Here is a 72,089-nt window from a genome sequence, read left to right as displayed (position 1 = left end):
GTATGATTTCATTAACCGAATGATTGTCATGAAGAACACTCATACATACATTCATACATACAAAGGAACGGCCACCCCGGGAGATCTCTTCCCCGGGGGCAAACTCTCCTAATACAATAATAAATCTCACAATGCACACATGACCTAAATAAATGACCTAAATCATCTATTTATGCTAGTCTTGTGCCTTGGTTTTCACTCCACCGCCACTTGGATAAGACCAAAGGAATAAAATAAAATATATTATTTCACCCGTTAAATGCTTCAATTACTCGTTATAATATCTTATTGTCTTTCTTTAATTTCTCATTATAAACGAGTAATGATTCGATGCGTCGGTCTAAAATATAATACCCAACAATCTCCCCCTTAGACCGATGCCATCGAATGACTTTCATAATCACCTTCTAACCCGATGCCTTTCATAGAAATTCTCCCCCTCACAATAAGCGTATCCCATTCTTCATTACAAATCATCTTCTCTTTATCACTTTTGGATATAGTTGTATAGGCATGAGATCGAGGACTCAAATTTCAATGATCAATTACGAGTTAATCCGAAACCGCAAAAGGAAATAAAATAAACTCAAAATTTTCCTTAAAATGAGTCTTTCACTTGATTCGACCAAAACTTGCAATGAAATTCCATATGAATTTTCTCCCCCAATTTCGTTGCAATGTCATAAACGAATGTGTCTTTAAATCAAGTGCGGGTGAACATCTTCAATTCAAACAATCTTGACCATCCCTATCAAGAATTGTTGATAAATATTCAAAATTAACGCATTAAAAGATACCTTTTGTGGTTGAAAGTTGACATTTGACATGGTCAACTCTTGAAATGATCCGGATAAATCAACCATCTTGTTCTTGTAAGCACCTTGTTGAAGTTGTGAAATTTTTGTGATTTTTGCCCAATTTTTGCTCAAAAATCTTCAAAAATGACCAAAATACCCCTCGTTGACACGACACAGTCAATGGCTGAGTTGACCAGAAAAGTCACTTTCAAACGGTCACTCATACTTGGGCAAACATTTTTCATTAAGAACACATGGTCAAAAAGTCAACGGATAAGCGAGTATACAACCCTTTCTTCGTCTTGGCCCGTTTGACTTTGAAAGTCAACTTTTAACAACAATAATCAGCAAATTTCAGTGCATTTTTGGCCCTTTCCAGCAGCAAAAACAGCACGTTCAGCTCGTATATCAGCAAAAACAGCAACGAATAAGCAATATTCAGCACGTTTTCGTTCATTTCAGCAATTTTCAGCACTTAAACAGTGCGTTTCAGCACGTTTTCGTTCGTTTTCAGTACTTAAACAGTGCGTTTCAGCACGTTTTCGTTCGTTTCAGCAATTTTCAGCATTTGAATAGTGCGTTTCAGCACGTTTTGACAGTAGTTCAGCACGTTAAACAGCTCGTTTAAGCACAAATCAGCGCGTTTTCAGCAACGAATCAGCAATTTCAGCGCGTTTTTGGCCCGTTTCAGCAGTTTTTTCAGCTAATTCAGCTTGTTTATCAATAAAATCAGCAGATCAGCAGCAAAATCAGCAGCAAAATGTTTCATATGTTCACGTAGAAGCTTGTATCAGCAGCTGATTTTAACAAAATTACCCCTTGCAGCAGCAGTTGCGAAGTTAAGTACTCGTTTATAGACTATAATATATGCAAACACTACGAGACAGCCCTTAAACGAATGTGCAGCAGCAACAGCTCATCTATTCAGCAATATATCAGCAAATGTTTGTAATATATGTTCGTGAATGAATTTGATGCAAGTACTCGTAATTTGCAAAATTAGTTAGTATCTCTTGCTCGAACACATATCTAACTGCCCTTTTTAACCAATAGTACAGCAGCTAATGTATCTTGTGTTTGTGAACAGAAATACTGCAGCAGCTGTTATAGTTATTAAATGTTTGGACCAGCTGCATTTATTCGTTAAGAACAATCAAATTAGCAGCAAAACTCCAAACTAATCAGCATCTGTTCAGGTCTAAATCATATATGTTCGTGAGAAAACTTGTATCTGCAGCTTAACTTTTCAAAACTTCTTATTATAATATGTTTGGGGCTGCAATATCAGTAACTAGTCGAGACAATTAAACATATCAGCAACTGTCGAACAGTTAGCATCTGCAACTAAATTACAAGATTGCCCCCACAAGCAACTTGTAATTATCATTATGCCCATTTACAGCATCAAAACCTCGAGCATTTAACCATATAAGCAGCAGCAGTTGCATCATATCAACCGTAAAACTTACAAGACTTACTCGAACAAAATCATATCAGCGACTATATAAACAAAACTGTTCGGACTTGATATCAGCCAACAACTCGTGACCCGCTGCAGCTACTGTTCTATCTGCTCGAGCACCATGGAATCAGAAACAATAAGACAACTCTGATATGTGAATAAGCTGGAGCCACCGCTCGTGAATAATGATCTAACGTGTGGGTATCTGTTCAACCAATTATCAGCTTAGCAATTTCAAAAATGCCTCTTATCCAACTGTGTAACAACAACAATAGAGCTGCTTGTGAAATCAATTGCAATTAGACAATAACAATGTGCCCCTACTGCAACAACTTAATTACCAACTTGCCCTTTTACAACAGTTTGTGAATAACCAGATCATCAGCTGTAAATAAGTAAACACTTCAGGAAAACATTTTCCCCAATTTTGAACACATGAACCATAAAATCTTATATCCAAAATTAAACACTTAATAGATGAAATTAATCATTGAAATCTCATCAACCATCATAAAATCATCAGTCTATCACCAATCAAACATCGATTTCTTCAAACAATCAGATCCAAAGCATCAAACAAAAACGAGTTTGAGCAAAAACGAACCAAAATCAACAGATTTGGATGAAACCGAATACATAAACATGAAATTGATGTTGAATCTTCGAACTAATCATCGACACAAACATCAATCCACATCTATAATCCTTCAATCATCAAAGTTCACCAAAATCCATGCAAAAACCCACAAAAACTTCAACGAACTTCAAGTTTAACGTCCATGGCAGATTCAAGAGCGAATTGAATCAAATTCAGCGGTTAGTTTGAACGATTCAGTAACCTCGCTCTGATACCAATTGTGAAAACCCGAGCCCCGATGCGGAAGCGTGAATAATCGGTATTAATGGTGGAGCTCGGATCCGAGTTAGGATCGTAACACGTATTCACTCCTGAACGATAATAATGGACGGATGTGGAGAGTTCGTTTCGATTAAAAATAATCAATAAAGTAGGATGAACAATTGTATGTAATCGAAACACAATAGATAGATGTAGCAGTATGATTTCATTAACCGAATTATTGTTATGGAGATCTCTTCCCAGGGGGCAAACTCTCCTAATACAATAATAAATCTCACAATGCACACATGACCTAAATAAATGACCTAAATCATCTATTTATACTAGTCTTGTGCCTTGGTTTTCACTCCACCGCCACTTGGATAAAATAAAATATAAAATATATTATTTCACCCGTTAAATGCTTCAATTACTCGTTATAATATCTTATTGTCTTTCTTTAATTTCTCATTATAAACGAGTAACGATTCGATGCGTTGGTCTAAAATATAATACCCAACATTTAACCATTTAAAATCTCTTAAAACCACCTAAAAGCATGTTTTGATCTTAAACATGACTACAAACCAGAAACATATGGTTTTTTTGGCCAAAAACACGGATTATAACGTTTATATTACGTTTTTACGATTTGAAAACTCGATTTCAAACCCTAACCGAAGCCCTAATTTCAAGGCTTGTTGATTGATGTTGGATGCTTGGTTTTGTGTTATATACCTTTAGATATACTAGCTAGAGAACCAATAACCCGAAAAGGCGAGAAAAGGGCCTAAACACCCGGAAACCGCAAAGGTACTAACTGAATACTCGTTTAGGGGCTGTTTGTGTCTCGATTATGACGTTCTTGCTGTTAGCCTATAAGAATTTTCAGGGACATTAGCGATGATATGAATGAGTCTGTTTCCAAATTTGGTAATTTTTCGATAAACGGAGAATTTTGGCGAATTTATTACCGTTTATTAGCGAGTTATTATGAAAAATAGCTAGGCAGCTGGAAAATTATGAAATTTGGTGGAGAAATTGGAAATATCATTGCTAGACGACATATCATTGCTAGACGACACTAGACATTTTAGATTAATTGGACAAGTCTAAGTATGGTTCGTTCATTTTCGTTTAATCGAGTTTTAACAACCGAATTATGCACGAAAAGGTATTTTAGACAAAGAGTTAAGTTCTGGAAATTTACAGAGGTTATTTGATGATATTTTAACTATTAAGAAAATTTATCGGATTTTATGGAAATCCTTTGTTATAAACGGGTGATTTATCGGTTAATTATAATACATAAAATGAATTTTTAATAAATAAATAAACCAGTGTAAAAATTCTGGAAATATTTTTATAAAGTTATTCAGATTTTAATCTATTTGTACAAAAATTATTATAATTTATATATAATTATATAAATAGTTATGATAATTTAAATATTTAAATTATATATGTTTTGACAAAACCGACAACATTTTGTTCAACGAACTGATTGGTATGTCAAAACGTCAAAAGTGGTCAAATATTATAGTTTTGAATGAATTTGATAAAAGAAAACTTTTTACGAGATTTCCAGACAATTCGGGTGGATTGTACGTGTTTTGTACAATCAAACCTATCTGAAAACGGAAACGAACCCTGTGGCCAATCCAGATACTGAAACCCTAATTTTCTTTCATAAATCGAATCATTTTATCAAACAGTATGATTACTTAAGTTTGTGTGATCTTACCTATTTCTAAAATGCGTAAACGACCAACTTGGCTAGACACGGAAAACGGTGAAACTGAGCCAAGACTGGTTTTGAATATTTCATATCATACAACGTCATAATCTAAGACTGCTGACATTAACTGGGCGTAATAGCCATACCCGGACTAGATATACAACTCGATTTATTTTAAAGAGTATACTAGTATTAACAATGCAAAACCGATTATTGGATACGAGTTATAAACAAAGTGTAATACATACTACACGTGTAACTGATCGATACTACAATAAGGTGAGATTCATGACCCCACTCTTTAAACTATTTTACGAACTTTTGGGGTGGAAAGCATGTTTATGTATACCTATTTATTTGGAAACGTTGTTTGATGTGAATTATCTAAGTGCTAACACTCGAAAGTCCCGTACACAAGTGATTAACTTTGAGCCAATGGCATGTGAATAGTACTATTGGTTTGACAAACTCAATTGGCAAGGTTGATGGGGTATGCCATAACATGTTTTACAATTGCACATGACCATACGAACCTTTTGTAACATGCTATGTGGTGTTAGAAATAGTACATTTGGGGAATTTGGTAGTGGAAAAACGTGGGTAGTGAAGGCCACGTAGGATAACATGTTAAGAATTCACTTGTGGCTTAGTATAATTACATCTTATACATACACACACATACATACATACATACATACATACATGCATGCATACATAGTGAACACTACGATTACGTATACTGATCTCGTACAAACTTAAGAAACTCACCAACTCTTTGTAGTTGACCCGTTTTAACATGCTTTTCAGGTGAGCCGAAGTTGAAATAATTTGCTTATGTGCTTTGTGCTAAGAGTAAGACTGACACGCTATAGATAGACGCAAGTGTATTAATAAAGAATAAATAACCAGAGGAATTGGTTATGCGTATTTCACCTAGTTTGTAAACTTAGTACAAAACAATGTAAAATGATGTAAATTAGTTTGTTAATTTTCTTTATAACAATGTGGTTGATACCATAGGTGTCTGTTAGATTCTCGTATTACGTTTCCGCAATTACCTATTTGGGGTGTGACATTTTGTCATAATCGCAAGAAGGATATGATGTTGCAACGCACTGGGTTCCGATCAGAGTTTCAAGGTAAATTTTTTGGTTTCTTTTTTTATTTGCACGACTGAAACCCTAATTCGCGACCGGTGTCTACAGGTACCACTTCTGATGGCTTTATCTAGGGTGTTTTAAATAAATGTTTATGTCCTCTAATAGCTTTATGTTCAAGTACGACTCTAAGCCTATTCAGATATAAACATGTATTGTATTTGATTAAATGTTAAATATGTTGATTTGTGTAAGTTTGGGAACTGAAATTGTATTTAGTATCGTGTTTTTTTGGTATTTTGGAAATTTGGAATTTAGCTAATTGATCCAAATTTGATTTTGGTGGCCTCCAATGTTGAAATCTGTTTGATCTTCTGCTTTAATGCTTTCTCATGGTTTTTTAAAGATAAATGGTTCTTATAGGTGAATCAGCTATTGAACACACCACTAGAACCATGTGCATGTCGAAAACGATGAATCTTGGCATTTGGTGAGTTTCTCACTACTAATCTTAATTTTTATAACATTTAGCTTGTTGATTTTGAATCATATTCTAATAGAAATCTATTTGTTTTCAGTTATTTGAGAAGATTTACTTTCACTTTAAGTCAACATTGAAAACATCAATGAACTTGTTGCCAACTGAGTTTGAAGAAAGAAGCCATGAAAGTTGCCCTAGTTTATTAAGAAGGTTTAAATACTTTTATTTTTTCAAAAGTGCAATTAACTTTCATTTAAGAGTTAAGTGCTATTTTAGTACATGTGGTTTGTTCAACTACGCAACTTTAGTACAATTTTTGAATTTATTGCAAATGGTTACTTCACGTTTCTAAAACTTGCCAATTTTTACTTTTTTCTAACTCTTTCTATTTTTATCCGTTAAATAAGGGTAAACTGGTAATTTAAGTTGTTTGATTTATTTCTTCGTTTCTTTTAAACCATTCCCTTTTATATAACTTATAAGAAATAAAAGTTAAATAAATAAAACTTCACTCCGTCCCGCCACCGACTCTCCACCGGAAAGCCTAACACACCCCCAACTCAAAACCCTAGTTCTCTCCCAATACCACAACGACAAATTTGCCAACATCTTCCAAAACGTCGTCCCTTCACCCTCCGTCCTCTTAACCATCACCCACAACCTAAACCATTTGTCGGACTCACCCACCGCAGACTCAGGCTCCACTAATTCCTTATCAATTTCATCATTGGCTAACGATCTCTCCCAAAACAGGTTCAATTTCGAATCATATCTCATCAAATTTAATAATCGAGCAATCGGGCATTCAACAATTGAATAATCGAACAATAGATCTCACAAGTATTGCTGAACTTTGGATTGTTTATAACAATTTCCAAACGATGACGAAACCTGCAACTGTGGGGTTCCGCCACGAAATAATTTGTCACCATCTAAATCAGATGCAAAAGTTGCGAAATCAAGTTGCTGATTGCTTTCCGTGTTGTCGACTGAAGACGGTGGTTGTCACACCCCAACCTAAGGCGGAAATGCCGGGGCATGAGATGATTGCTCACAGCTCTCAGGGTACTATCATGCAGTTTTTAAAAATTATAATATCTATTAAACTAAATTCAAATAAACTAAAGATATTCAAATACAAAATCCATAATTCAAAATATCCGAACAAAACAAACATATCAAAGTTCAAAATCTTGTTTATTCTCTCTATCATGCAAATCCAAAGTTTTCTTCAAAACCAGCTTGAACATCACATCACACGATGACCTGCATATGCATTAAAAATACAATAGGTTTGTCAACACGAGGTTGAGTGAGTAGCACACCAGATTTGGTGTATGTATAATAATAAATAAAAATGCAACAATGTTAAATGAGATAAGCAATTAAACCAATGAGCAAGTAAATGAGCTGTCGATAAGCACGATGCCAGATAAACTAGACGATGGCTATTACGACAGTCGTATGATCATACAGTTATGAGATTATGCTGGACCTCTCCGAATGCGATTCAAATTGAGCATATAAACTCATAGCAAGTAAGGTATAAATTATTACACACAAGTGACAAATAGTTGCAATTTGTGTATTAGATAATAGGAAAATATATAGTATCGCATACGTCCCAAAAAACGGTAAAAATAAGTGTAAAAGGGAGAATGTGATACTCACCTGATTAGATGAACGAAATATAAGTGATGATGTGAGAAAGATAAATCCTTCGGGATTAGTTATATAATATAATATTAAATTAACTATATGGAATACAACATGACTTTATGAGATTTCGATGTGATTTGAGTTATGATTGGGATTATAATATATCAATTGAACAATTGATCTCTATGGTTAATGTTTTTGTGAAATCATTGTTATTAGTTCAAATATACAAACATGAGTTGAATAATTATATGATTATTTAAATAATATTTAATTAAATATAATGCAATTATAAATGTGAACATATATAAATATAACTTGTAATAATTAAATATAATTCTTTCTTTTCTTTCTTAAGTCCCATTCTCTGTTCGAGTCTAAGCATGTAGGATGCTTAATCCTCTCGAACTTATGCTCTGATACCAACTTGTAAGGCCCCTATACTGGTGCCCTACATTGTCGTTGGATTTACTCATAAACACAGTTCTAAATACAGAGTTAATTAAAACTTTCGCGGAATAATAAAACTTCAAACATTTATTACAAAACATTCATAACTTGTCTTTGAAAACATAACTTAAATATATTATTGAACCATCATGCCAAATCTTAGATGCCAGCCTCTTCAGATCCTGCCATGTACCCCCCTCAAGCCAGATGCTTCAGTTTATTTATCTGCGTGCATACTAAAAGTCAGCTACGCTGAGTGAGTTCTAGCTAATCAGGTAATATACAATACATTCACATACTTATACATATGCATCCGAGGATACATATTATATACTTAATCTGCTTATTTTTCTTTTGTACATTCTAAGTCCTTAAGATAGATCTTTCAATATGATATCAATGATCTCTATGTTATTGCGGAATATAACAAGAGATGATTCAAGGAAAACGAGTATAACAAATAAAGAACACAAGAGATGCTTCAAAACATACGTATATTAACGTCTAATGCTTAAGCACTAGGTTACACAAACCCTCGTACAATAATACTAATGAACGGCCAACCCAAACCCTATACACAACATATCTATATATAGGGGAACTTCAACCTAGCCCATTACAAGCCCAAAAGCCCACCGAGATCACAATATGATCTCGGTTTACATATAAGCATCAACCACACAAAAAACCAAACACAAAATAAGTACAAACCAACTGATACGGACACAAAAATCTCCCCCTTGGTTTGTAGATTTGTCTTCTAATCGTGTTCCATAATGTTGGCGTCAGTCTCTCTATATCCGCCATACCACAATCCCGTTCTGATTATTGATGCCACCATTCTTGTATATTCTTTGGCAGCTGCTTCAAATAATGGTTGGGCAATAATCTAAAAATTTCTCAACGTCTTGAAGTATCGCTCATGAAAATTCAATAGATCACGCGGGTCAACAAATCGATATTGCCCCGTTTTCAGACGAACAACAACAGTGGCAGTTTCACTGTCCTACGTCCAGAATTTCATCTCATCAAGTGATCCTTCCGGAAACAAAGTGGATAGAGGAATATGAGTTGCCTTGTTGGTAGAGGGCCACATTACATTCACCATTGTCTTTCCAGTCTTGGGATCTCAAACACCCTTAGCTTTCTTCAAAAATGACTCAGCAGTAGTCATATTTGGGAATCCTTGATCCAGTTGCCTCTTCAAGATGTTCCAGAAGTTTGTAGCTCTCTTGTCATGATTTGGATTATGGAACAGAGCATTGATGAGGTCGTTGAGATCTACCTTTGTCCATGATCCAAAATCATTCATTTTCTTATAATACTTAGTGGTCCTGGACTTTCGTTTCACCCACCACATAGACTTATCAACATCGAATCCCCACGACATGATTCTGGACCTATCACCATATTTTTCAGAAAAACCAAATTGTAAATTTAGAATAAACTTACCTGGATGGTCCGACGATTCAACGTTCTGGTTAGAATTCTTCATAATAAGAATCTCCTTTTGAAGTCTGTCAGATTGCTCGATGGTTCTTGAAGGTGTAGAGAAATACTGTTCCAATGGCTTAGCTGGATCAATATTTGGAGTCGTACGTCCACTGGAACTGCCACATTGATCAACACTGGGTGTCTTTGATGCAATGTCTTCACTGCCTTTAAATTCATCTCCAAACTTTTGAATGAGTTTCTGTTGGAGGTCCAGGTACATGGCAGTAAGACCACCCATATTAGACTGAAGCTCTTTAATCTTTGAATGTTTATATGAGTTGCTAGCTTCGAGTTCTTGAATGCGCACGTCCTTCACAACTGAGTCTTGTTCGAGTTCAAAGACTCGACGTTGTAAGTCTTGCACATCCACAAGTTCAGCTTCAAGTGTAATCCCTTTGCCCTTATCCTGCAAAAATTTATCTTGTATAGCAAGAATGTGAGCAATTATCTTAGTAGCACTTGAGCTCGACTGACCAATTGGGTTAGATGATCCCGACGGCTCGTCAAAGAATGGAATATCAGCTTCAAAATCAAACTCTTGAGCAATATCATCAAAAATCTTTTCTTGAGTTTGTGGTTCAGCTGAGGATGGACTTGTATCAACGTGAGTCTCAGCACTTTCCAACCCACGTTCTGGTTGTCGACTTGTTGTTGTAGTTGTAGTTTCAGTAACCAGCACGCCGGGTCTTGGATCTTTCTTTCTTCGTTTTTGTGGAATAAGATCGACGGCTGGTTCCTCAAGAATATCTTCATCTTATGTCTCAGTAACTGATTGAGGAGGTTTCAATGCAGTTGACTGGAGCCGCTCTTTGAATTTCTCAAACTTCTTTAATTGATCAGCAGTAGGAGCGGTTTCAGTTTTTTGGTGTTCAATCTCCATGTGTTGTATTGGAGAGTCTTCGGGTTCACCATCGTCTGAAATTTTTTCAAACGCAGCAGTACGCCTCTGAGCGGTTATCACATGCTCATTAGCAACTTGAGCACTAGCAGGAACATGCTCAGTTTTAGCAAACTTCCCGAACTTGACTAGTTCATGAAGGCCTTTGTAAACGACCTTCGACCCATTCCTGGACTGCTTTATTAACCCAAAGGTATTGGGTCCCATGGCTTTCAGATCTAGCGTCTCTACAGATCTAACAAGGTTAGGATAATGAGAGTTAAAAATCATCTGTAGAAACCTAGGACACATGAGGAACATTTCCTTTTTCTTTCCTTTTAGGTTGCTCATCATCTCATCGAACACGAATTTAGAATAATTGTAGTTCTAGTTTGTTGGGTCGAAGATTTGATATGATATGACTTAAGGGAGATTGGAATCTTCTCAACACTCCTCAAATATGGCTAAGTATGGATACCAAGCACACTTGGACCTCCTAGCAAGGTTTTACTTGTCCTAGCAAGGTATTTTGCCTTTCCGGCAAGGTTATCTTCTTGAAGTCTTCTTAAGTGATAATCCGAGCATGGTTCACTTTTTCTAGCAAATGTGTTATTCAAGTCGAGCATGGTTTGCTTACTAGCAAACTCTTGACTAAACCAAGGTAACGAAGCCAAGTATTTTGGAAGATCTAGCAAGGTTTGATTAATAAACAGTACTCCGAGCATGCTTGAAGAAAGTTGTTCAAAAAATATTTTAAGGACTTTCTCTAGCAAGTTTCAGCTCTAAGTAGACTACAGTGCCCCCAGCACAAGTCAAACAGTGTTACGATCACACTTTGGTTTGCTTAATAAGTTATTCTTTAACAAGAGTTGAAGGGATTCATGAAGACCGTTTGCTCGTAGGATCATATCGAGCAAAGTTTTCTATGGTCTGAAGTCTGCTAGGTGAGTATTTTCTAAGGAAAATACTCTTAAGAAAAGTCTACCTGGAGAACTGTTTAACAGCACACTCCAAGGTTACCAGGTCTGCTTGAAGAAGGCAAAAGACACAATGTCTACTCGAAGACATGTTTTTACACATAGAATCTTTTGTAATATGTTTTTATGATTATGTATCAATCTTTAGGGTTTCCAGAAGTCAGGACAGCTGTCAGGTAGTGGCACACCTATAAATAGAATATTTTAGGGCACGCCTACTACGGATAATAGTTTACACTTTTCAGACCTACTGAATATTCCTGAAGTGAGTGTGACGGTTGCCCTAAGAATTGTACGGATAAACATTCCTTACAAAAATCCTAATTGATTTGCATTTGTATGAACCTTTCTATAAATGGAAATCTTTTGAGTCAAAGGTTGTTAACAGTATGAAGAAAGATGGAAAGGCTGAAGAGAAACCAAAGAAGAATGTGACTGATGAAGTCAAAAAAACAACCCTCCTATCAAAACTGAAGCTTTTGTGAAAAGAAGTATACAACCATTGGGAATTGTTTCCAATCAAGACTCATGATCAGTTAAATCTGATGATTCTTAAAAATCACCAAACAATGAAAAGAAAGGGAAGAAGACTATTTTCTTAAGAAAGAAACCAAAGAATTGAATGGTGATGAAAAGTTTCTAATGAGAAATGGGTTTGAACCTCATGGATTTATTTGGAAACCAAGGGGTGAAGTTCAAGAGCCAAAGAAAATTGATGTGAGAGATTATTCAAGTACAAGAGATTATTTGGTGCAAGATTGCAAAAACATAATTCCTTATGTGCAAAGCACAACTAACAATGATGTGAAAAGCCCAACTAACAGTGGCTATAAATAAGATGAATCTGATGATTGTGAACTTATTTATGAAGATCCTAAGCCTATTCCTCTCATAACCAATGCAACAATTGTTATTGAAACTGATGATTTGCAAGTTGATCCAGCTTGCATTTCATCACCCAACTAATCAATTTCTTTAATTTGTGCAGGAACAGTCCACTCTACTGAATGAAGTATGGTACATGTACAGTGGGTGTTCCAGGCATATGACTTGTGACAAAAGGTCACTTGTTAATTATGAAGAGAAATTTGAGTGACCAGTAGCTTTTGGAAGTGATGAAAATGGTGGAAAAATTGTTGGAAAAGGGATCTTGACTAATGGAAAGGTCACATTTGATAATGTCTTTTATATTGAAGGATTACAGTATAACCTTTTGAGCATCTCGCAAATGTGTGATAAAGGTTATAAAGTTGGGTTTGATGACTCTCACTGTTTTATTTTCAAACCTGATTTTGTAATCCCTCCAGATATGATTATGATGATGGCTCCAAGAAATGGCAATTTGTATGAACTGAATATGAAAGATGTTGTTTCTTGGGGTAGTACATGCTTTGTATCAAAAGCCACTGAAAATGAAACCAAATTGTGGCATAGAAAGCTTTGTCATGTCAACCTAAAGAACATGAACAAACTTATGAACAGTGAGCATGTGTTTGGTTTACCTACAAGGGAGTTCAAGCTGGATGACAATTGCGTCTCATGTCAAAAGGGCAAGCAACACAAGTCTTCACACAAGACAAAAATCATTAACTCAATTGATCAAGTGCTTGAGATGCTTCACATGGATCTTTTTGGTCCTGTAAGTGTTCCAAGTATAAGAAAGAAGAGATACTGTCTTGTGATAATTGATGACTTTTCAAGATATACTTTGGTTTATTTCCCAAGTACAAAAGATGAAACTGCTGATTTGATTAAAAGTTGTGTGACTAGGATTGAGAACCAGTTGGATGCAAGGGTGAAGGTGATGAGAAGTGATAATGGAACTGAGTTCAAGAATGGAGTCATGGAAGAATTCTGCAATGAGAAAGGAATACTTCAACAATTCTCTGCTCCTAGAATTCCTGAACAAAATGGTGTCGTAAAAAGAAGGAACAAAACACTCAGAGAAGCTGCAAGAACCATGTTGGCAGATGCCTTTCTGCATGTTACTTTTTGGGCAGATGCAATCAATACAGCCTGCTATGTTTAGAACATAGTGCTTCTCAACAAAAGATAAGACAAGATTCCTTATGAGATTTTGTTTAAAAGAAAGCCCTATATCAAGTTTCTCAAGCCATTTGGATGTAAATTTTCACTCTTGAACACCAAGGATTATCTCAACAAGTTTCAAGCAAAATCCTTGGACTGCTTCTTTGTTGGTTACTCTACACACTCAAAAGCCCACAAAGTATATGTCAAAGATCATTTTAGTCTGACTGAATCTTCAGATGTAATTTTCAATGAAAATCAGTTGATGGTGCAACCTGGCTATTTGATCTTGAGAAACTGATCAAGTCTTTCAAGATTTATCCTGAAGATTTTGATGATTCATTTTGGTCAAAGAGAATAATCAAAAGAAGTTAGATTTGGAAAGGCTTTGGTCAAAGGTTGCAGGAAAGAGAAGTGAATACAAATTCATAAAGGATCCCTCAGGTGCTGATATTGAACAAGTTCACGATAATCATCAAGAACAAAATCCTAATCCAGAACAGAATCAAGAAAATGGTATTCAAGACAATCATGAAGTGCAAGTTGATCAAGTTCTAAATGAGGAAGATCCAAGCAACCAAAGAAGTGAGGAAGAAGCTACAAGAAGAGAAAGATTTGAAAATCTGTTTGAAATCTTGCATATGGGAAATAATGGTGTATCTATATCACAACAGAGCAATGAAGAAGCACCAGAGTTACATGATACAACAACTGATTTGATCATTGATGAACCTGATCTCAATGAGTCAAATCTTGATTCTAATTTGTCTACTAATGTAATAGTTCAATCCTCTTATGTTGAAAGAAATCATCCACCTGAGAACATCATTGGAGATATCAATGAAAGAGTTACAAGAAGCGCTTCTGAATCCGCAAACATTTGTTTGTACTCCTGCTTTTTATCGCAAATTGAACCCAAGAACATTGTTCAAGCATTAAAGGACAACTGCTGGGTAGAAGCAATGCAAGAGGAGTTGGCCTAATTCAGGGATCAACAAGTGTGGGAACTTGTAGATAGGCCAAGAAACAGATATGCCATTGGAACTAAATGGGTTTTCAGGAACAAAAGGGATGAAAGAGGAATTGTGATTAAGAATAAAGCAATATTTGTTGCATTGGAAAGCCTACAAGAAGAAGGGATAGACTTTGAGGAGGTTTTTGCCCCAGTAGCAAGTCTTGAAGCAATAAGAATTTTCTTAGCGTATGCTGCCTCAAAGAATATAAGGGTATTCGAGTTAGATGTCAAATCTTCCTTCTTAATGGAAAAATAGAAGAGGAAGTGTATGTATCTCAACCACCAGGATTTGAGGACATTGATTATCCTAACAAAGTGTATATGTTAAATAAAGCTTTGTATGGACTACATCAAGCTTTAAGAGCTTGGTATGATGAGTTATCTAACCACTTACTTGACAATGGTTTCTCAAGAGGAACTATTGGCAAGACCCTCTTTATAAGAAAAGGGAAAGAGATTTGTTTATGTTACAAGTCTATGTGGATGATATCATTTTCGGCTCAACAAATGAACAAATGTGCCATGAATTTAAAGAAGTAATGAAATCCAAGTACTCAATGAGCTCAATGGGAGAAATGAACTTTTTTCTTAGATTGCAAGTTCAACAGAAGGCTGATGGGATTTTCAAATGTCAGTCTAAGTATGTACATGACATTTTGAACAAGTTAAAGTGTCAAGATTTCAAAACTGCTTCAACACCCATGGACACTCATGAGAAAATGATAGCAGATGAAAAGGGGGATCCTGTGGATGAGCATGAATACAGAGCCAAAATTGGATCCTTGATGTACCTAACTGCTTCAAGACCTGATATCATGTTTGCTGTATGTGTATGTGCAAGATTGCAGTTAAGTCCAAAGGTCTCTCAAATGACAGCAGTCAAAAGGATTTTTAGATACTTGAAGGGAAAACTTGATTTGGGGATTTGGTATCCAAATAACCATTCCTTTGAACTTATAGCCTACACTGACTGTGATTATGATGGATGCAACATGAGCACGAAGTCAACCTTTGGTGGATGTCAATTCTTGGGAGACAGGCTAGTGTCTTGACAGTGCAAGAAGCAGACTAATGATGTGTGAAAAACGTATATAATATTAAAAACCAATTTTTACCGAATTTACCTAAAAAACAACACACAATCGGTAAGTGTACCGGTCGTAGTGTAACTAGCAAGTAAGAACGAATATCGAACCTAGGACACTATGGGTAAACTCTAATTGTTAAACCTAAATGATTACTAACCTAGACTTTCTTTTGATTTTTTAGATTTTTTTAATATTAATTAAACTAATAATACTTAAGTAATTATAATTTAAACTAAAAACAAAACTTTATAAAAACTGGATTTAAAACAAATATGAGAAACGACTACCTAGGTAATGGAATCCTACTAGTTAAATTAATAGTTATTGAACTTGACTTGGTTGAAAAAACAATATATTAAAAATATGACACTAAAGACCACTAAAGTATGCTAGATCGCCTCCCGGCCTCACCAACGACACCCTAAAACTCTAATGACATGTGAAGCTAAATTGCTAAAGGTTTGGATAACCTCCCGATCTCACCTTACCTAATAATACTATGGTACCTCAAAACCCAAATCACCTCCCGGTCTCTTCTTATACAATATATATTAATATAAAGGGGGTATTATTAATTAACTTGAACACAACTTGTATCAAAATAATCTAAGGGACCTAGGATAACTCACTCCCGTGCAATTATTATCCAAACCCGCAAAAGACAAAGATGACACAACACTAAATTGCCTCCCAGCCTCTCTAGTGATAGAACAATAAAATCTAATAAACTTTTATAAATTATTCGTACGATTATTTCGACCATAAATCGCAAAAAGTTGAAAACACAAAGTAAACAACCTAATCATGCGTCTAATAATCACCAAAAACTATTAAACACAAGTGGAATAATTATTAAAATAATAAACTAGATTTAATTACTTAACAATATCATGAACAAACCAATTAAAAACTTTACCATAATACCAAATCAACCAAAAATCAATAGTAGTTCGTCAAACCAATAATCTAACATAATGCTCAACCAAAACCTAGGTAGTATAGAGTATTTAGCCACTCATAATAAAGTACGAAAGAAAATTAAAATACGAATAATTATTGTTCATTGAAAGAAATAAAAATATGCTTGGATGTCTTGCTCAAGCAAAATACCCTTTGAGTTCCTTTAATCCACAACAGCCGCCTCTAGTTGTTTGATTTGTCTCATGTTATGCGACAGTAGTCCACCCAGTATAAATAATATAGTCTTCTGCTCCCTTTTTGACTTTGTGGCTGCCAACTTTGTGCACATGAGCCGCACACCGAACACAATTATTAATTTTCTCTTTTGCTTCGTATGACTTCTCTTATAATAATGTAATAGGGGTTTTTTTTTCTCTTCAAAATTCATTTATCCTGCCCGTCTTCAAGTCTCACACCTCTTCTATTTGGGCGGGCCTTGTCCATTTACTTATTTGTAAACCCAATTAAATCAAACCCGGTCCACTCATTGAGTTTATAACTGTATTTGATCAAAACAAATTAAACAATCATAAGATAGTGAATTTCATCAAAATCAGCGTACAAGAATTTAATTCACATTGCTTTATTTTGTATTTTCTTTCCTTTTTCTATTATTTAAATAATTAACTTTAATTTAACAATTAATCTATAACTAGAACTACTTTTCTTCTTTTTTTTTCTTTGTTTTTGAAATTTTACTTTGTTTAAAAAAATTACTCCAATTTAGCTCGTTGTCTTTTTGAACACCGTGAAACCCAAATATGAACCAATTAGAACTATTATTCAACAAAAACCAACTCAAAATAACTTAAAAGTGTAGGAATTATTATTAAATTTCTATATAAATTAGACAACATCAAATATCCCCACACTTAAACATTTTTCATCCCTGAAAAAGTTAAATAACACAGGATCATAACCGAGAGATACAATATAAACCCACAACTCTTGAATTTTTTTTCATTATTGAAAAACTATCATACGCATTTATCATAATTACCGATATACTTATTCACTTTAAACCCTGACAACTGAAAGAATTTTTTTATATGGTTTTACTGGAACCGAGCCACCCCAACTTGACTTAAACCTTATATCTAGTTGATCAAAACATGTTATACCATTTTTTTATGAATAGCTAAAGACGATCAAGGATATTGTTTATCCACATAAGCTTAAGCATCAAGGTCTACTAGGCAGCCATTAGATATGATTAAGATATGTATTAAGTAACTAACTAGTAAGTGTTCCCCACTACATGACATACCCCCGTTATCAAGCAATACCCCAAAGTCCATCACCATAGGTGAATATGCACGAATTCATCTTAGGCTTACATGTGGCGTGTCCCTTGTGATCCATTTCTTAATGGTAATAGGACGCGAGCAAGGGGACCCCATATGGCTAACAACGTGGATGATCAAGTCAGTAGTGTATTTTGTACTTTGAAGTATGATATGATCAAGTTTAATGACTTATGTGGGCAAAAAAATTGCGGGTTTGCTTTTTGAGCTCTCTTTAATATTCATAAATCCACTTAGGAGATATGAATACCCAGATGATATACCGCATAAAGACCTATGGTCTCTGAACCCTGGAGCATCCCATCAATACAGGATTTTTAGGGTATAAAACCATACGCCTATGAAGTGTTAACCACTAAAACTAGAAGTATGAAATTTATGTTTATATCACAGGCTACGCAGGCATACCCTAACGTTAAACCTACCCAAGCATCGTATGATTAGTCTATTCAGATTTCTATGAAATTTTATTTTTTACGATCAAATTAAACATAAGGCTTGAGTATGACCCAACCTTTCATCCCATTTTTTTAAACATATATCCCACTAAAATCAAGCAATTTAAGTTCAATTAAGTCTACAATCATACTGTTCTTTCATTCTTAATGGGCTGAGCCTACTGACACATCAATTACGGAGTCTACCCGTTCAGTCACATCCCATTATCTGTGTCGATTAAAAAAAAACTCGTTTTCTTTTAAAATTTCTAAAAACTATTCAAGAGTGTTGTCAAAATCATCGGTAATAATATCATCTCCTGTTTAATACATAAAAAAAACAATTTCAAAGGAAATTTTAAAAATCTTGTAAATATATTTGGGATTTTTTATTTTTTAATTTTTTGAAACTTTTTTTTTTCCATTTTTTACTTTTTTTTTAATTTCGTTTTTTTTCTTTTTTTTCTAAAAAATTTTAAATTTTTTTATCAAAAGAAAAAGTCAGTTCCCATCCCCACACTTAAAATCTATATTGTCCCCAATGTAGGAATAGAAAAAGACAGAAAATAAAGCAGAATCAAAATTTTAAGCAAATAAAACAATAAAGTGGAACAGACTCCCCTGGTAATAATGCAAATATCTTCACAAGTCTCATTCCAAGGCGACCGTATAACATTTCATTCGCGGCCGCAGCTTTTGGGTGTCCTCTACAATATGATAGGCTCAGAAAAATTCTCGTCCGAATGGTGATTGAGTACGAATGAAAAAATCCAATCATGCAAAATAAGACTCAAAACAACCCAAAGTAGACATCAAACAGACTCTAACGACTAAAACATACTCAAAGAAAAATAAAATAAAGAAGAACAAAAATAAAAGAAAATAATGCAACTAAGTTTTATGCAAACTCTACAACTCGGGTAAAGTCCCGAGTGAGCTCTCCTCCTCTACTTTCCAGGAGGTTCAAGGTAGATCGCCTCCTCCTCGCGATCAACAAGTGAACCTCCAACATAATACTTTAGTCCATGCCCATTCACTTTGTCTTGTCCATGATTTCAGCTGGATCTTACTTAATCATGTCATAACTCACACAAATAGATGTGTCGACAAGCGAGTTAATGACGGGTTGCTATATTTAGAAAGACGACCATTTGTTAAAGGATGAATCAATAACAAACATACGGTTGCTTAATTAGTATTCAAAGGTAACCAACACAAAAAAGATTCACTCAAAAGATTTCCATTCATATAATATTCATCATACAAATTGGATAATCAATTTAGGGTTTCTTGAAGGAGGGTTTTTCCGTACGTATCCTAGGACAGCCGTCACTTTCAAGAAAAATATTTTTTCTTATCCACAAGTGTAAAGGCTTAATCCGTAGCTGATCCGTAAGCGGCGTGCCCTAAAACATCCTATTTATAGGCCTGCCAACCTATGACAATTGTCATTCCTTCTAGAAACCCCAAACATTAATACATATTCAAATTACATAATCACTAAATAATCTAAGTGTAAAACAAGTCTTCCGGGTAGGCTTTACATTAATCTTCATTCTCCGAGTACGCTTTGTACTCTGCCATCCTTCAGGACTTGGTAACATAGAAGTGTGCTCGGATCAGTTTCCAGGTAGACTTTACTTGAAGAGTATTTTACCAAGCAAAATACTCACCTGGTAGACTTCAGCCTTCTTGACTTTGCCAGACTTTGCCCGAAAAACCCTTACGAGCAACCTTGTTCTTCAATGGTCCAATTCAACTCTTTTTTATAAAATAATTTATTAGCAAAGTGTACTCGGAAGTACTGTTCCTTGCTTGAGTTGAACCTTGCCCGACATTACTTAATGATATTCCATTCAATCATCAGGCCTGCTTGGACCACTATTATTAATGAATACCTTGCCCGGTCTTCCAATCACTTGGCTTCATGGACTTGGTTAGCCGAAAGCATACTCGGAAGTGAACCTTACTTGGCTATGAAGAACATACTTGCTTGATAAAGTGAACCTTGTTCGGATTTACATAAACTAGTGACCCTTGCCCGGCAATGCACTAATTTGCAAACCTTGCTCGGATATCCACTAAAGAAGACTACTTGAAGATAATCTTGCCCGATAGACAAAATATCGTACCCGGCTAAGTAAAAGCTTGCTCGGAGGTCTAAAATGTGCTCGGATCCATACTTAGCGAATTCTGAGGAGGTTGAGAAGATTCCAATCTTCCATATACTTAATTTTGGTCAAATATTTGACTCAACAATCTCCCCCTAGATTAGAACACCTCAGCTGACCCAAAACATTTCTATGGTTACTTGCACTTAGTCAAAAATACACATCAAATTAAAAGTCAAATTACATAATCAAATAACATAAACAGATTACATAATCAAAAGCTGTCCGAAGACATTACATCACAAAGCCTATTCTATTAATCTTGTCTCTTTCTTGCATTATGAGCGGCTTGTCTTCTATTGATTATCTCTGATGCAGCTTTCATTTTGAAGATATTAAGGATTCGGTAATGAGTATGACTTTCTTGTATGACCAAATCTCTTATATCCATTAGATCCTCATCATGCAGGTAGGTCAAGTCTTCAGATTTCTTAATGATCCCCAGTATTTTTCCATCAGAGTTTCTCAGCAAGTAATAGTCATCTTTTTCTTTATACTCAATTTCAGCTATAATGCCATTCTTTTGTACTGTGTAGTTGGGGCGTATCATTCTTCTTTTAAGACTTATGCATGTGTTCATTTTTGACAGTGGATTCCTGTCTCTGACATTCATCATAAAGTCTCTTTCAGCAATGCCCATTCTCTTGAATTTTTCTGTCCTTTTTGACTTGTGAAGTTGAATCATTCTCCAACTTCTCTTTTCTTTTAAGAACTTGAATCCTTTGTCAGCTTCATCTTTCAGATACTTTGACAGATCATTCATCTGCCTTCCTTCCATTCTGTTTCTATTTCTGTAATTATACAAGTTAAGAGTGGCCATCCTTTCCAATTGTTCTTCAGTATATTCACGGAAGTCACTTCTAACAACAATTTCTCTCAATTGTCTACTTTCCATAATCACCTTCAAAGATTCAGTGACAGAGTCATAGTAGAGTTCTCTTGGAAGATCCACATTAGATTGTGGTCTTATTGTTCTTTGTTGTGCAGCTCGACTAGATTCACCTCTTCCTCCTTGTGGTTGTCTTCTTGAGATTGGAGGTCTAAATGGGATAGACTTCTTTGTTTTCCAGGCCTTAAGTTGAAAACTTTAATGCAGATGGCCTCTACCATTTCTGTCGGAAAGTTAGACAAATCAACAATATTCTGTCCTACTAGTTCTATAAGATCCAGCAGCATTCTTGCCATACTATGAGTGTTTGCCATTCTAGCAGACACAAAACTTCCATCCACAAAGGTTCCAGGGTTATCACTTTCCATCAAAGCTTTCTCCCATTTAGCCTTTTGTATATAAAAAAGTTCTTTCAAATCTTGTTTCTCCAAGGCATTAAAATCTGCTTCACTCATTCCCCTTTGATCAATCATAACCCTTCTTAGAATATTTATCATCTCTTCATTTTCCCAAGGGACAATGGGTTCATCTTCAGGTTCATGCTTCACTTCTTGTGGGGTAGGAGTTTCAATTGATCTGACTTTTTCCTTTAATTTCTCCCTCACAGTTTGAATTCTTCTTTTCTTTGTTTGAGGTTCATTAGTTGGTTCAGATTGTTTAGTAGATCTTTCAGTTTGGACCCTCTTCAATTTTTCTTTTCTTTTCAGTTTGTTGTACTGATCCAAAACTGATTCTCTGGTTAGGTTTTCAACAATTTCTGGCATCAAACCTCTCTCCAGCAGGTATCCACACATTCCTCCAAATTTCTTTTTCAAATTTTCCATCTTCTCAAGTTTCTCATTTTCTCTTACACACTTCTCAATCACTTTTTCTCTTTCACTGTTATACAGATCTTGAAGTTGATCAAAGTTGAAGTGAGACAGATCTTTCTCTGAATAATTGTGCGTTCTGAGATATTCTCCGAATTTCTGGCTTTCCCTGTTCTTTTCTTCTATCTATTTCTTGAGACTATCTCTCTCTTTATTAAGTCTCTTTTGCAACTGATCATCATCAAGATCAGCCAAAGTTTCAATGCTTATCCTATACCTCCTCAACTTTACAACCAATGGATGACTTCTTTTTGCTTCTCTCATACTTAACTCAATATTGGCTCTCTGTTCATCAGTCATTTCAATTTGTGAAGATTCAACATTTACAGCTTCACCTCCTTTCCCTTGATCATCATTATTCTCATCAGAATCATCAGTTTCATCATCCTCTTCAGTTGATACATTGACTGAATCTATCTTTGGTTCATCTGAGGGTGGATGATCTGGATCTTGTTCAGTTCTAACTGGTACATCAGGAACACCTTGAACACTTTCACCTGGTTGCAAGGTTTGTAGTGGGACAACCCTTATAGGACTAGGATCATCATCTGGAGTTTCAACAAAGTATTTATTCTTGTCATCCCACTTTCCTCTCTTAGCAGATCTTTCATGCTCAGTCTGCTCAGATGCTCTTTTTCTCCTCATGTAGGTCTTGGCAAACCTATTGACTTTCTCGGCCAATTCTTCATGTAGTTTTGAAAGTCTTTCTCTTTTTTGTTGAAGTGTTTCATGAGGTTGAGTTATATTCACCCTTTCAGACCAGCTGTCAGTTGGGTTCTTCTTCAAATCTTCTTTCACTTGCTCTGCCAATTTCTTGCCAGCCACAGAAGCAATAGACTCACCAATTTCTTCTTCAACTATCATGTCAGTATTCAAGTTGGCAGCTTCAGCAGTTTCTGAGGACTTTCTTTCTTGTTGATTTTGTGATTGAAACATGCTGACCACCATAGCTAAGGAATTGCCAGCTTCCTCAGCTCTGTTCATCATAATCAATGTTTCAATTGCTTCTTGACTTCATCAATGATTTCTCTTGCAATATTGGTTTGATTGATCAAGATTTTCTGCTCTGCCAGTTCTTCTGGAGTCATGGATTGGGCCAGTTTCTCCCTTTCCATTGTCTCTCTGATAATATTTTCTTGTTCTCTCATGGCAGCAACAGCAGCAATAGCATCATCTCTAAACAATACATCCTTTTCTGGATATGCCTTAACATGCTCTTCCTCTGTAACCTTTTCTTTGCCTTTATCCATCCTTTTAGGCCTTTCTTCCTCATCTTCATCAGATTGTCTATAGTCATCAATCTCCTTCTCAAGTGCTTCTAACTCAGGGTCATACTCTGCCTTCTTGGAGCTTTCTGGTTGTTCAGTTTGAGTGATGGGCTCCTCAGCAGCAGTATTCCCTTCAGTCAACACTTTAGACTCAACTCTAGTTTGAATGTCAGTTAAGACATTAGTAGCTATATCAGTAGCAACTACATTCTCCTCAACATTTATCTTTTCAACCTTATCCTCTGTCTCAACATTCTCATCATCCCTCTCCACATTCACTATTTCATCATTATAATCATAGTCTTGTTCTCCAACATCTGATCTATCACCATCATACTCATCATCCTCAGCTCTCCTCTCCTCACTACTCTCCTCTCCGTCATTATAAACATTCATAATCAATTTTAAATTGTCTACAGTCTCCACAACTGTTACAGTTTCAGCAAAGTTTACACCAGAGACAGTTGGCATATTCTCATTCTCCCCCTATTTTGGGGCAGCTGAGGTCTTCTCAACCTCCAGCTCCAGGGCTTGAATTTTCAAATTTGCTTGTACCAACTTCTCTAACAACATCACATTCTACCTGTCACCTCCTCATTCCTTCTCCTCAATTCAACATTTTTTTTAGCAAGGTCAATAGGTCAGTGTCAGTGGGTGGTGTTGTAGGTGGTGATGCAGTGAATTGTTCATATTCAGGCTATTCTTGGTTTGTGGTGTGGGTTTGAAATACGGATAGTGGTGGTGATTGTGTATGAGGTGGGCTTGGAATGAATTGATCTGTGTGAGTTGGGCTATATGTTGGTGGTGTTTGTGGTGTTGGGGATGTATGCGTTGATGATTCTGGTTGGCTTATGGTTAGGGTTTGAGGTGGGGTTTTAGTGGTTTGATGTGGTGGAGTTTGTGGTGGTGTTGGAATAGGTTGTTCTAGTTGCTCAAGTTACTCCCCCTGATCAGGTGCACCAGCAATCATGGCTCATCCAGCCCCTCCTTCATCTCCATCAATATCATCAGAGCCATCATCATCATCTTCAACATAATCTTTTCCTTCCTCCTCTGAGCTTAACTCAAGAACTGACATAACATTCAAGTCATTGTCCAACAACCATGGCAAGATCTCAAATGGGACATTTGAGTTATACATATTAGAAACACCTGGATTTTTGATTCTTTTGTATGTGTCAGGATTTTGCAGTAGGTGTGTAATGCCAATAGTGGGCAAATCTTGTAATTCACTATTGAAGATTATCTGTAGGAACCTTGGATATTGTAAGAATATGTTCTTCTCGGCCTTCTTCAAGTTTCCTACCAATCCTTCAAATATCATCTTTGAAAAGTTGAAGGGTAGATTATACATAATTCCAACCGTGGCATTTGCCAAATAATGGCTCATCAAGGTCCATGATCCCTTCCTTGGGGCAAATCCATGTATCACATGATGGATAAGAAACCTATACAACATAGGGAACATTCCCTTTTTAAACTGTCCATCATGTATGGTTCCTTGATACCCCATTGTTTGCTCAAATATCCTCATCAAGTGAGGTGTGCTGAAGTTTATTGAATTACGATCATCATCATTTAATCGTAAGCATCTTCTTATCATCCTCTCTGTTATGTGGATTTCTTGTCTTGCAACAGTTGCTTTGATTCTCTTTCCATTGATGTCCTCAACGAGTTCTGTAGATCTCCATAAATCCAGAGAATTATTTCTGTAGATGACAGGGCATTCAGTGAACGCAAAGCTGACATTTGACCGAGCCATCCATGTTATCATCCTCGCCAACAGCTCATTGTCAGGTGTGACTTGTAACAGTGCACACATGTTATGTTTTGGTTCGAAGACATATTTGGGTTGATCTTCTGCCATATCTGAATCACATAAATAAACATATTCAAAGTGAAATTAGTCATAAAGTTCTCAACTTTAGGTAATTTCAAGTTATAAAAATGAAGAAGAAAGAGAGAAAAATCATCAAGAACCTGTTCTTCGACAAGTTTATAACCTAAACACATAAACAGAGTATTAGTAATCAAAGCCCATTATAGTCTAATCGTGATCGGAAAACACATTATTATTGCTTACCGAGTCGGAATTATAGGGCTAATTCAAGTTAGGGTTTGGATTAAAGTTGAATGCGATAAGTCGGTTTAGGTTTCTTTGCGAGTAAGCAGTTGCAGTGGAAGGAGAGAGAGGGAAAAGTAATGTTGAAAATTTTGCCTAACTCCCTCTTATATACCTTTTGAAAGTGGGTTTTAAATGTTTTTTTTGTCGTTTAGTGAGTTATTAGCTGTCACACAGTAACATTATCCACTTGATATATTATAACATTTCTTTACCCTTTTAGCAAACCTTACTCGGAAAATTTTAATATATCCAAAGTCTACTCGGTATACTTCCACTTACAAAAAGCTTACCCGATTAAAATAAAAACATCAAACGTTTCTTGGTCAAGCTAAGTAATTTAAAGTCAAGACACTATGAAGAAAGCTTACCTGAAACACTAGATTTCTTGAGAAATTAATCACAAGGCATATAATCAAGTATGAAATATCAAATAAGCATCCTTACTAGGAATCAATTAAGATCCCCATATAAATTTCTTGAATTCAAATTTAAAAGACTTGGTCTAGCATAAACCCTAATGAAATAGGAATCATAATCAATCAATCATACTGAAATCATATTCAATCAAGCATACTTGGATGCATAGTGTGCTTGGGCAACCTTTCTGATGTATAGTGTGCCCGAACAACATTCTTATGCAAAGTATACCCGAATAACCTTCCTATAGTACAAAGTGTGCCCGGAAAAGGACTTCTAACAGACAGTGTACTCGGAAAGTCAAGTTTTGAAATTACCAAGTATATTGAGGTAACAGAAGTGTACCCGATATATAAAGTGTGCCTGGAAAGCAAAGTTTGCCCGAAAACACTTGTAATTTCAAAGAAAACATAAACACAAATATCTCAGAGCATGCTAGGAATGAAATTAAAAACACATAAACATTTAAGTGTGCTATAGTCTAAAATTTCAAAGAGCTTGCCCGAATATCCTATGTTAGCACTAAGCTTGCTAGGATGCACATATTCAATCATAGGTATGCCCAAGAACTAAACTAAACAGTTTAGCATACTCAAGAAACATCAACATATCAAACCATACCCGAAAATAACAAACTTAAATAATAATATCTAAGTGTGCCCGGAAAGGTTAACAAACCTTTCTTAACACATATTCACACAAATCACAAAGCTTACTCGGTGTACTAACCTAAGTTCACAGAGTTTGCTTGGAATAACAATCAGCATATAAAATGCAAAGCTTGCCCGGAACAAGAGTTTCTTGTTAAAAGCTAGCTATAACACATAATCATCTCAAGACTTCAAGCTTGCTTGAGAAATGAGTACACCAGTGTACTCTACCCGGAAAGTGTAAACACTTCAAAGCATGCCCGAAAATCATAAACTTAGTCAATAATGACTAAGCTTGCCCGGAAAGGTTAGAAAGTATCAAACCTTACCCGAAAATACATACTCAAACATATTCAACTGTTTTGTGCCAGGAAAGGTTATAAAACATCAAACCTTACCCAAACTTACATATTCAACCTATTAAAGGCAAAATGCAACACTTTTTAACTTAAACCACTTTGTCAAAACATATTTTTCATTACATATCATAGTTTAGGAGCAAATGGTGCATTTAGAGATCAAATTTCAGTTGTATTTCTCTTCAAAACAGTTTGTTCCATTTTCTGAAAAGATCTCAAGAATGGGATCAAATTGACTAAGTAGCTTTCTCAATACTTCATTTTCAGCATTATTATGACAACATAGATAGGTTAACAGCAGGTATAAACTTAGCATGAATTTCATCTATTTGGTGATATGATTAAGGTTCAATTAGAAGCATAATGCATTAATGGTCAACACTGTGCTATGATGCCTCATATATCTTCTCAAAGCTTATTTGGCTTTCCCCATATCACCCTAATTTTGACTCCAACCTCATGTATTTGGTCAAAAATTGTTTTTGTATAACAGAATTTATTGGATCTTTTTGTATTTTTGATTTTCAAACATGTATAGAGGTTGAACGTTGGAATTACAGTTAGATAACAGGCCTTTCATTCAAGATGAGACTTTTGTCAACATCTTTGTAGTTCTTGTTGTAACCCTCTTGTTTGATAAAATATTTAAAACACTTATCAACTTTTGGTTGATTTATCCATTCTTCCCGTTGTTTTTGATATTTTCTCAAATTTTCTAACACATGTTCTTTGTCATATTCAAAGATGTTTCATTTTTGGTTGACCAAATAACAACAGGCTTGTGTATGACTGGGTAATCACTTTTCTGCCTATCATGTGGAGAGATTTATCTTAAAACATGCAAAGAGAACTATGTATCTCCACATAAAGATTAGTATATTCATTATGTTTGTATCACCTTATATTTTACATCATCATGGGAAAGCAACCATGCATGTTAATAACTATACTATGGTCTTTTTTAGCCTATTAATTCCATATGACTGGCTAAGTAGTCAATGTACTATCATTTCCCATATAAACAGTTCAATATTCAATCACCCCAATATCTCTTCATTGTCAGGTAAATGGCTATCCTGTTTGACCACAAGTGATCAACAGGACCAAACATACATGTGAATATAAGTCCTTTCAAAGTCAGAGCTATTGACATAGTTTTAAGTGAAGGAATAAGAAACAAGTCATAGTTTCCCCAAATGCATTCAGTTTTCAGGTCAATGGCTATCCTTTGAATCTGTAAAGATTTAAGGACCAAACATACACAGGTGCATGTCATTCCAACTGGGCAAATGACATAATTTTCAGCAAAAACAACTACTTGAGACTTTTCTTTAAAAATCCTTCTTTTGAGCTTCTTTAAATCTTTAACTGAATAATCTTATCATATCTCTACACCATTAATCAACTTGCTCATGTTTTGACCAAAATAAAGAGTTTATACAAAATTCATTAGTAAATTCATTTTATCATTTAATTTTGACATAAAACTTATTTTGACACAAACATTTGTAACATAATCAAATCTTAATCAAACATAACATCATCAAGACAAGCAGACAATACTAGCATTCAAGGTCTAGCCTATCTTAATAAAATCAAATGATCAGATAATACACATAATCAAGCAATTTAGCAGTCCATAACAGTAACACTCATCCTAACAACACAAATGCACATTCACTGATAAACATGCAAACATATCAATCAAATCAATCATATTAAAACTTTGCACACTAAATCAGTTAAGGCACATAACAGTTAACATATTCAGTAGCATAGTCAGTTGTAACATACTCAAGCATATTCAAGCATATTCACTGAACATTCATTATGACCTCTAACAAAAATAATCAATTATCACATAGTGGTACATAACTAGGCACACATCCTTAATCAGATTTCATCAGAGTTGATCATTCCCAGAGCTTTCAGAAGAAAGTTGAACCTGGTTCTATCAAGTGGTTTGGTGAATAGGTCAGCCAAATTGTCACTTGTATCAATTCTTTGCATTTCAATTAAACCTTTTTCACTGCAATCCCTGATGAAGTGATGTCTGATTTTAATATGCTTAATTTTAGAATGTTGAACTGGATTCTAAACAGTAAAATATGCAGTAGTATTGTCAATAAGAATAGGGGTGTTCAGAAAATTCAAACCGTAGTCCAGCATCTGATTTTGAATCCATAGAACTTGTGCACAGCAGGCAGATGCAGCAACATATTCAGCTTCTGCAGTAGAGATTGAGACAGTAGTCTGCTTTTTGCATTGCCATGACACTAGCCTTTCTCCCAAAAATTGACATCCTCCTGAGGTTGACTTTCTGCTCATGTTACAACCATCATAATCACTGTCTGTATATGCAATCAGATCAAAAGATTGGTTCTTTGGATACCAAATTCCTAAGTCTGGTCTTCCCTTCAAATATCTGAATATTCTTTTAATAGCATTCATGTGGGAGATTTTAGGACTAGACTGGAATCTTACACACACACATACAACAAACATGATATCTGGTCTTGTTGCAGTAAGATACATCAGAGATCCAATTTTGGCTCTATATTCATGTTCATCCACAGGCTCCCCCTTTTCATCTGCAATCATCTTTTCTTTGGTGTCCATTGGAGTTGAAGCAGTTTTGTACTCATGACAGTTGAACTTGGTCAAAATGTCTTGCACATACTTATTTTGGTGAATGAAGATCCCTTCAGCTTTCTGTTGAACTTTCAATCCAAGAAAGAAATTCATTTCTCCCATAGAACTCATGCTGTACTTGGACTTCATTACCCCTTCAAACTCCATGCACATATGTTCATTTGTAGATCCAAAGATGATGTCATCCACATACACTTGTAACAGAAGCAAGTCTGATCCCTTCCCTTTGTAGAAGAGTGTCTTGTCAATGGCTCCTCTTTTAAAACCATTCTCAAGAAGATGATTTGAAAGCTCATCATACCAAGCTCTAGGAGCCTGATGCAATCCATAAAGGGCTTTGTTTAGCTTATACACCCTGTTTGGATACATTGGATCCTCTAAACCTGGAGGTTGAGCTACATACACCTCTTCATCAATCTTTCCATTTAGAAATGCAGACTTAACATCAAGCTGGAACACTTTAATGTTCTTTGAGGCAGCATATGCAAGAAAAATCCTGATAGCATCAAGACTTGCAGCAGGAGAAAAGACTTCCTCAAAGTCTATTCCTTCTTCTTGAATACATCCCAGTGCTACAAGTCTAGATTTATTCTTAATCACCAAACCCCTCTCATCCTTTTTGTTTCTAAATACCCATTTAGTCCCTATTTCATTTCTGTCTATTGGCCTATCAACAAGATCCCACACATGTAGGTCTCTGAACTGTGCTAGTTCCTCCTGCATTGCTTCCACCCAACTATTGTCTTTTAGTGCTTGAGCAATGTTCTTTGGCTCTATTTGGGATAGAAAGCAAGAGTAAAGACAGATGTTTGCAACTTCTGAATGACTTCTTGTGACTCTTTCATGCAAATCTCCAATGATGTTTTCAGAAGGATGATTCTTTTCCACATAAGGATTTTGTACAATCATATCTGTAGACAAAATTGTGTTAAGATTTGTTTCATTGAGATCTGGTTCTTCAATGATCAAATAAGTTTCCGCACCATGAAATTCTGGTGCTTCATCAATATGTCGTCCTGAAGTAGATGCACCATTGTTTTCTAAATTCAATCTTTGAAATAGATCTTGAAATCTTGCTGTAGATGCAGCTTCTTCTCCACTTGCTTGGTTGCTTGTGTCACCCTCATTCTGAATTTGATCATTCTGAACATCTTGATTGTCTTGATTGTTTTCAATATGATCATATTCAGGATTGTGATTATTTTCTTGATCTTGTTCACCATTGTCATATGAGGGATTCTTCACAAAAGTATATTCCTTTTCTTTTCCAGCAACCTTCTTCCATAATTCTTCCAAGTCCAATGATTTCTTCTTTTTCTCTTCAATTTCACTGGTCTTGTAGAAAGATTCATCAAAGTCTTCAGGATAAATCTTGAAGGACCTTATCAACTTTTCATGATCAAACAGCCATGCTGCACCATTAACTGTGTTGAATTGATTCTCATTAAAAATTATGTCAGATGATTCTATAACACTCATATGGTCTTTCACATATAATCTGTAAGCTTTAGAGTGTGTAGAATATCCAACAAAGAAACAGTCTAGGGATTTTGTTTGAAACTTGTTCAAATAGTCCCTTGTGTCCAGAAGAAAACATTTGCATTCAAAGGGCTTGAAAACTTGATATAAGGCTTTCTGTTGTGAAATATTTCATATGGAGTTTTATTATGCCTTTTGTTGACAACTACCCTGTTCTGAACATAGCATGCTGTATTTATGGCTTCAGCCCAAAAAGTGACAGGTAAATTAGCATCAGCTAACATGGTTCTTGCAGCTTCAATCAAAGTTCTATTCCTTCTTTCTGCAACACCATTTTGTTCAGGAGTTCTAGGAGCTGAGAATTGTTGTAGTATTCCCTTTTCTGCATAAAATTCTTTCATAACTCCATTCTTGAACTCAGTACCATTGTCACTTCTCATCATTTTAACTTTCTTATTCAACTTGTTCTCAATCATTGTTACACAACCTTTAATCAACTCTGCGGTCTCATCCTTGGTACTTAGGAAATAAACCCAAGTATATCTTGAGTAGTCATCAATGATCACTAGACAATATCTTTTCTTCACTATACTTGGCACACTCATAGGACCAAAGAGATCCATGTGAAGTAATTCAAGTACTTGATCAATTGAGTTGATAAGCTTTGGCTTATGAGTAGATTTGTGTTGTTTTCCTTTTTGGCATGAATCACAATGATCTTCCAATTTGAACTCTCTTGTAGGCAAGCCTATGACATGCTCACATTTGACAAGTCTATTCATGTTCTTTAAGTTCACATGACACAGTTTCCTATGCCACAATTTTGATTCTTTTTCAGTGGCTTTGGAAACAAAACATGCACCTCCTCTTGAAACAGCTTCTTTCATGTTCAATTCATACAAGTTGCCATTTCTTGGTGCCATCATCATAATCATTTCAGGTGGAATCACAAACTCAGGTTTTAAGATGAAACAGTGTGAATCATCAAAACTGACTTTGTATCCCTTATCACACATTTGTGATATACTCAGTAGATTTGTAGGTTCCCAGCCGGATCTACACAGGAGTATCTCATAACACGAGGGTGCGGAAGCCCCACGTAATACGATACAAGCGTAAGCTATGAAATACGTTAAAAACCGAAACACACACACGTTACAATACTAATAAGCACGTTGTATTGCAAAACTTCAACACGTGATCTCTGATCACAAATACACGTTCTGGAAAAAAAAACTCTCCAAAAACAAGCCGAAGTGAGGATATATACTCCTCGACAACTTTGCCTAACATGTTAGGCGAAGTTGTCCTAACTTCGCTTGTCCACAAGTTCGCCTACATCCCAGGCGAACTTGTGTGACACAATATCTAACACCAAATCAAACAATCTAACTCGATTACAGACACATACAAAACACTAGATACTGAACTACTGACATCATGCACCAACAGACTCCCCCTTGGCAGTAGCTTCATATCTCAATCTTCATTCACGTGTCTTGTAATCCCAAAAATCTCGTGTCACCAGTCTTTAAGCATGAACGCCCTCTCTGACACAAACAGACACCACTCTCTGATATTTCTTGGCTTCATCTTTCCATGCAGGAATATAGAATATCTTTTTCTCGTTTAGCACCTGCAAGTCAGCTTGAGACAAATTTACCAAGTGCATGGGATCATACACTCTCATAATTTCTTGTTCATCTTCATCTTCCATAACCGCTTCAGCTGTTTGGCTATCGACATACCACCACTTTAGATTCTTTAAAACATCCTTGGGCATTGTCTTCATCAGCACTTCTTTCAAACACCGAATCGGCTTATATTTCATTACCATCCAAGGTTTGCCATCAGCTCTCACTCCTCTTTCCTTATCTTCAACTAGCTTCCCTTTCTGCGGCTTTAACAACTCAAACTTTTTCTCTTTGATACTTTCTTTCCACACAATCTTCCCAATAATTCTGGCCATATTATCATCACTTCTATTAATCAACCCCAACTTAGCCAAATCCTTCACCTCACACTCAGGCAAGGTATTCAAAGATCTCAACATCCTCTTAAAGTACTGAATCCCATCAAAACGTTTAATCACAAATAACCTCAACTGCTCATCATACAACCAGCATATAATACCCTTCTTTGATTCAGCATACCCTTTGATATTGTAACTCTTCATGAACATGGTTGGAACCACTGGCTTCTTTGTCTTCACAAACCACTGAGCGTAGCCTTCTTTCCATCTCGGCTTCTCTTCCCATTCAGACTCATCACTTTCCATATCTTGACCCACATTTGCCTTATCAACGTCTGGGATATAATGTTCTACGTTGTCATCCACAATCTCTCCCTCTTCAATCTCACTATCAATCACAATCTGTTCGCCTATCTTTTCAATCTCCTCAATAGAAAACACATCGTCATCACCCATAACATCATCATCCACCATTTCCTCATCATCCACTACCACAACATCTTCACCCCCTGATCCTCCTTCCACACCGGTTGACTCCCCCTGAGATGTGGAAGTCCCAAGAGTCTGTTCAGTTCTTGGCAACTCACCACCTACACCTTCCGATGCATTGGGATCATCGTCTCTATCATGTCTCTTCTTTGTTCTCAACTCATCGCCCTTGCAGATCGTCTCCCCTTGAGATGCTAAGAACTGCTTTAAAGCATCAAAAAGTTTACCGTGCTCAACCAGGAGGGACGATTGGATCTGATTATCTGCTACAAGGCGCTGGATAGCCTGAGTCTGGATCAGATTGATTCTAGACTGTTCAGCCACTACCCGTTCAAGTGCAGCTATCCTTTCAGAGTCAGACAAGGTAGCATCAAAATCGAAACGCATATGAGAAACGTCTTGAGCATACGGTGGAGGTATTCCCAGACTAGCAGGAGTATCAGAAGCAGGCTGAAAAGTAACCGCGGGTGGTATTGTGACAGATAACCCCGCAGTAGCAACTAATGTCGACTCAACAAATCTTACCACAACCTCCGATGGAGTAAGAGTAGGAGGTGGCAAAAAAACTATCTCAGGAGTCGAAAACTGAAACGTGGTAGGTGGAGTGCCAAATGATGATGATGTAGTTGTCACAGGAGCACTTGAGATGATCGGTCCTGTCACAGTCATCGAAGCAGGAACCATAGTCATACCAGATAGCGCAGGTGGAGAGAAACGAACCACCCTTGAGCTTTCACCAGCTCCCGAACCCTCACCAGTTCTGACCCTTTTCGATCGACGTAACAACTGGTCTAACTCCTCCTCAAAGTCAGATTCACTGTCATCCGAGTCTTTCTTTATTTTTCCATGTATTCTTTCCTGTGTGACCAGAATCTGTCGTGCTTCAACAACATCATCAGTGGAGGAGTCAGAGTCGGTTCTCTCAGAATCAGCTACAGACGTAGCTACCATCGATACATTTACACCAGACACCTCTGCTACTGAGACTTGAATCTCTGCAGCAGGATCAACTCGCTCAATATCAAAGAACCCTTGGCCACCAAAAGCAGCTTCAAGATCTACCTGTTCCTCCGGTGCCACAACAGGATCAGCAGGCAATGCTTGCTGTACCACAGGTGGTGGTTGAGGAACATCAGCCTGTTGCGGTGTCGGGTCCCGAAATTCATCTCCACGAGGAGCAACATAAGCAGGGTTTATCAAGTAACCAAACAATGGAGTATGTCATGGACGAAGCTCCGGTTTACTGCGAGCACTCGACGACCTGCATTGCGCAAAGATCCTCTTGCTTACACTCTCTACATATCGAATGGGACGGCGTTGAGGTAGCGTAGGGGCTACATGATTCAAGATCATCTGTAAGAATCTGGGATACATCAAAAATCTTTCACGAGCGACCGCACGTCTCTGACGATCGATTTCATAAAACACCATCTGACTGAAGCTGTAGGGCTTGTTGTAAGTCAGTGCTGTCATTGCTGATTGCATCGTTGCACCCATACCGTCAGTACCAGCTTTACGACCCGACATGCACACAATCATCACGTGCATTAGAAAACGCCATTGATCCAATAAAAATCCCTTTCGCCTCTGAGTGTCACCCAATGGACCCGAATAGCCCATTCGTAAAAATGCACCATCTCTGAATGGAGCCGGAAAATCGGTTGGATCATTTGTAGATTCAGCCCCAAACTGCAAGGCAACCCTGATCTGATCTGCTGAGAACTGCACCACCTGATTGTTCACTGTGGCGCGCATAACCGGAGGCTCAACTCTACAGTCATATTCTACCGATCGCCAGAAATCTTCAATGTTCGGTAGAGAAATGGGTAGAGTTGTAGTAATAGCGTGGAAAATATGTGAGCGAACTAAGAAGGAGATGATCTCGCGATAATCATCGACACCACTAGCATCCGGATCCAACGTGATATACATGTTGTGACCCGGAAAGAACTGTCTGTTGTTGTCACCACCTTCGTCACCACCAGCACCACCAGCTCCTGCTACAACAGCCATATCTGCACAACAAACGGTCTAAGTTAGTACATTGACAAAGCAGATCATAACTTCGCCTGTTACCATGAGCGAAGTTATGATAACTTCTTAAATGCAGGCGAAGTTAGACAAATGGCGAAGTTGAGTACAACTTCGCCTTAACCAACTTCGCCTGACAACAAATTAGAATGTTAATTAATATCAAGCAGCAGGCGAAGTTAAACCTTAGGCGAAGTTGAGTATAACTTTGCCTAACCCTAACTTCGCCTGAGAATAACCAGACAACTTAATTAATTTAAAATTTATCAGGCGAAGTTATGTCAAAGGCGAAGTTGAGAACAACTTCGCCTAAAGATAACTTCGCCTGAATATGAAACGGCATATAAACAAAGGTCCGATGATGGTTTGATCGGAGTATTGGTGATTGATAACATAAAAGGATGTTACTATGGCGATCTAGACGATCAAATTAGTTACGAACACGATAGAAAGAGATTGGTTAGCGGGTGTTTAAGGGTTGCATGAACGAGGTCACAAATCGGACCAAAACGACATCTGATTAACATCATTGACAAGAATTATAAGTCATATCGAGCCTACACACCTTTAACACGGATTGAAATCAACTAATAACAAGGTTCGATTCGTGTTTTAAGTTCGCCGAGGGTTATAGGATGATAAGTTCGCTGGGTTTTGAAAAGTTGTAAAGTGGTTGACCAGATTGACACCTTATATAGTGTTGAAAATACACAGGCGAAGTTAAGGTTAACTTCGCCTTACCCTTAACTTCGCCCCTTAACAACTTCGCCTCTGCACAACTTCGCTTAGTATTAAACTTACAAAACAGGCCCTTATACATTTGATCAAAATGCAACTGTCTTTTAAATACCTCTGTTAAAGATTTAAACTTTATAATCAAAGAACCAAGTACCAAGCTTTGAGCCATAAAATGAAAGATGCAATGAAAATTTTTGAAATTAAGTAAACGGGATCAAATTTCAGTCTTGATGGGGACCAGCATGTTTTAGAAAAGATCCGAACAGGAATCATACTAATTAAATGGCTGTCACATAGATCCATGTTCAGCAGTATTATGACATAAAGAAACAGGTTGTAAGCAGGTATACAACTTAGTATGGTTTTCATCGTTTCTGTGATACGGATTAGGTTTAATTAAGCTCAAAATTTAGATGGACATCACATCAGAGATTGTGATGCCTCCTATCTATTCTCAAAGCGTATTTGGCTTTCCCCAAGTCACCCCGAGTTGACCTCGACCCGTAGTGTCTGATTAAACAGTAAATACATATCGATCTTTAGAGTCTTCTTCCCGTTCTCTTTCTTGCCTCTTGGTTGATATTTGTAACAACATTAGCTTCAGAAGGCTTAACAACGTATATATATATATATATATATATATATATATATTTTACTAAATATTTTAATATAGCTTCAAATAATAGACGACTGCAAGTCCCGAATCTGGATCACTGCAGGTACTTGACACACCATCTTCTCGGGAATCAGAACACTCACGGGCTCGTGTATGCCTGGGTAATCACTAATTGCCTATCATTCGGAAAGATGTACATGAAGACATGCACAACTCAGAATGATTCTCCACATTAAATCGAGAAGATTTAGTTTGTATCACTTCTACTTTTACGCACCATAAAAAGCTACCATAACATACAATGGCTGTTCTAGAGTCTTTTAGGCCTAATAACTTCACTAGTTAAGCACACAGAATTAATTTTGTCTATCACTTTCCAAGGTTGGATCAATTTTCTTTTAAACATTGTATTGAAACTTCTTACGAAGTTATAGACTTGAAAAATTATATCATCTCCCTTAAAAATTTTAAATTATATCGCCCCGATCAAGTCAGAGTCTTCAGGTAAACGGCTATCCTGAAGATCCAATGGATCAGATGGACCGACCACATACAAGTATGTGTCCTTCTAACTAAGTATGAACGACTATTTTTCAGCGAAAGAATAAAAACACATCTTAAACCGCCCCGGTCACTTTCAGTCATCTGGTTAATGGCTATCCTCATAATCTTCTAGTAGAAGTAAGGACCAAACGTATCCGAAGATATATCCTTCAAACTGAAGCAACCGACATAATTCTAAGCGATAAAGATGTTTTTTTTATTTTTATTTTTTTTAAAACGAAAAACCAGGTACTCGGGATTGATCATCCCATTAAGTTCAACAAGATTTTGAAAACGGGATCGGTCAAACGCTTTAGTAAAAAGATCGGCGAAATTATCCAACGAATCAACCTTTTCAAGCACAATTAATTTCTTCTCAGCACAATCCCGTATAAAATGGTGACGAATGTCAATATGTTTCGTTTTGCTGTGTTTAACGAGATTGTTAGTTACTGAGATTGCAGTAGTGTTATCAATGCAAATAGGAGTTTGAGTGAAATTCAGACCATAATCGCGCAATTGCTGTTGTATCCAAAGAACCTGGGAGCAGCAATTTAATGCTGCCATGTACTCTGCTTCACAGGTGGAAATGGCTACGGAGGTCTGCTTCTTGCACTGCCACGACACCAATCTTCCTCCCAGAAACTGACATCCAACGGTTGTTGACTTCCTGTTCTGATTGCAACCTCCATAGTCAGAATCTGTGTAAGCGACCAAATCCAGTTCTCCCCCTTTCTTGTACCACAATCCCAACTTAGGTTTGCCTTTGAGATAATGCAAGATCCTCTTCACTCCCTTCATGTGAGATTCCGTTGGGCTTGCCTGAAAACGAGCACAAAGACAAACTGCAAACATAATATCAGGTCTAGATGCAGTTAAATACATTAAGGAACCTATTATTGCCCGATATTGGTTGGGATCCACGTCTTTATCACTGTCAGAATCTGCACCCAGTTTGTGATTGACACAGACTGGAGTATCAAATGAAGTGTTGTCCTCCATCTTGAAGCGTTTGAGTACGTCATGGACATATTTTGTTTGATGAATGAACATCCCATCTTTCTTCTGATCAACCTGCAGTCCCAAAAAGAAAGTTAATTCGTCCATGACGCTCATTTCAAACCTCTTTTTCATGACTGCTTCAAATTCTTGACACATGGCGATTCTTGATGCAGCAAAAATGATGTCGTCCACATATACTTGAACTAGTAGAAGATCTCCCCCTTTCTCTTGACAAACAGTGTGCTATCGATCTTTCCTCTTTCGAACCCATTCTCAAGCAAATAATCGGACAGAGTTGCATACCAGGCACGTGGTGCCTGATGTAGCCCATATAAGGCTTTACTCAGTTTGTACACATGATCAGGAAAATCTGGGTCATGGAAACCTCACCACCTCATAGACTTTTCCATTAAGAAAGGCACTCTTCACATCTAACTGGAATACTTTCATCTCTTTGTGTGCAACAAATGCCAAAAATAGACGAATTGCCTCAAATCTTGCCACAGGAGCAAACACTTCGTTGTAGTCGATTCCTTCTTGCTGATTAAACCCTTTTACTACTAACCTTGCCTTGTTCCGAATGATTATTCCCTTCTCATCTCTCTTACATTTAAAAACCCACTTTGTACCAATAGCATTTACATCCTTTGGTTTGTCAACTAATTTCCAGACTTCCATCTTCTCGAACTGTGCTAACTCTTCTTGCATGGCTTCGACCCACGAGCTATCCTTTAGAGCCATTTGATAATTCTTTGGTTCAATCTGGCTGATGAAGCAGGTGTACAAGCATTCATTTATGATACCCGTTTCTTTAATGCTTGCGTAAACACATGTGTGTTCATCCAAACTTCTTATTGTTTGAACACCGTCCGACAGGTTACCTAAAACATTCTCCAATGGGTGATTTTTGTGAATTACGGTAGTATGAACCGGACCGACTTCCAGATTGTTTTCTAAATTCGAAGAGAGTTCTTCAATGGGTGATTGATGTTGAGAGTGAAATGGGTTGTAGAATTCTTCTTCAGTAGAGGCAGCAGGATTATTAACGGCACTTGACGTGGAATGTTGACTTTCATCGTATCGTGGACGTTGCACAATATCTTCCTCCTCATCATACAAAATCTGTGAAGCTATTTTCTCATCAACTTCTGCAAAATCCAAGTAAGGCATATTAAAAGATTTGAATAGTTTATCATAGTCGAAAGCTTCATCAGGTCCCGTGCTAGGCTTTGGTGACTTGTAACTCGTAATGTCAGTGTTACATATCACCTCAACCTTGCTTGTCGATAAATTAAAGACTCTTCTGTTGGGTGTCCCAACAACATATCCGACTAAAATACCTTTGTCGGATTGTTCACCAAATTTTGAATTTGTCTTTAATATCGTACATGGGGACCCGAAAGGTTCAAGACCATTCAGGTTTGGCTTTCTACCATGCATGAGTTCATAACAAGTTTTATTTAATTTTTAATAGTTAAAACACGATTAAGGATATAACAGGCAGTGGCAACAGCTTCAGCCCAGAACATCACGGGAAGTTTAGCATCTGCCAGCATGGTTCTGGCTTCTTCAATTAGCGTTCTATTCTTCCTCTCAGCTACCCCATTTTGTTGCGGAGTGTACGGGGCGCTGTACTAATGGTCTATCCCTTTCTGTAAGCAGAACATCTCCATCTGGTAGTTCTTGAACTCTGTCCCATTATCACTCCTGATGTACTTTACCTTTCTCCCAACAATATTTTCAACCTTGGTAATCAAGTTAATTACCAACTGAACCGTCTCATCTTTTGCCTTCAGAAAGTATACCCAAGAGTATCGAGAGTAATCATCGGTTACTACCAGGCAGTATGACGTTCCACCCAGACTTTTTACATTCACGGGACCAATGAGATCCATGTGAAGTAGATCTAGGGTACTGACAATTGAGTTAACCTTCTTGGAGTGATGAGATTTTTTGTGTTGCTTTCCCTTCTTGCACGATAAGCATTGATCTTCAAAGTTAAAATTCTTCAAGGGAACTCCAAGCACTAGCCCGTTTTTGACAATGTAATTCATTTTACGAAGATGTATATGTCCCATTCTTCGAACTCGGACTCGGACTCAGTTGCCTTTGACAGAAGACATGACTCTTCTGTTTTCATATCAGTGGACCTCATATCCATTACATACGTGTTCTTTTCTCTTGGAGCTTTCATCACCACCCATGCCTCTGGTATCTTGGATCCCGGATAAAGAACGATTGCCTCATTTTTAGTTCCCATGTCGGTCCCCTTGGATTTCAGCTGGATCATACTCAAATCATGTCATAACTCACACAGATTAATCGTGTTGACAAGAGAGTTAATGACGGGTTACTATATTTAGAAAGATATCCGTTTGTTAAAGGCGGAATCAATAACAAACATACGGTTGCAATGAATAGTCAAAGATAGAAGGCACACTCAGGATTCACTCAAAAGATTTCCATTTATATAATGTTAATCATACAAAAGGATAATCGATTTAGGGTTTTCTAGGAATCCTGAGACAGCCGTCACACCTTTTTGTGTCTCTCCTTTTTCGTGTCTTTGGCGGCGTGCCCTAAATATTCTATTTATAGGCCTGCCAACCTAGGACAGCTGTCATTCCTTCTAGAAACCCTATCCAATAATACATATTCAAATTACATATTCAAAAATAAGCTAAGTGTAAAACAAGTCTTCCGGGTAGGCTTTTCATTAAACTTCAGTCTCCGAGTACGCAGTGTACTCGGCCTTCTTTCAGACTTGGTAAATATAGAAGTGTACTCGGGATCAGTTTCAGGGTAGACTTTACTTAAAGAATATTTTACCAAGTAAAATATTCACCGAGTAGACTTCAGTCTTTTTGAATTTATCAGACTTTGCCCGATAACTCCTTACGAGCAACCCTGTTCTTCTATGATCCTGTTCGGCTCTTTGTCATTGAATAACTTATTAGCAAAGTGTACTCGGGAATCACTGTACCTTGCTTGAGCTGAACCATACTCGATATAACTTAGAAATATTACCTTAACTCATCAAGTATACTAGGACCATACTTATTGATAAATACCTTGCTCGGTCTTCCAATTACTTGGTTTCTTGGACTTGGTTAACCAAACCTTACTCAGAAGAGTAAAAGACTTGGTTTTGAAGAACAAACCTGCTTGAAAAAGTGACCTTGCTCGGAGATACCAAATCAGTAATCCTTACTCGGGAATGCACTAAATAGCATACCTTGCCCGGATATCCACTTAAGAAGACTATTTGAAGTAAACCTTGCCCGGGAGGCAAAATCTCGTACTCGGCTAAGTAAAAGCTTGCTCGGAACCCAAGGTGTGCTTGGATTCAATACTTAGCAGATTCTGAGGACGTTGAGAAGATTCCAATCTTCCATATTCTTCATTTAGGTCAAATCTCCTCATTTGGGTCAAACTTTTGACCCAACAATCTCCCCTAGATTGGAATACCTCAGCTGACCCAAAACACTCTATGGTTACTTACACTTAGCAAAAATACACATCAAATTAAAAGTCAAATTTCATAATCAAATTACATAAGCAAAATTACATAATCAAAAGTTGTCCGAAGACATTACATAGCATAGCCTATTCTATCTATTCTGTCTTTTCCTTTCATTGTAGGCTGCTTGTCTTCTTAACTGTATTACTGATGCAGCTATTTCTCCGAAAATATTGAGCACATGGTAGTGAGTGTGTCCTTCTGGTATCACCAAGTCTCTTATATCTATAAGATCATCATTGTGTAAGCATGTCAGATCTGCATCCTTCTTGATTATCGCCAAAGCTTTTCCATCAGAGGTCACCAGCACATAATGACCAGTGTCCTCTTTGTATTCCACTTCAGCAATGACACCGTTCTTCTGTACTGTATAGTTTGGCCTTCTCATTCTTCTTCCCAAGTTTATACACGTATTCATGTTGGATAGTGGATTCTGATCTTGGACACTTATTTGGTAGTTCAGTTCAGCCCTGTCCATTCTCTTTAACTTCTCGGATGTCACACCCCGGTCGTAATGGCGGAAAACCGAGGCGTGGCGACTAGGTCGTGATTGATTGAGCACAATAGTATAAAAGTCTAAATGCATAAACATAACCAAACTGTCAAATATTACATCATCCAGGTAACATGAAACAAATTGTTTTAATACAAAATATCAAGTTTCCAAACAACTCCTAGCCTAGCCTTCATCTCTCTAAGGCCTCTATCAGCTATTAGCTACTTCCTGCTTCATTTCCTGAAAACATGTAATAAAACGTCAACTACAAAAAGTAGATGAGTGAATTCATAGGTTAACTAATACTGTAGTGATAAGCCCTACACAAGCATACTAGGCTAAGTTGTAGGGGTTTATATATAGGGTGTACCATCGGCTAACCCACCACTCCTACAACTTATCCTACTATGCTTGGTATGCTTATCATCTCAACTGAATCTGCAAGAGTTTCGTATAAAGATTCCAATTATTGTTTCCATGCATGCAGGAGGAACGGTATCAAGGATATATGTATAAGATACCCAAGAATCATATGTAACCATGCCATGATGAAAAATGATAATGATGCATAATGATCACACAAGACCTGACATCGACCCCACACAAGACCACACTATGCTACTTGATTTCCTTGATGGTAACCCAAATCGATCACTTTGGGTACCATGAGAGAATTCTAAAGCGTACTTTAGTATCTCTTGGATTCCTAATCGATCACTTAGGAGATCCTTCGGATCCTTAATCGAACACTTAAGAGATCCTTCGGATTCTTAATCGAACACTTAAGAACCCCATAGGTCACGTGTATTCTAAATCGATCACTTTAGAATCCCACATCTAGTGACGGCCTGTCTACCAATCGACCACTTGGAGATCAAACCTATGCACTATTGTGACCTATATTGCCACTGTTCACACGATCACAAGACTGACCAATGAATAATGTGTTTTCATGATAAAGTATAACGGGTACATGACTTTGATTTCCAAACGTCCAATGTTCCCTAAACGCTGAGTGATTCCCATATTTACTCCTGAATATTTGATTATGCATACACAACTTCCGAGAAAGTTAAGGTACGCGTAACCTGCCATGATTACTTGTTTTCCCAATGTTCATTGTTTGCAAAAGATTTGTCAAGTGTTTATGATAAGTAATGTTTGAATAAATGTGTTTTGTCAAAACGTGTACATTTACCATGTTTTCACCCCCAATGATTTGAAAGGCTTTAAAAGAAAAATGGGGGCTATGAACTCACCTTGTTGACTAGGTGTGGTTGCTAGGGCGGTCGGGTGCTGTCAAACGTCGATCCTCTAAGTCTAGACAAGGACATAATAAGTTAACAACACAGTTTAAGTCTAAGAGTGTAAGCCTTACACGATCTCGAGCAAAAACTAGGTTTTAAAGACGAAACAGCTTGGTTCTGACCTGATTCGATCGAATAGGAACACATTCGATCGAATCGAAACACATTCGATCGAATAGACACACATTCGATCGAATAGAAACACATTCGATCGAATAGACACTCATTCGATCGAATAGACAGACGTTCGATCGAATACGAAGCTCATTCGGTCGAATGAGTTGGAGACCATTCGGTTGCTTTCCTATTCGGTCGACTGGACTGGTTCGATCGACACATTCGATCGAATGAACTGATTCGATCGACTGGTTCGATCGAATGAACTGATTCGATCGACTGGTTCGATCGAATGAGTCTGATTCGACTCCTTCAAGCTGGGCGACGGAGATACCCACGGGTTTTCCAGATTTTCCAGATTTTTGACCCAAAATCGAAGTTTTTGACATGGAAATGCTCGGGATTGAAAGGGGTATCGATTCCTAGTACTTTTAAACACAAAAGCTTGCATTTTGACACCAAAAATGACGGTTTTTGACCAAGAACACACTTGACACAAAAGTCGGAGTTTTTGCTCGATTCGGGGCGGGTTTTGGTTGTAAAAACGTATGATTTTCAAGAAGATCTTACCGACAACAACGATAAACAGATTGGTGGACTCGAATCTTAGATTGGATGACTTTCTCTCACTACTCTCTCTCTAGAAGTGGGAGTGTTTGGGTGGGAAGTGTTGGTGGAAATGAAAGAGATGGTGTAAGAATACTTGATTTTCCGCTTAAATACTCGGGTGACTCGGGTTCGGGTTTAGGCTACCGACGGGTCAAGACTAGTCGAGTTCATAAGTTTTTAAACAAACTAAAACTTTTTCAGCAAAACTTTTATAAACCATTTTCCGAATAATTATTTAAAATCTTTTTTTTTTTTTTTTTTTTTTTTTTTTTTTTAAATAAGAACATTTTATTTTTCAAAAGCATAAAAATTAATATTTTCCAGGCGTAAATGTCGTTTTATAAAATAAACATTTCAAATGATAAAAGCAGATTTCTCCAATGATATGGGTTCCGAACTTATCGTCCAGAACCCCAAAGTGTATAGTTTCCGATGATTCCTTGATTTTTGTCTACCAGTCAAATTCCAGGGCGTTACATCCTCCCCAACTTAGGGGAATTTCGTCCCGAAATTTAGCTTTTTAGTATACTTGATGCATCGATGATTAAGATTACATGATCCCATGATGACCACTATGCGCCACCACTTCTAATATTCGTCTCAGGCACCACCCAAATCAAGCCGAAGGGGCTTATATATAGGGTGTACCAGCGGCTAACCCACCACTCCTTCAACCTTACTTGGGTGTTTCCTTCGACTCCTATTAGATCAATGACACACAGGACGACACACTATTTTCCACTACGAGGCATCATCCTCAAGCTTTACATCAGACATATTCATTTCGGATTGAAGGGGTTTATATATAGGGTGTACCAGCGGCTAACCCACCACTCCTTCAATCTTCCGCGAATATTACCCTCGGTAATTCTTGAATTCAATGTCTCACAGCTGCCACGCTAACTATAAGTCCCTAATTCCAGGTTTCGCTTCAGACATATTCAACTCGTGCCGAAGAGGTTTATATATAGGGTGTACCAGCGGCTAACCCACCACTTCTTCAACCTTTGTCGAATATTTCTCTACACGAACCTTGAGTTCACGACTTCTAGTTACACAATAGCATATTGCTTATACACGTATACACCTGTGACCTTGATGTAATTATATTCCGGACTATAATTACGAGCTCACCTTGTATCAATGTATAAGCTCTATTGTGTGCGGCTAGAAAATTTGACACGTCACCACACACATACACACAACCATGCTCCATGAATGCAAGAATGAATGACAAATTTTTGGCTTAAATAATGTATAAATTTCCCCAAAATTCATATGATTGAGTAGATATGACTTGTGCTCCCAGCATGAGCCCTGAGTAGCCAAATTTGTGGATGCAAATAAAAGAATACTTATAAGCATAATAAGGCAACACGATATTCATTGAATAACACAATTATTTGATACATGCTGCAAATGTTATATTGACTTCTAGACAATAGATTACAAGAATAGAGACTAAGAGAACAGATGAGGGTATTTCTCCTTCATTTGATCTTCGCGTTCCCATGTAAACTCGGGTCCGCGTTTGTTATTCCATCGAACATTCACAAGCGGTATGCGGCTACGCTTGGTCTTCTTGACCTCGCAATCCAAGATTTCGACGGGTTCTTCAACAAAAAGCAGATTGTCGTTAATTCGAACCTCGTCGACGGGAATGAGAAGGGCCTCGTCAACAAGACACTTCTTTAACTGCGAAACATGAAAAACATTGTGAACTCTACCGAGTTCCGGCGGCAGCTCAAGACGATAGGCAACTGGTCCGATCCTTTCAAGGATTTTGAATGGTCCAACATACCTAGGAGCGAACTTTCCCTTCTTCCCGAAACGGACTACGCCCTTCCAGGGGGAAACTTTCAGCAGAACACGGTCACCAACTTGAAACTCGAGTGGCTTGCGTCGTTTGTCTGCGTAGTACTTATGCCGACAACGGGCGTCTTTGAGTCGCTGTTGAATGATAGCGATTTGATCGGTTGTTTCCTGTATTAGTTCCGGGCCGATGATCTGTGAATCCCCGGTCTCGGACCAACACAAGGGTGAGCGACACTTGCGACCGTAAAGAGCTTCAAACGGCGCGCATTTAATAGAAGAGTGGTAACTATTGTTGTAAGAAAATTCTGCCAGCGGCAGATGAGCTTCCCAACTATTACCGAATTCAAGGATACAAGCTCTCAACATGTCCTCTAGGGTTTGTATGGTCCTCTCGCTCTGCCCATCAGTTTCTGGATGATAGGAAGAGCTAAGCTTCACACTTGTCCCAAAGGCCTTTTGCAAAGATTTCCAGAACCTGGAAGAAAAACTGCTGTCGCGATCAGACGTAATGCCCTTAGGCACACCATGACGGGAAACGATCTCACGAATGTATATCCGCGCCAACTTTTCCGTAGTGTAGTCCTCACGAACCGGGATAAAGTGAGCGGATTTAGTTAGAATGTCCACAATAACCCAAATTGAGTCATGACCGCTAGGCGTCCGCGGTAGCTTGGTGATGAAATCCATAGCTAACTCTTCCCACTTCCACTGAGGAATAATAGGTTGCTGAAGCAGCCCAGACGGCCTTCGATGCTCTGTCTTGACTCGCGAACAAGTCAAACATCTCATCACGTATAAAGCGATGTCTTTCTTCATCCCGGGCCACCAATAATGAGGTTTAAGATCTTGATACATTTTGCTGCTGCCGGGATGAATCGAGTATCTGGACTTGTGGGCTTCACTTAGAATAAGCGTTCGAAGAGGCTCAGAGTTTGGGATCCATGCTCGATCAAGAAAATAGAGGATGCCGTCCAACTTGGTTTCGAATTTCTGTTCGGCTCCACACGACAAAACGCCCTTGAGATCTCCATTCACAAGCGCCTGATTCTGAGCTTCGCGAATTAAGGAGGGAAGATTGGATTGAATTCGAATAGAGTGCAGCTGGGTCCTTTCTTTACGACTCAATGCGTCAGCCACCACATTAGCCTTTCCCGGGTGGTAGCGGATTTCACAATCGTAATCGCTGAGAAGTTCGACCCAGCGTCGCTGCCTCATGTTCAACTCTTTCTGATGGAGGATGTGCTGTAAGCTCTTGTGGTCGGTATAGATGACACACTTCGTGCCGTACAGGTAGTGTCTCCAGATTTTTAAGGCAAACACCACAGCACCCAACTCGAGGTCATGCGTGGCGTAGTTCTTTTCGTGCACCTTGAGTTGTCGAGAAGCGTAAGCGATGACCTTCCCTCGTTGCATTAAAACGCAACCGAGGCCTTGATTTGAAGCATCGCAATAAACGGTAAAGTCATCGTCACCTTCCGGAAGCGATAGAATCGGTGCACGGCAAAGTTTATTCTTCAGAGTTTGGAAGGCTTCCTCTTGATCTCGTCCCCACACGAAGGGTTCTCCCTTCTGAGTCAGAGTGGTCAAAGGCAAGGCAATCCTGGAGAAGTTTGAGATAAATCGGCGGTAGTAACCAGCCAATCCAAGAAATGAACGGATTTCGGTAGGTGTTTTAGGCGCTACCCAATTTCTGATGGCTTCTACCTTGGCAGGGTCGACGTGTATGCCGTCGACATTGATAACATGTCCCAAGAATTGAACTTCCTTTAGCCAAAATTCGCACTTGGAGAACTTGGCATATAGTTGTTCCTTCCTGAGAAGCTCCAAAATAAGCCTGAGATGAAGCTCATGATCGGTCCTCGAACGAGAATAAATGAGAATATCGTCTATGAAAACAATGACAAACTGGTCGAGATATGGACGGCAAACGCGATTCATCAGATCCATGAAAATGGCGGGGGCATTGGTCATTCCAAAAGGCATAACCATGAACTCGTAATGACCGTAACGAGTTCGGAACGCAGTTTTCGGGATATCCTCTTCCAGAACACGCAATTGATGGTAACCAGAACGCAGATCGATCTTAGAGAAAAACGTAGCACCCTGAAGCTGATCAAAGAGATCATCAATTCTCGGTAACGGGTACCGGTTTTTGATGGTCAGTTTATTAAGCTCCCGATAGTCAATGCACATACGGAAAGTCCCATCCTTCTTTTTGACGAAGAGTACTGGGGCTCCCCATGGAGACGAGCTAGGGCGAATGAATCCCTTGCCAAGAAGTTCTTGAAGCTGATTCGATAATTCTTGAAGTTCCAGCGGAGCTAGACGATAAGGAGACTTAGCAACAGGGAGAGCACCAGGAATAAGATCGATACGAAATTCCACCTGCCTGCTAGGAGGAAGTCCAGGCAGCTCATCGGGAAAAACATCAGAAAATTCACGCACGACAGGGAAGTCCTGCAGTCTCTTGACTTTGGATTCCTTGAGAGTAACACGGGCTAGAAATGCGGGATACTTCTTTTGAAGGTACCGACTGGCTTTTAAGCAAGAAACGATTCTTAGGCATCCACCCGACCTATCCCCTTGAATGGTTAGAATTTCACCAGAAGACAGAGGGATACGAATAAGTTTCTCGGCGCAGATTACTTCCGCGCGATTGCTAGACAGCCAGTCCATTCCCACAACTAGATCGAAGCTTCCAAGACGAAAAGGTATAAGGTCAATACTGAACGATGTGGTGACAAGAGTAAGGGTGCAATATCGAATGACAGACCTCACTTGTGTGGACTCTCCACTAGCAAGTTCAACAACCAAGGCAGGTTCCAACTCGGAAATTTTTAATTTCAGCAAAGGAACCAATTCGCAAGAGACAAAACTCCTATCAGCTCCTGTATCAAATAGGACAGACACCCAATTGTTGTTAAGAGTAAACGTACCAGTAATAACATCGGGGTTTTGGCGTGCTTCGGCAGCTCCAATGGTGAAGGCCCTCCCGCGAGCCGGAGGAACGTTGGTGACGCGAGGGCATCGATTTCTGTAATGGTCCATCGCGCCACACTCGAAGCAGCCTCGAGCAGGGTTAGGCTGAGGGTTAGCATTCCCCACAGCCAATTGGTTGCCAGGACTCCTGCAGCGCTCCACCAGGTGTCCGAATCGTCCACAATTTGTGCACTTGCGGCACAACTCACTTGTTGGGTGATGATAAGAACATAAGTTGCACTTGGGATGCGGCCCAGTATATTCCTTTCTCGGTCTTCCCTGAACTGTTGCGGCTGAAACGGGGGCCATGGAGTTGATAGGCGTAGCACCAGTGATCGCAGTTAAGTAGGTCGCTTTCCGCTTCCTATTGTTCCCCTTTTTCGCTTTCCCATCGGAAGATTTGCCCTTATCCTGATGCAAAACACCGGACCTGAGCTGTTCCCTGGTCAAACGGGCAGTGAGATCGATCACTGCCTTAAGTGTAGTGGGGTCAACTGCAACCGCAATGCCCCTCATAGAGTCCGGAAGACCGCTGATGTATTGCTCGACAGCGCGTGAAGCTGGGGTAACCATGTGGGGCACCAATAGGGAGAGTTCATGAAATCTCTCCGTGTACTTCATGTGATCGGCGCCCTTCATCGTGTGCGCCCTAAACTCAGCCTCCAATTTCTGGAGTTCGGTTCTCGGAACGAACTCCTGCGTGACTAGCTCAACAAACTCGGCCCAGGGCAAGGCTAAGACCGCGTCTCGCCCCCTGGTTCTAATCTCGATATTCCACCACGTGAGAGCCCGTTTGTGGAACATACTCGCCGCGAATTTGACCCTGAGTTCATCCGGGCAAGAGCACATGTTGAATGAAGCTTCGACTTTCTCGAACCACTGGAGAAGACCAGCAGCTCCCTCGGATCCATTAAAGCTCGTAGGCCCAGTGTTAGTAAAAGCCTTATAGAGCCTGTCGGCCTGAAGAGTAGGATTCGGTTCTGGGGCTTGTGGCGCACCCGAGGTTCCTTCTTGCCTTAGGTTGTTAACCAGACCCGGAAGAACTGCTGCAATTTGCTGCGCTATGATGGCAGCGAGGTCAGCAGGGTCAGCATTGACGGACGAGCGACGAGGAGGCATTCTGAAAAAGAAAAAGAACGCGCAAGAATGATACCGGGAATAAGAATAACAGGATAAGGAATAGCCAAAGAATACATCGCTACGATAGACACAATTAAAGATGCAGCACATAAGCACATAGCAAGCACATAAGTGTGGGCGTGTGATAGTGATGCATGAATTATCTAGAGTTAAGGGTCCTAGGTTATAGTCTAGGTCGGTTTCCTAATTCCCTATAACCATTGGCTCTGATACCAATCTGTCACACCCCGGTCGTAATGGCGGAAAACCGAGGCGTGGCGACTAGGTCGTGATTGATTGAGCACAATAGTATAAAAGTCTAAATGCATAAACATAACCAAACTGTCAAATATTACATCATCCAGGTAACATGAAACAAATTGTTTTAATACAAAATATCAAGTTTCCAAACAACTCCTAGCCTAGCCTTCATCTCTCTAAGGCCTCTATCAGCTATTAGCTACTTCCTGCTTCATTTCCTGAAAACATGTAATAAAACGTCAACTACAAAAAGTAGATGAGTGAATTCATAGGTTAACTAATACTGTAGTGATAAGCCCTACACAAGCATACTAGGCTAAGTTGTAGGGGTTTATATATAGGGTGTACCATCGGCTAACCCACCACTCCTACAACTTATCCTACTATGCTTGGTATGCTTATCATCTCAACTGAATCTGCAAGAGTTTCGTATAAAGATTCCAATTATTGTTTCCATGCATGCAGGAGGAACGGTATCAAGGATATATGTATAAGATACCCAAGAATCATATGTAACCATGCCATGATGAAAAATGATAATGATGCATAATGATCACACAAGACCTGACATCGACCCCACACAAGACCACACTATGCTACTTGATTTCCTTGATGGTAACCCAAATCGATCACTTTGGGTACCATGAGAGAATTCTAAAGCGTACTTTAGTATCTCTTGGATTCCTAATCGATCACTTAGGAGATCCTTCGGATCCTTAATCGAACACTTAAGAGATCCTTCGGATTCTTAATCGAACACTTAAGAACCCCATAGGTCACGTGTATTCTAAATCGATCACTTTAGAATCCCACATCTAGTGACGGCCTGTCTACCAATCGACCACTTGGAGATCAAACCTATGCACTATTGTGACCTATATTGCCACTGTTCACACGATCACAAGACTGACCAATGAATAATGTGTTTTCATGATAAAGTATAACGGGTACATGACTTTGATTTCCAAACGTCCAATGTTCCCTAAACGCTGAGTGATTCCCATATTTACTCCTGAATATTTGATTATGCATACACAACTTCCGAGAAAGTTAAGGTACGCGTAACCTGCCATGATTACTTGTTTTCCCAATGTTCATTGTTTGCAAAAGATTTGTCAAGTGTTTATGATAAGTAATGTTTGAATAAATGTGTTTTGTCAAAACGTGTACATTTACCATGTTTTCACCCCCAATGATTTGAAAGGCTTTAAAAGAAAAATGGGGGCTATGAACTCACCTTGTTGACTAGGTGTGGTTGCTAGGGCGGTCGGGTGCTGTCAAACGTCGATCCTCTAAGTCTAGACAAGGACATAATAAGTTAACAACACAGTTTAAGTCTAAGAGTGTAAGCCTTACACGATCTCGAGCAAAAACTAGGTTTTAAAGACGAAACAGCTTGGTTCTGACCTGATTCGATCGAATAGGAACACATTCGATCGAATCGAAACACATTCGATCGAATAGACACACATTCGATCGAATAGAAACACATTCGATCGAATAGACACTCATTCGATCGAATAGACAGACGTTCGATCGAATACGAAGCTCATTCGGTCGAATGAGTTGGAGACCATTCGGTTGCTTTCCTATTCGGTCGACTGGACTGGTTCGATCGACACATTCGATCGAATGAACTGATTCGATCGACTGGTTCGATCGAATGAACTGATTCGATCGACTGGTTCGATCGAATGAGTCTGATTCGACTCCTTCAAGCTGGGCGACGGAGATACCCACGGGTTTTCCAGATTTTCCAGATTTTTGACCCAAAATCGAAGTTTTTGACATGGAAATGCTCGGGATTGAAAGGGGTATCGATTCCTAGTACTTTTAAACACAAAAGCTTGCATTTTGACACCAAAAATGACGGTTTTTGACCAAGAACACACTTGACACAAAAGTCGGAGTTTTTGCTCGATTCGGGGCGGGTTTTGGTTGTAAAAACGTATGATTTTCAAGAAGATCTTACCGACAACAACGATAAACAGATTGGTGGACTCGAATCTTAGATTGGATGACTTTCTCTCACTACTCTCTCTCTAGAAGTGGGAGTGTTTGGGTGGGAAGTGTTGGTGGAAATGAAAGAGATGGTGTAAGAATACTTGATTTTCCGCTTAAATACTCGGGTGACTCGGGTTCGGGTTTAGGCTACCGACGGGTCAAGACTAGTCGAGTTCATAAGTTTTTAAACAAACTAAAACTTTTTCAGCAAAACTTTTATAAACCATTTTCCGAATAATTATTTAAAATCTTTTTTTTTTTTTTTTTTTTTTTTTTTTTTAAATAAGAACATTTTATTTTTCAAAAGCATAAAAATTAATATTTTCCAGGCGTAAATGTCGTTTTATAAAATAAACATTTCAAATGATAAAAGCAGATTTCTCCAATGATATGGGTTCCGAACTTATCGTCCAGAACCCCAAAGTGTATAGTTTCCGATGATTCCTTGATTTTTGTCTACCAGTCAAATTCCAGGGCGTTACATCGGACCTTTTTGGTCTGTGGAGTTGAATCATTCTCCAACTTCTCTTTTCTTTTTAAAACTTGTATCCATCACCAGCCTGTTCATGAAGGTATTTTGATAAGTCATTCATCTGTGTTCCTGCAGATCGGTTTCTATCTCTGAAGTCATACAGGTGTAGAGAATCCATTCTTCTTAATTGTTCTTCATTATAATCACGGAAGTCACTTCTGACTACAATCCCCCTTAACTGTCTGCTCTCCATAATAACTTTTAGACAGTCAGTAACAGAATCATAGTAAAGCTCTCTTGGTAGATCCACATCCGACTGTGGTCCATATGATCTTTGTTGCGCAGAGCCACTTGATTCTCCTCTTCCACCTTGACCTCTTCCTCTAGGAAATCTTTGATGAAATGGAGGTCTGACAGGAATCGACTTCTTGGGCTTTTGAGGTCCCAAGTTGAAAGTCTTAACATAGATAGCTTCCACCATCTCAGTAGGAAGGTTGGCCAATTCAACGATATCCTGTCCAGCAGCTTCAAGTTCAATCAACATCTTAATCATTCCTGGAGTTCTTGCCAATCCAGCAGGTACAAACCTACCATCGGCATAGTATCGTGGATTTTCTCCTTCCCTCAATGCCTTTTCCCATTCATCTTTTTGAAGATAGAAAAGAGTCTTCAAATCCACTTTCTCCAATACATTAAAGTCTGCTTCAGTCATCCCTCTCTTATTTATCATTATGTTCCTTACGATGTTTATCATTTCCTCATTATCCCAAGGCATGAATGGTTCATCTTCTGGTTCAGGTTTCACTTCTTCTTGAGGAATAGGGATTTCAACATGTTTGACTTGTTCCTTTTCTTTTTCCCTTATTGTCTGAATTCTTCTTTTCTTCCTTGGTGGCTCATCAGGTGCTTTAGTTTGAATTGAGCTCTCAGTTTGGACCCTTTTAGATTTTTCTTTTCTTTTCCTTCTGTTATACTGATCCACAACTGTCTTTTTATCCAAGTTCTTTACAATTTCAGGTTTCATGCCTTTTTCCAACAAATATCCACATATTCCATTAAATTTTCTTTTCAACTCTTCCAGTTCAAGTTCCTCATTTTCTCTAACACATCTCTCTACAACTTTCTCTCTTTCACTAATGTACAACTCTTCCAGTTGGTCAACAGAGAAATGTTCTAAATCTTTCTCAGAGTAGCCATGTTTTCTCAGATAATCTTTGTGCTTCTTGCTATCTTTGTTCTTCTTCTCAATCAGCCTTTTGGCTTCTTCCAAACGTATTTCAATGTTTGCTCTGTGTGTATCAGTCATCTCAACTTGTGGGGACATAACATTGGTGCTTGTACCAACTCTCCCTTCATCCTTATCAGGATTATCATCATTGTCATCATTAGAGTTCTCAGAGTCATCTTCTTCTCCTGTCAGCTCATTCATAGCATCTATCTTTGGTTTATCAGGAGCTGGATGATCTGATTCATCTCTAGTTGTTATATCAGGGACACCTTGCATATGTTCATCCGGTCTTAGTGTTTGCAAGGGTGTTGCCCTTATGGGACTTGCTTTATTATCAGTCTGTTCAGCTGCCCCTTTTCTTCTCTGATATGTTTTGTCAAATCTTGGAAAAGTTTCAGGTACTTTTATCCTTTTTGACCAGTTGTCAGTTGGATTCTTCCTTATATCCTCTCTCACCTATTCAGCTCATTTCTTGGCAGCCTTTGAGGCAATTGACTCACCAATCTCCTCTTCAGGAATTATACCAATGGCTGGTTCAGCAGCAGTTTCAGATGTTTGACTTTTAGGTTGAAACATGCTGACTACCAAAGTCAAAGAGTTGTCTACTTTCTCAACTCTGCTAATCTTAATCAGTTCTTCTATAACTTCTTGTTCAGCCTCATCTTCAGCTAGTTCTTTTTCAAGGTTGGCTTGTCTGATCAGTTCTTCCTGCTCTGCAATCTCTTCCGGAGTTAGAGATAGGGCTATTTTCTCCCTCTCCATAGTTTCTTTTATTATTCTTTCTTGTTCTTCAAGAGCAGCAGTAGAAGCATCATCTTTAAAAGTTATATCTTTCTCAGCATACACAATAGGTTCAGGTTCTTCCTCTGTTGCTATCCCTTTACCCTTTTCTTTCCTTTTTCTCAACTGCTCTTCTTCTTCTTCTTCATCAGAAGTTTCATATTCATCAATTTCTTTGAACAGTTGTTCTAGTTCAGAATCATGCTCTGCTCTCTTGGAACTAGCCTCTTGATCATCTTCTGGCTCAGTGTTTACCAGTTCCTCAGTAGTAGCATTCAAATCAGTATTCTCAACAGTCATTTCCTCATCCACAATCTCAGTCAATTCTTCTGTAAGCACAACCTCTTCATCATTTAACTTTTCTTTTTCAGTATCATTGTTCTCTTCTCCTCTCACTTCCTCATCATTCTCATCACTATCATCATAATTGTTCATGATCATCTTCAAAGCATCAACATTATCAACACTTTCAACATCTGTCATACTTACATCAGTATCATTGATATTCTCCCCCCTGTTTTGGGGTAGATGAGGTCTTCTCAACCTGTTGCATCAGGGTTTGAATTTTCATTTTAGCCTCAGTTAACTTCATCAACAGCATCACATTTTCATTAGTTACCTCCTCATTCCTTCTTTTCAACACAACGTTCTCATCCATAACCTCCTTAACCTTTCTTCTCAACTCATCATTCTCCAACATCAACTCAAGATTTCTTTGGAATGTATCAGTATGTGGACTTGTAGGTTATGATGTAGGAAATGGTTCAAATTCAGGTTGGTTGGTTGTAGGTGTTTGAGGTGGGTTAGAAATGATTGGTTCTGATTGGTTTAAGCTCTGAGTTGGTGGTGTCTGTGGTGGTGTTTGGATAGATTGTTCAAGTTCTTCTCTGTGCTCCCCCTGTTCATGTGACATAATCTCCAATTCTAAACCATCTCCACCTTCATCTCCATCAACATTATCATCATCAGAATCACCTTCATCACTCTCATCATCACCCCCTGCTTCCTCCTCTTAGCTCAGCTCAGGCACAGGCATTATAGCCAAATCATGGTTTAACAACCAAGGTAAAATTTCAAAAGGAACATTTGAATCAAAGGTATTGGAGACACCATATTTCTTGATTCTTTTGTAAGCATCAGAGTCTTGCAATTGATGTGTGTCTCCAACTGTTGGTAAATCTTGTAATTCTCTGTTGAATATGATCTGCCGGAATCTTGGGTACTGTAAAAATCTCTTTCTTACTGGTTTCTTTAGATTCCCTACTAATCCCTCAAAAATCATCTTGGAAAAGTTGAAGGGCAGATCAAAGATTATCCCAACTGTGGCGTTTGCTAAATCATGACTCATCAGAGTCCATGATCCCTTCCTCGGAGCAAATCCATGAATAATGTGATGTATTAAAAATCTTCACAGCATCGGAAATATACCCTTCTGAAACTGTCCTTCATGGACATTTCCTTGATACCCCATTGTCTCTTCAAAAATTTTCAATAAATGTGATGTATTGAAGTTTATGTGGTTGTGATCATCATCGTTCAGTCTTAAACACCTTCTGATCATTCCTTCTGTGATCTGAATCTCCTGTCTGGCCACGGTTGCCTCTATTCTTTTTCCATTTACATCTTCAACCAACTCTGCGGATCTCCAGAAATCCAAGGAGTGATTTTTGTAAATTATAGGACTTTCAGTGAGTGCAAAGTTGATGTTTGACCGTGCCATCCACGATATCATTCGAGCCATTGGTTCGTTTTCTGGTGTCACTTGTAGTAATGCGCACATATTGTGCTTTGGCTCAAAAACATACTTTGGCTCGTTGTCTGCCATATCTGAAATACACAAACAAACATATTCAAAGTGAAATTAGTCATAAAGTTCATTACTTTAGATAATTTCAAGTTATAAGAATGAAGAAGATATGGAAAAATCTTCAAGAACCTGTTCTTCGACAAATTTATAACCGAGTCGGAATTAGGGGCTGATAAAAATTAGGGTTATGATCGACTTAGAATTTAGGAACTCGGAGAGGTTTCTTTGAGTGTAAGTATTTTGCAATGGAAGGAGAGAGAGAGAGGGAAATAATGTTGAAAAATTTGCCAAACTCCCTCTTATATACCTTTTTGAAAGTGGGTTTTAAATGCTTTTTGTCATTTTGTGAATTACTAGCTGTCAACCAGTAACATTATCCACTTGATATATTAAAAACATTTAATTTCATTTAAGTTTGTAAGACCTTACTCGAAAGATTTGTATATCCAAAGTTTACTTGGTATACTTCCACATACAAACCTTACTCGGTCAAACTTTGCTCGAAATAATTTTCATTTTGGAATATACAAAGTTAGCCCGAATACGCCTATTTACAACCCTTGCTCGATTAAGTAAATTAACTTAAAGTTAAGACATAATGAAGAAAGCTTACCCGAAATACTCAATTTCTTGAAAAAATTATTCACAAGGCAAATAATCAAGTATAATCATCAAATAAACATTCTTACTAAGAATCAATTAAGATCCCCACATAGATTTCACAATTTCAAATTAAAACTTATCTAGCATGAACCCTAATAAGAATCATAATCAATTTTATCATATTAACTTACATATTCAATCAAGTAACACATTCATTCAAGTATGCTTGAAAACATAGTGTGCTCGAGCAACCTTTCTGGAGAATAGGGTGCCCGAACAACAATCATATGCAAAGTATACCCGAATAACCTTCATATAATATAAAGTGTGCTTGGAAAGAAATTCTAGCAGACAGTGTACTCGGAAAGTTAAGTTTTGAAATTACCAAGTATATTGAAGGAACACAAGTGTGCCCGAAATATAAAGTGTGCTCGGAAAACAAGGTTTGCCTGAAAACACTTGTAATTTCAAAGAAATCATACACATATCACAGAGCATGCTCGGAATGAAATTAAACACATAAACATTTAAGTGTGCTATAGTCTAAAATTTCATAGAGCTTGCCCAAAAATCCTATGTTAGCACTAAGCTTGCTAGGATAAACATATTCAATCATCAGGTATGCCCTTACTCGAGGATTTTCAACATGTCAAACCATACCCGAAAAATGACAGACTTAAACAAGTAACATCTAAGCGTGTCCGAAAAGATTAACAACCTTTCCTACCAACATATTCACTCAAAGCTTACTCGATGTACTAACTTAAGTTCACAAAGTTTGCTTGGAATCATAATTAGCAAATAACATGCATATCTTGCCCGAAACAAGAATTACTTGTTAAAACCTAACTATAACGGCACATAATCATTTCAAGACTTCAAGCTTGCTCGGGAAATGAGTACAACAGTGTACTTTACCCGGAAAGTGTAAACACTTCAAAGCATGCCCGAAAATCATAAAGTTAGTCAAAAATGACTAATCTTACTTGGAAAGGTTGAAAACTATCAAACCTTACCCGAAACAACATATTCACACATAAACAAGTCAAAAATGACTGATCTTACTCGGAAAGGTTGAAAACTATCAAACCTTACCCGAAACAACATATTCACACATAAACAAGTCTAAAATGACTAAGCTTACTCGGAAAGGTTGAAAACTATCAAACCTTACCTGAAACAACATATTCACACAAAAATAAGTCAAAAATGACTAAGCTTACTCGGAAAGGTTGAAAACTATCAAACCTTACCCGAAACAACATATTCACACATAAACAAGTCAAAAATGACTAAGCTTACTCGGAAAGGTTGAAAACTATCAAACCTTACCCGAAACAACATATTCACACATAAACAAGTCAAAAATAACTAAGCTTACTCGGAAAGGTTGAAAACTATCAAACCTTACCCGAAAAATACATATTCAAACAGTTTGTGCCCGGGAAGGTTATAAAGCATCAAACCTTACCCGAACTTACATATTCAACCTGTTTTAGGCAAAATGCAACTCTTTTTAACTTAAACCACTTGTCAAAGATATTTCTAAGTTATGTATCATTTCAGATCATAGTTTAAGAGCAAATGGTGCATTTAGAGATCAAATTTCAGTTATATTTCTTTTCAAAACATTTTCTTCCATTTTCTGAAAATATCTCAAGTGTGGGATCATATTGACTAAGTAGCTATCTCAATACTTCACTCTCAGCATTATTATGACAACTTAGATAGGTTAACAGCAGGTATGAACTTAGCATGAATTTCATCTCTTTGGTGATATGATTTAGGTTCATTTAAAGCATAATGCATTAATGGTCAACACTGTGTAACGATGCCTCATATCTCTTCTCAAAGCTTATTTGGCTTTCCCCAGATCACCCCAAATTGACTCCAACCTCCTGTATATGGTCAAAATATTTTTTTATGACAGAACTTATTGTAATTTTTTTTGTATTTTTAGATTCAAACATATATAGAGGTTGAACATTGGACTTACAGTTAGAAACATGCTTTTCATTCAAGATGAGATATTTTTGCCAACATCTTTGTAGTTCTAGTTGTAACCCTCTTGTTTGATAAAATATTTAAAACACTTATCAACTTTTGGTTGATTTATTCATTCTTCCCCTTGTTTTTGATATTTTTTCAAATTTTCTTAAAGTATGTTCCTTGTCATATTTAAAGATGTTTCATTTTTGGTTGACCAAATAACAACAGGCTCGTGTATGACTGGGTAATCACTTTTTTGCCATATCATTCGGAGAGATTTATCTTGAGACATACAAAACAACTATGCATCTCCACATAAAGATTAGCATATTCATTATGTTTATATCACCTTAGATTTTACATCATCATGGGAAAGCAACCATACTAGTTAATGACTACACTAAGGTCTTTTTAGCCTATTAATTCCATATGATCAGCTAAGTAGTCAATGTACTATCATTTCCCATAAATCACAGTTTAATATTCAATCACTCCAATATCTCTTCATTTTCAGGTTAATGGCTATCCTGTTTGACCAAAAGTGGTCAACAGGACCAAACATACATGTGAATATATGTCCTTTCAAAGTCAGAGCTATTGACATAGTTTTAAGTGAAGGAATAAGAAACAAGTCATAATTGCCCCAAATGCATTTAGTTTTTCAGGTCAATGGCCATCCTTTGAATCTATAGAGATTTAAGGACCAAACATACACAAGTGCATGTCCTTCCAACTGGGCAAATGACATAATTTTCAGCAAAAACAACTACTTGAGACTTTTCTTTAAAAATCCTTCTTTTAAGCTTCTTAAAAGCTTGAACTGAATAATCTTATCATATCTCAACACCATTAATCAACTTGCTCATATTTTGATCAAAATGTAGTATTTATGCAAAATTCATTATAAAAATTCATTAAATCACTTAATTTTGACATAAAACACATTTTGACATAAACAGTTGAATCACATACTCAAATCTAATCATTCTTAACATCATCAAGAAAACAGACTGTACTAACATTCAATGTCTATCCTATCTTAACAACATCAGAAGATCAGATTAAAGAACATATTCAAGTAACCATAAACATGTGATTACTCATGACATCAGACAAGTATTTAATTTCACCCAAACTGATTAAACTACTTATCATAACATTAGATCAGTTAACATGATAGTCAAGAATTATCATCAATTTCAAACAAATTGCACATATATTTACTTAAGCACCTATCAGTTAACTTCAAAACAGTGACATATTCAAAAAATAATCAATCAACATTCAGTTGAAACACATTCAATATGTGTAATCTCTAATAAAATAATCAGTTATCACAGAGAGACACACATAGAAACAGTTAGGTCACACTATATTTAACATACTCAGTAACATTTTCAGTAACATATTCAGCAACATATTCAGTAACATACTTTAACAAAACATTCAACATTGTGTGACCTCTTCTAAACTCTTCAGTTAGCACATAGAGGTACACAACCAAGCACACATCATTAATCAGATTTCATCAAAGTTGATCATCCCCAGGGCTTTCAAAAGAAAGTTGAACAAACCTGATGTTGACTTTCTGCTCATGTTACACCCATCATAATCACTGTCTATATAAGCAAGCAAATCAAAGGCTTGATTCTTAGGATACCAAATTCCTAAGGCTGGTCTTCCCTTCAAATATCTGAATATTCTTTTCACAGCATTCATGTGAGACTTTTGGATTTGTTTGGAACCTTGCACATACACACACAGCAAACATGATATCTGGTCTTGTTGCGGTCAAATACATCAGAGATCCAATCTTGGCTCTGTATTCATGTTCATCTACTGACTCCCCCTTTTCATCAGCTATCATCTTTTCTTTGGTGTCCATTGGAGTTGAAGCAGTCTTGTAATCATGACAGTTGAACTTGTTCAAAATGTTCTGCACATATTTAGTTTGGTGAATGAAGATCCCTTCAACCTTTTGTAGAACTTGCAGTCCCAGAAAGAAGTTCATTTCACCCATGGAACTCATGCTATACTTGGATTTCATCACCCCTTCAAACTCCAAACACATAATTTCATTTGTAGATCCAAAGATGATATCATCAACATAGACTTGTAAAAGCAACAAATCTGACCCCTTTCTTTTGTAGAAGAGTGTCTTGTCAATGGCTCCCCTTGTGAAACCATTTTCAAGTAGATGAGTTGATAGTTCATCATACCATGCTCTAGGAGCCTGATGCAGTCCATAAAGGGCTTTGTATAACTTGTACACCCTGTTTGGATACATGGGATCCTCAAAACCTGGTGGCTGAGCTACATACACCTCTTCATCAATCTTTCCATTTAAGAATTTAGATTTAACATCAAGTTCGAATACTCTAATGTTCTTTGAGGCAGCATATGCAAGGAAAATTCTTATGGCTTCCAGTCTTGCAACTGGTGCAAATACTTCCTTAAAGTCTATCCCTTCTTCTTGAAGACATCCTAGTGCTACAAGTCTAGCTTTGTTCTTAATCACCAAACCCCTTGCATCCCTTTTGTTTCTGAAAACCCACTTGGTTCCAATTGCATATTTGTCATAAGGCTTGTCTACAAGATCCCAAACATGTAGATCTCTAAACTGTGCCAATTCCTCTTGCATTGCCTCTACCCAACTATTGTCTTTCAAAGCTTGAGCAATGTTCTTTGGTTCTATTTGAGATAGAAAGCAAGAGTACAGACAGATGTTTGCAATCTCAGAATGACTCCTTGTGACCCTTTCATGCAAGTCACCAATGATATTTTTAGCAGGATGATTCTTTTCAACAGTAGGAGTTTGTATTATCATATTTGTAGACAGATTTGTGCCAAGATTTGTTTCATTGAGTTCAGGTTCTTCAATGATCAAATCAGCTTCTGCATCATGAAACTCTGGTGCGCTTCATCATTGTTTTGTCCTGAAGTAGATGCACCATTGTTTCCCAGATTCAAGCTTTGAAATAAGTCTTGAAATCTTGCTGTGGAAGCATTCTCATCTTCCTTTGATTGGTTGCTTGTGTCACTCCCATTCTGAACATGATCATTTTATACATTTGTACTGTCCTGATTGTTCACCTCCTGATCTGGTTCAATGGCATTGCTTGAGGAGCTCTTCACAAAAGTGTATTCCTTTTCTTTTCTAGCAACCTTTTTCCATAATTCTTCCAAGTCTAGTTCTTTATTCTTATTCTCTTCAAGTACACTGGTCTTGTAGAATGAATCATCAAAGTCTTCAGAATAAATCTTGAATGACTTTATCAACTTCTCATGATCAAATAGCCATACTGCACCATTGACTGTGTTGAATTGATTCTCATTAAAAATGATGTTAGATGACTCTATCACACTCATGTGATCTTTCACATATACTCTGTATGCCTTTGAGTGAGTAGAATAACCAACAAAGAAACAATCTAGTGATTTAGTTTGAAACTTGTTCAAATAATCTCTAGTGTTCAAAAGAAAACATTTGCAACCAAAGGGCTTGAAAAACTTGATGTAAGGCTTTCTATAATTGAAAATTTCATATGGAGTCTTGTTATGCCTTTTGTTTACAAGCACCCTGTTCTAAACATAACAGGCTATATTGATTGCTTCAGCCCAAAAAGTGACAGGCAAATTTGCATCTGCCAACATGGTTCTGGCAGCTTCTATCAAAGTTCTGTTTCTTCTTTCTGCCACTCCATTTTGTTCAGGAGTTTTAGGAGCTGAAAATTGTTGAAATATTCTTTTCTGTGTGCAGAATTCTTCCATAACTCCATTCTTGAACTCTGTACCATTGTCACTTCTCATCATTTTGACTTTCTTATTCAGTTTGTTCTCAATCATGGAAACACAACCTTTAATCAACTCTGCAGACTCATCCTTGGTACTTAGGAAATAAACCCAAGTATATCTTGAATAGTCATCAATGATCACCAGACAGTATCTCTTCTTTCCAATACTTGGCACACTCACAGGACCAAAGAGATCCATGTGAAGTAACTCAAGTGGTTGATCAATTGAATTGATGAGCTTTGTCTTATGAGTGGACTTATGTTGTTTTCCCTTTTGACATGAGTCACAATGATCATCCAACTTGAATTCTCTTGTAGGTAAACCTATCACATGCTCACCTTTGACCAGTTTGTTCATGTTCTTCAAGTTTACATGACACAGTTTCCTATGCCACAATTTAGATTCATTTTCAGTGGCTTTGGAAACAAAACATGCACCACCTCTTGAAATAGCTTCTTTCATATTCAACTCATACAAGTTGCCATTTCTTGGTGCCATCATCATAATCATCTAAGGTGGAATTACAAACTCAGGTTTTAAGATGAAACAGTGAGAATCATCAAAACTAACTTTGTAACCCTTATCACATCTGTGATATGCTCAGCAGATTGTATTGAAGTCCCTCAACATGAAACACATTATCAAATGATACCTTTCCATTTGTCAAGATTCCTTTTCCCACAATCTTTCCACCATTTTCATCACTCCCAAAGGCAACAGGACCTTCATATTTCTCTTCATAATTCACAAGTGACCTCTTGTCACAAGTCATGTGCCTAGAACAACCACTATCCATATACCATATATCATTCAAAGGAGTGGCCTGTTCCTGAGAAGATGATCCCCTTTATTTCTCAATTATGACCATGAATGCCACATTTGCTTTCCTGATATCATCTGCAATGTCCTCTTCATGACTGCTCCAATCAAAACTTCCTTTATGTTGTGTAGTCACTGCCACATTTCCTTGATTTCTGATCTGATTTTGATTTGCTGGAACAGTGTTGTTTGGAACATTTTGAACAGCTTGAAGGTTTTGATTGTTATTCATTTGAAAACCTTGATTCTGTTGCATACTTTGTTGTTGATTATTCATTTGAGTCTGAAAGTTGTTGAAGTTTGGGTTGTAGTTGTTGTTGTTGAAGTTGTTCATTTGATTGCTGTTGTTGTTGAATCTTGGCTGATTTTGTTGGTAATGCTGCTGACCTCTTGGTTGATTCTATTGATATTGATGCTGACCTCCTGGTTGTTGATTCTGAAATTGATTTATCTGAAAATTTCTTGGTTGATTGCATTCTCTTGCAAAATGACCAGGTTGCTGACAATTGTAGCATATTGCTTTTGACTTGTCAAACCCAATCCTGTCATTAGGACCAGAAACCAGAGTTCAACCAGTTCTGTTATACAGCCTTCTACTTCTCAAACCCAACATGGCAGCTTGCCACTTAAAATCCATGTCTTCCAAGTCATCTACATCAATTTGTTCTAAATCATCTTGTACCACACTTGTGTGATGTTCTTTGCAACAAATGCATTATATGACTCAGTAAACATAGAAAACAAGGCTTGTGTTTCATTGCTTTGACTATATCCTGTTCCAGTATTAGGAACATTTCCACTAGACATAGAGGCAGAGTCAGAATCATCAATCAGTTGCACATTGAACCTCTGCTGATTTCCTTGAATGCTTGTGCTACCCCCAATGAAGGATTTTGGAGTGACAATATTTTGTTCAGCTGGTTCTTCTATGATGGGAATTTGCTGTTGATTCTTGGTGGACAGATTTCCCATGGGAGCAATCAATGCACTTGAAACATTCAAGCTTGGTCTATCTTCCTTAATCATCTCATTCTCAATCATTTCAAGTTCAGCAGCTTGAAGAAAGCATACCACATCATCCTATTTCTAGGAATCCTGAGACAGCCGTCACACCTTTTTGTGTCTCTCCTTTTTCGTGTCTTTGGCGGCGTGCCCTAAATATTCTATTTATAGGCCTGCCAACCTAGGATAGCTGTCATTCCTTCTAGAAACCCTATCTGATAATACATATTCAAATTACATATTCAAAAATAAGCTAAGTGTAAAACAAGTCTTCCGGGTAGGCTTTTCATTAAACTTCAGTCTCCGAGTATGCAGTGTACTCGGCCTTCCTTCAGACTTGATAAATATAGAAGTGTATTCGGGATCAGTTTCCGGGTAGACTTTACTTAAAGAATATTTTACCAAGTAAAATATTCACCGAGTAGACTTCAGTCTTCTTGAATTTATCAGACTTTGCCCGACAACTCCTTACGAGCAACCCTGTTCTTATATGATTCTGTTCGGCTCTTTTTCATTGAATAACTTATTAGCAAAGTGTACTCGGGATTCACTGTACCTTGCTTGAGCTGAACCTTACTCGATATAACTTAGAAATATTCCCTTAACTCATCAAGTATACTCGGACCATACTTATTGATAAATACCTTGCCCGGTCTTCCAATTACTTGGCTTCTTGGACTTGGTTAACCAAACCTTACTCGGAAGAGTAAAAGACTTGGTTTTGAAGAACAAACCTGCTTGCCAAAGTGAACCTTGCTCGGGGATACCAAATCAGTGATCCTTACTCGGGAATGCACTAAATAGCATACCTTTCCCGGATATCCAATTAAGAAGACTATTTGAAGTAAACCTTGCCCGGGAGGCAAAATCTCGTACTGGCTAAGTAAAAGCTTGCTCGGAACCCAAGGTGTGCTCGGATTCAATACTTAGCAGATTCTGAGGAGGTTGAGAAGATTCCAATCTTCCATATTCTTCGTTTAGGTCAAATCTCCTCATTTTGGTCAAACTTTTGACCCAACATCCCATACCAGTGATTCTACCTCCACTCTCTCCAGCGAAACTAACCCTTCATCCTTGAACAGGTTTCCATTCACGTAACAAATTCTTGTTACCAGTCATGTGCCGGGAACAGCCACTGTCTACAACCCACAGATTATTTACTGCCCTGTTCAACTGTTCCTGCACAGTTAAAGAAAAAGATTAAAATCTGGGGACCCAAGACCTACTGGTCTTGGGTCGATTAAATTTGTTAAACGGCATCCCGTACTTTGGTTGCCCAAAGTCAGTTTGAGGATGATTTTTGTAAGTCCTGAAAGGAAACCTTCTTGAGGATTGACTATGAGGCCATCCAAACCTTAGTTTATTAACAGAATTATAATTGTTAACTGGAAAAAACTGAGATCGATTTCTTTGAAATCTTGGATTATTCCAATGTCTGAATTTTGGTGTGTTCACATTCTTACCAGTATCATAATTAATATTCGTTTTATTCTGATTTTTCGGAGGTCTCATACCTCTAAATTTTCTCTGATTTAGAGGACAATCAGCAATAAGGTGTCCTACTTGATTGCATCTGAAACAACTTCTGTGTTCAACTTTCGTCTCAACAGTTGTTGTAGATGTCGAGGTTGCATTATTACCCGTTTGTCTAACATATGGTGGAACGAGCGAGTTTAGGGAAGAATTCTTTTCATTTGGATTATATTCCTCCCCACGTTTTAGTAACACTACCTCTTCTTTTATCTCACCCGATTCGAATGTCTTGTCCGAATTTGATGAGACAGAGCTAGGAACAGAAATCTCAACATTCGAAATTGGCTTACTCGTTTCGCTTTTACTAACTTCAGGTTCTTTAATCGAAATTTTGACTGGAACTGTCTGACTAATCTCAACATCAGCAGATTTCTGATTACTAGGATTATAAGTATAGTTATTGTTATACGGTGGTGGAACTCCAGAATATCCAATTCCCCCTTTGTTAACTGGGGAACGTTGAACACTTATGATGTGATCAAGCATTGCTGAGAAATTTCTAAATTGTTCAATTTTTCTGTTTAGTCCCACCACTTTTACCTGGTAATCAGCTATCTGTTTATCTCTTTCAGCAATTAGTTTGGTTTTTTCTTCTAACACTTCATAACTAAGATCAATTACTTGAAGTTTATCAGCTAGACTGGCTTTAAGACTTCTGATATCTTTTTCACTAGCTTTTATTTTTATCGAGTAACTGTTTTCTCTAGTTTTAGTGTAGTGATGATCTTCTTTTAACGTTTTAAATTGTGCATCTAAACTAACGAACTGATCAGTTACTGTTTTCAATTGTTCAGACAGATTCTCACATTGCATACAATGAAGTTCAGAACTTACCTCAGAGAGCTGATCGTTCACTTCTGCCATATATGCTTGATTTTCTCCCGTCTCTCTCTCGCTCCCTCCAGTTTCGATGTTTACCAAATTAGCCTGTTCGAACACTTCCTCAACTTGCAGATTCCAGTTGTATCCACCATTCTGTCTAGATACCATAGCCCTATTCTCACTACCTCCCCCATTCTGTTGTGCAGGCCTGTTCTGACTACGTTCGACTCTCTCATTTGTACATTCCTTGGCAAAGTGACCATTTTGTTGACAGTTGTAACATCTAACCTTTTATTTGTCAAACCCTGGTCTTTCTCCAACGAACTTTCTACCCATTTTCTTCATGAATCTCTTAATCCTTCTTACTATCATAGCCATTTGCCACTGCAGATCCATCTCTTCTAGATCATCAGCATCGATCTGATCATAGTCTTCATCCAAAGTTGCAGGGTCGACTATTTTTCCTTTGATGTAGTTCTCGTAAGATGCAATGAAGGATGCATAGAGAGCAAACTGCTGTTCAGCTGATTTAACACTCATGGGCATCTGTGAGTAGTTGTTGGTTGGAACATTTGACGAGAAATTTCCAGTTGTGGCTTGAGGTTTTGAAGAGTTACTTCCTCCAGCTACGAAACATACATCGCCATCCATGTTGAGAATCACATGACCATCTCGAGTTGAGTTTGAGTTTGAGTCTCCCTTTGAGTAGTAGGCAAAGGATTCTGATTTTGAACTTGAGCTTGGAGTGACTTTCGCACCATACATTCCCAGATCCTGAACCTGATCAGTTGGTGTCTCCTTCCGAACCATGTTAAGTTCAAAATTTCGTAATTTATTGACTGCTGTTTCCAAATCAATGTTGGCAAACTCTTTATCTTCTCTCATCAAAACCGTGTACATTTCCCATTTCGGTGGAAGAGCATCAAGAAGTTTCTCTACTATCTCTTCTTCTTTGTAGTCAATTGAGTAATTGCTAAGTTCGGTCATCAGGTGATAATATCTTGTGATGATATCATCAAGTGATTCATTTTTCAAATATTTGAACACCGAGAATTGGGTTTTTAGTAGCTTAGTCTTGGAAGCACGTATCCCCACATTACCTTCATATCGATTTTCTAATGCTTCCCATAGCTCTCTAGCGGTTTTGTATTTCTTGAAGGTATGAAGAATCTCTTGTGGAAGAGCCATGGTTATTGCTGCATGAGCTTTACTCTCTGCCTCATACATTTTCTTTTCCTCTTCTTCCATTATACAGTACTTCTTAATTTGATCACGACCTTCAAACAGGGATGTTGGTGGAATGTATCCGTCTTGTATGCACACCCACATCTTAGCATCTTGATATTTAACATACTGTTCAAACCGATCTTTCGAAGCAACGAAATTGGTACCCTTAAGCATTTTTGGAGCATTAGTTGCTGAACCGGCTTCAACCTCCATTTTTACCAGTTCCGTAATGTTTATTGAAGTCATCGTTAAACGAAACACGACTTGAAATACGAAGAAAAAGTATTTAATTTAAAACAGTAATCAGATGGCGAAGTTGAGCTTAACTTTGCTTGAGCTTAACTTCGCTTGCTTCTTAATTTCGCGTGCTCTGTAACTTCGCTTGATCTATAACTTCGCTTGATCTATAACTTCGCTTAAACCCTACGAACAGAGACGGCAACTTCGCCTGAGGAACACAAGGTTTTTGCAGGTTTTAATTGGACATATTGCGAGGTATGCGAATGTGTAATGGGTTATATTTGATGGTGGGAGATGGGCAAGACACAAAAACTAGGTATTTCAATGTACACTCGTTCCGCGAATAGTCGAACGGAACGATCTTTACACTCGTGTGATAATCCCGAACCACACAATCACGAGCAAATGCTCTGATACCAATTGTAGGTTCCCAGCCGGATCTACACAGGAGTATCTCGTAACACGAGGGTGCGGAATCCCCACGTAATACGATACGAGCGTAAGCTATGAAATACGTTAAAAACCGAAACACAAACACACGTTACAATACTAATAAGCACGTTGTATTGCAACACTTCAACACGTGATATCTGATCACAAATACACGTTCTGAAAAAAAAAACTCTCCAAAAACCAAGCCGAAGTGAGGATATATACTCCTCGACAACTTCGCCTAACATGTTAGGCGAAGTTGTCCTAACTTCGCTTGTCCACAAGTTCGCCTACATCACAGGCGAACTTGTGTGACACAATATCTAACACCAAATCAAACAATCTAACTCGATTACAGACACATACAAAACACTAGATACTGAACTACTGACATCATGCACCAACAAGATTGTACTAAAGACCTTCAACATGAAACACATTATCAAATGAAACTTTTCCATTTGTTAAGATTCCTTTTCCAACAATCTTTCCGCCATTTTCATCCCTCCCAAAAGCTACAGGACCTTCATACTTTTCTTCATAATTGACAAGAGACCTCTTGTCACAAGTCGTGTGCCTAGAACAACCACTATTAATGTACCATATGTAATTCAGAGGAGTGGACTATTCCTGAACATAAGAGAAAGTTTGATTAGTTGAGTGATGAAGTGCAAGCCTTATCAACTTGCAGCTCATCAGATTCAGTTTCAGACACAGCTTGGGAAGTGAGTGTTGTTGGTTCAGGATCTTCATGAGTGAGTTCTATATTGTCTGAATTGTCTATTTCATAACCACACTCTCTTGGAGTTTTAACAAATGAGGTTGAGCTTGGATAGTCTTCTGATGCAGCGTCACACTCCTCACCACATAGTCTTTCTTTTCAGAGTAGTCTCTCACATCAGGAACTGTCTCAACCTTAGTTTCAGCTTTAGGTTTCCAGAGAAAACCTTGTGGTTCATATCCATGCTTTAACAGAAAATTTTCATCACCAGTGAGTTCTATTGGTTTCTTTCGAGGATATGCATCTTTTCTTCTTGTCTTCTCACTGCTTGATGATCCTTGAGAACTATCAGATTTGACAGATTGAGTATCACTTTTTGGGATTATTCTCAAGGGTTGAGAGCTCTTTTTAACATTTTTTACATGCTTCACTGGAGATTTACCCCTTTTGACAGGTTTGTCCACATGTTTCTTGGCTTTCATTGAATGCCTTTGGCTCTCATTTTCCAGCACTTCCTCTTCACAAACCTTTCCCATACCCAAGTATTTTTCATACTTCATTTTGTAGGCCACAAAGTCTTGTCCATACTTTGTTTCAGTTGGGACATGAAAAGGCTTGAATTTGAGTTATTCATTACAGGAGTCTGTATGATGACCATAGTCATCACACTTCTTGCACCAAACCTTTCCTTTGAATATTTCATGTTCTTTTGGTTTCTTGAACCTTGCACTTGGTCTTGGTGAATCAACTCCAATTGTCTTTTTAGATTTTAAACTGTCAAAATCGATTGAGAAGGGAACAAATTCAGCTATCCTTATGTCACTTCTTTCTACTTTCCCTTTAACAAAGACAATTTCCCTTAAACTCAAAGGTTCCTCCTCTATGTTTCCCCTTTGTCTTGGTTTCCTCTTTTCATATTCCTCCATTGTTTCTACTTCTCCAATGTCAAAGTCTTCAATGCTTGAGAAAATAGGGTAAACTGGAATAAAGATTTCAACATTCACATATTCTTTTACCCTTTTCTTGCTGTTTTGCTTTAACTTTTCCAATAATTGTTTTCTTGGAGGTCTCACTGCATTGTAATTTATCTTCTTCTTCTCACATATATCAAAGGACACATGTTCTCTCTTTGTTCTTTCATTCTGTTTCTTCATTCTTGATGTGACAGGTGGATACTTTGGAAGTTTGTCAATGGATTCAGGCTTCTTGAATCTTCTTGCTCTTTCAGCAGCTTTAATTTCCTCTTCAGTAATTTGATCACTCAAGTCATCTTGATTCAAATTAATGGACCCAAGGTCATCTTCAGAGACTTGAACTCCAATTGACTTTTCTTCTTTCAACTCTTTCTTCACAACAAACTCTCCTTCTTCACTCACCTCAACATTCTTGTACAAATCCACAAGTTCTTCTTTGTCTTGAA

This window comes from Bidens hawaiensis, unplaced genomic scaffold (assembly GCF_021521415.1).
Source record: "Bidens hawaiensis isolate Kalapana, Puna unplaced genomic scaffold, B.hawaiensis_p1.1 tig00003015_1, whole genome shotgun sequence".
Classification (NCBI taxonomy): Eukaryota; Viridiplantae; Streptophyta; class Magnoliopsida; order Asterales; family Asteraceae; genus Bidens; species Bidens hawaiensis.
Note: the sequence above shows the minus strand (reverse complement) of the source record.